Here is a 70,506-nt window from a genome sequence, read left to right as displayed (position 1 = left end):
CAGGAAACAGGGAGGCTGCGCGCTTCTTTCTCGGAGCGTTGTAGGAATCCCCGTATCTCCAAACGGGAATTGCGGTGTAGGGAACGTCTTGCCCTTACAGGAGGGTTGGCTTGGGTGAGCAAAGAGATCTTCTCCCGTAACAGCGGGTCTTCTCTGCACTTTGTGCTACACTTCTCATTTCTGGGCATATTCTGTTTTCCCAGATGAATGCCGTGAGAGGGCATTGACAGGGATCGCAGAAATCAGGAAGGTTTCGCGCGTGTGCCGCAGATGGGAGCGCGCAGGTGAAGGCACGCGGGCTGCCCACCCCAGCAATGTGATTATTTGCATCTTCATTCAAATTGTTTCTCGTTACATAATGATTTTGTACACAGTGGAGTACTTAACCTAATTTGTATTGATCTCAATTGCTTTCATTTGTGCATACTTAATTCAGAGAGGTAATCAAATTGATTTTTGAGGCCTAGTTTTTAAGAGATTGTAGTAACACAGATATACAAGAGGTTGCTTTAAGTGAATCATAGGGAAAGAAAAACATTTTAAACCTTTGGAAAACCTTTTGATGGTCATTTCATTGTGTTCAGTATTACTAGCATAATTAAATTTCCTTCACATTGAGTTCTCTCCGAAATCAAATTGAGGAACATTTTTTTAGTTCCGTCAGACAGATAACTGGGTTTAGTTGACTTTGTACTACACCCGCATGAAACCACATACGGGAGATCAATATTCGCAGCTTATCCTTACGAACGATAGACAGAAATTACTTACTGCTGGATTAAGGGAATATTGTTCTCTGCTTGGCTCCTTCTTAACATTGCTGTTTGTTTCATAGTTCCAAAGTCACTTTTGCCATTGGAGTAAAAGCATCGTAAAACCGGTGATTCTCTGAGGGCGTTAGTTAACTTGAAAAACTGCAGGGAACCAAATTTAGAGGAGGTAAGGACAAAGGGAGGCTTTTTTCAGTGAAAGTCGACCATGAAGTGTGGCGCTGAGAAATTTCAGACTGCTGAATAGTCCTCCAGGATTTCTGGTTAAAACCCCCGTCGCCTAATTGGTTTAGAAGTAGAGATACCTGAGGGGGGAGGTGGATTGGCGCAGATGTATGCTGGGGTTTTGTTTGTACGAGTGCGGCGCTTGCACTGCGTTCGTGCTTCACGGGACATGAAATCACACGAGCCCTTTCATTAACGTTTCCAGTATCCGAAGGAAACCGGTGTCAGGGTCTTGGAAAAGAAACGGGATGGGTCTGTGGTCTCCACAGGTCCCTCTGTGCCTGTCTCTAGTTTGTGATATTAAAGCTCGGTCGGCAAAGCCCCTCTGCCCGTAAGCATCGCTGCCCAGGGCCCCTTACGGACCAGCTCCCGCATCTCCGGGACGTGGCTTCCCACACTGCCTGCAGCTCCGGCCGCGGCGGCATTCGCCACTGGAAGATCTCACATTCACACCTCTTCCTTTGCTGGAGCAATCATTATTTCTGTGTTGGCACGCCTGCCGCAAGCGTAGCTCCAAGCGGCGCTGGCACAGAGGAGCGGGGTTCGCCCCATCCCCTGCCAGCGGCACGGTCACCATCCCCTTTCTGAGGGGTGGGGCGTGGGCTTCCTCTGGATGTACTTGCCGCTGGCGGCGTTCCCGTGAGCGCGCACCCACCCAAGCTCTGCAGGTTTTACTTTCTGAAGTACCCGCCGAGGCGATTCGCAGGCACGCAGCCTCCAGCCCACCCGGCTCTGCAAGCAGCTCCTCTTCTTCACTGAGGAATGCTCAGGCACCACCCCAGCCCCCGGGACCCCTCCCTGTCCTCCTCCTCCTCCTCCTCCTGATGCTGGCGACCCTCACGTCCTCGTCCCCCGGCTGTCTCCCGCCCGGAGCACCGGTCTCTGCGCGGGGAAGCAGAGGAGCGGAGGGAGGGGGGAGGCCCCAGCTCACGCCAGGGAGCATCCCTGCCCCGTGCCTGGGGGTTTGGAGGGTGGGATTTGGCCGAATGCTATTGCAGTGCTGCCAGTCACAGTGGGGAGCTTGGCATCAATCAGCTTTGGCCCACATATGGCAAAGGCGGTCAAGCTGCGCCAGGGGAGGTTTAGGTTGGAAATTAGGAAAAATTTCTTTATGGAAAGGGTGGTCAAGCATTGGACCAGGCTGCCCAGAGAGGTGGGGGAGTCCCCATCCCTGGAAGTGTTCAAAAAACGGACAGAGGTGGCACTTGGGGACATGGTTCAGTCTGGTCTACCCTTGATTGGTTTAGTGTGGACTGGGTAGTGTAGGTTAATGGTTGGACTGGATGATCTTAAAGGTCTTTTCCAACCTAAATTATTCTATGATTCTATGACCAGTCCTTCCGTGCCTGCAGCGTTCTGGAGCGTGTCCGGAGAAGGGCAGTGGAGCTGGGGCAGGGTCTGGAGCACAGGGCTGGTGGGGAGTGGCTGAGGGAGCTGGGGGTGTTCAGCCTGGAGAAGAGGAGGCTGAGGGGAGACCTCATCGCTCTCTGCAACTACCTGAAAGGAGGGGGCAGGGAGGGGGGTGTTGGGCTCTTCTCCCAAGGAACCAGCGATAGGACGAGAGGAAATGGGCTCAAGCTGCGCCAGGGGAGGTGTAGGTTGGATATTGGGAAAAATTTCTTTACAGAAAGAGTGGTCAGGCATTGGACCAGGCTGCCCAGAGAGGTGGGGGAGTCCCCATCCCTGGAGGGGTTCAAAAAACGGGCAGAGGTGGCACTTGGGGACATGGTTCAGTCTGGTCTACCCTGGATTGGTTTAGTGTGGACTTGGCAGTGTAGGTTAATGGTTGGACTGGATGATCTTAAAGGGCTTTTCCAACCTAAATGATTCTGTGATTCTATGATTCTAAAGAGCGGATAGGAGCTGTTGCTGCCTACGGGGATGTGCAGTGCTGCTCCTGGGTTTCATAAGGCCAGCGTTACACGCTGCAGATTGATTGCTCTGAGCCACGCATTGTTGCAGCCGTTAACGATGGAGGCTGGTGGGTATCCTTCAGCGAAAAGAACCTGTCACGAGAAAATGCCAAATCGCCTGATCTGAGCCCTTGCTTTTTATCGAGCTCTCACCAGCTCCACGGAGGACTCGCACCGGACTGTGGGTCCCACCCCGCCGGGACCCTCCGGCTGCCGCAGCTCTCCCCAGTGAGCTGGGACGGGGCTGGAGCCGGGCGGGATCCCCGGCCTGGCAGCGGGGCTGCTCCGGGCGCTGGGGACCACGGCAGCGCCCGGGGATGGGCATTCTCCTCTTAGAGGGGCGGAGGGGAGACCCCCGCGGCAGCGTTAGCGAGCCCACTGCCTTGTGCTGGTAGCTGCCATGCATTCAGCTTTCATGACGGAGTAAGTTTCCCAGTGCTTTGGTCTTTATAAAGGGAAGTTGTAAGGCGATACTTATCAACTGAAAGGCTTCTGGATATTTTTCAGGATTTATAGCTACTTGTAATGCAGGGGCTGGCTAGGTTCCTCTGTTCTGAGGACGAAAATGGAAAATAAGAGTTATTGTTGCAGAAAATAAGACAAACGAACTATTAGTAGAAATACTCTGTTTAATGATACCCAGTGACCAAAAAAAAAAAAATTAGCTTAAATTAGAAGCGTGTGAAGTTCACAAGGAAACCAACTCAGATGGGCTTGCAGAAATAAAATTTAAAAAAATCACGACTTTCCTGCGGATCCTTTTCAAGCAGATGGGGTTGCAGGTGCTGGAACTGGCGCAGCACACATCGCTCACTACAGCTCCTGGTTACAGTGGTGTCGTGGTTTCCTCCGAAGCGGTGCGACGTGATTCTTTTTTCCACGTGAATTGTACTGAAAGCTATTAAGCGCGGGCAGTTTAGAGCAACGTGTTGAGAGGTGTGTCCCAAGAGGCGATGGAGGCCGTGTCCTTCCCCGCCGTCACCCGCTCGCGGCGAGGCGTCTGCCCTGGCTGCAGAGGGGAAGCCGGGACACGGATGCCCTGCCATTCCCTGGCTAATGCTAGGTGAAACGAGTGCCAGGCTCGCGGAGGGGGGCAGCGGGCTCACGGGCGCGGGGCATTCGGGGAGACAGCCCCTTAGCAAGGCTCTGCGGAGGCAGAGGCGGACGAGCCGGGGGGTTTGACCCCGTTCCCGGAGCTGCAGCCGCGCAGGGCAGCCTGGACCGACGGCTGCGTTTTGCTTCCCTGGCTGACGAACAGGGCGCGGTACGCGGGGGGCACATTTCCCCGCGGCCAAAGGCTCGCATGGGAAGGCGGGGTTGGGTGAGACTTTCGGAGAGCTGCTGTGTCTGTCAGCCAGGAGGGACGACCGCCTGCCTGCCTGTCTCTGGGATCTAGCAAAATATTCCAGCACATGCTTAACCTCAGGCTAGCAAACACGCTAATAAAAAATCAATGGAGCGTCTTGCATATTTAAAGTCGAACATCTGAATAGTTGCTGTCTTTGTGGAGAGGAACCTTGTTAGCGCTGAGAGCTGCAGAGATTCTGGGACTCGTTCCCATCATCTCCTGGTGCCTCGCCTGCCTCGCCTCTCCACACTTACTCTGGGCGCTTTTTTTTTTATTTTTATTTTTTTAATCTCTAAGCAATACCTAATTCGTTCAACTTAAAGCAACGTTTTTTTAAACATTCCCTTACTTTCAGCTGCAGGACAAAACCGCGCTCACTGAAGACAGGCTGCCCCTCCTTGGGGACACGGTGCGGTGCCCGGTCTCTGCACCGCTCTTAATGCCCCTGAAATCAGTGGCTTTCCACTTCAGTCAACATTAAGCGAGGCAGTACTGAAGCTCTTTCTATATTGTTTCTACGTAAAACATCTTTAGTCCAGTGTAGAAGAAAAGGGAAGTTATTTTTGGTTTTTTTCCCCCAGTTATGGCTTTCAGTTCTTGCCAGTTGTCCATTTCCTTCCATAGAATATGCTCAGTGTTAACTGCAGTTAATAAATCAAATTGTCCTTAGAACCAAGATGGCCGCTTCCCTGCCCTCTACTATTAAAATGTTTCTCTTTCTGTAGGCAGGTTTCCTGGATAATAACTTTATTTTATTAGAGTGCTCACTCCATTTTTCTCTTGTGATAAATGCATGTCAAGGAACAACATTTGCCTTTATGGTGCCTTTTCAAGAGCAAACTTAACAGTTCAAGGAAAGTATTTACTGAATGCATCGAAAAGCACATACCTTTGCATTATTTATTATAAGATACCAATAACTGTAAAACGCAGAGTATCTCTGCACATAAATTAGTGATGCTAGGAAACACTAGACTCTTCCCAGTGTCCCGGAACCTATTAGAAACTGCAGCAGAGATGCAGGCGCTCATCACATCCCCGGTGCTGGGGGTACCGCTGCATGCATTCCAGACAAAAGACGAAGTAAAGCGTCAAATGCAGAAATCCAGCCTAAAATCTGCTTTTTCATCTCAGACAGGCAGTAAAACAGTATCTGTGGAGTGTGTTATCGGGTAGGTTAGAGACGCAGCCAGGGAACCCCAGTTCTCCCTGCGTGATGCCTTTGGGCTAGTCGCCTCCGGAGACGCGAGCCTGGCCATCGGACGCAGCACCGGGCTCACCCTGCAGCCCCCGACGTGCCCACGCAGGAGCGTCCCCGCTGCTGCCCGACTCCCTCGGCTCCCAGCAGGAACCCTGTGCCGGTGCCGCTGCCTCCGGGGCGGCCGTGCTGCGAATCGCTCCGGGGGACGCTCACCCATAACCCGCAAGGCTGGGTTTGGAGCCGACTCTCCGGAGCATCCTCCTTTCACACCTCGGCTCTCTTGGCGTATTTCGAATGGGCTGACCCCGACCCTCCTCCCAGGGGCAGCTCTGCTGCAGCCACTGGAATTTGGCAGCTGAGAATGGGTGCAAGAGAGGGGTCAAGTCAGCCACTCCGACAAAATATTCCAGTTTCCTGCAGAAATCCTGTTAAGTACTGCCCCGTGCACAAAACTAAGCTGACCGGCGTAGTCCGTTCCGCACCGGCTGAGCCAGGCTCCCTGCGGTGCCATGCTCAGGCACAGGTAGATGGGTACGGTCCTGAGTTTGGGTTAATTACAGACATTTCCACAGTCTGAGTTTCACTTTTTGGAGCAGGTTCTCATTTCACATTCTAGACCTGCCGAATTATTTAATAGGGCTGCTTAAAAACCCGTCCACTTATCAATTCACTCTACTTATTTTGTCCCAGCACATTATCTAACCATGTCAACATATGGATTTTTTTTTTTTTTTTTTTATCTTAGTGCCCTGTGTAGACAGCCTTATCAGGCTATTTTTAAATCTGAGTATGCTACGGCAGCGGTATTGGTTTCAGCACTTGATGTTCTCTCTGTGCTAATAAATACAGATCAGCTATTAATACTGATTTTTTTTTTTTTTTTTAGGATCCATTAGCATCGCTTGGCACAGCAATGGTCAGGCGCTGCTGCCCCGCCTGACCGGAGCTCTGAGGGGCATTTTTGGCTGGCTTCGCCCTTACCCTTGGGAGATGCCCCGGGGAGAGGGCTGCCGCCGAGCCCCGCCGAGCGCTGCCGCCGTGGCCAAGGGCTGCGCCGCTGCCCCGCGGCTTCCAGCCCTTCCCACCCAGCCAGCGGCTCCCCGGGCTGCAGCGAGCTGGGGCGCGGGGAGGCTGGCCTGGCCGGACCCGCGGCCCGGCAGAGCAGAGGGTCGGGCTTTAAGGCGATAAGGACGATCTGAGGAGGAAGGGGACACTAGGCAGAAAGGCAGGCCGGTGTGCTGCGGATTTCAGCCGGTGCCCAGAAAACGCCCCACGGCCCCAGACGGAGGGTGGGTTTGTGTTGCAAATCGTGGGGCGGGCGGGGGGGCGGCTTCTGCTTGCTCAGCTCTTCGTTCCCCTGCACGAACAAAGCGGCTTATGGGGGGTTCCTGCCTTCCCCGTTGTGCCCACGGTAATTGTTTTAAGCATGTGTTTGGAATGGCAGATCAAAGAAAAGGCTGTCTGCCCCAAAATACGGATAGATTTATTCTCAGTGCATAAACAGCAATTTCCAGTTGTAATTCCTCTGTCCTGTACGTTACCCAGGGGGTAGAGCTCACATTATGGAATAGTGGCCTGCACGGTTTTGATAGAAAAAACTAATCTGCAGTTGTTATATGCTACGGCACATGAGATGTTTCTGCAAAGAATTAATCTTTGTCTTGGCTACTGAGGGGAAAAAAAAGGATGCGCTTTGCATTTTCTTTCCTAGACTGACATCAGATAAGCTAAACTGTTAATTCTAATGCTGCTGTAACAGCAGGGCAACGCGTTTCTCAGACGGTGGCTTTATAAAAAGCGTGAAAAATCTCAAGTTGCGCACTGTCCAGAGACGGCAAGTGTGTTCAAGGGCTCTGTCGGGGGCAGCGCTCCAGTTGCCCAGGAATTCAGTGCCCGAACGCCTAACGATCAGGTGCCCGTCCAAAATAATTTCTGAAAAGGCAGGTCTTTGGGGTGCGAGCGCAAACGCCGGCGCAGCCCCCCCGGGATTGTTCCGCGAGCCCTCGGATCCCGTGTGCCGGCGCGGTGCCGGGTCCGGCGGGAGGGTGACGGCCGGCGGCCGCCGCGCACCGGTCCCCGTGCCCGGTGTGGCCGGCGGGGTCTGCGGTCAGCCACGCGCGTCCTGACGCTTGCTTTCCCTCTTCTGCCTCTGCCCACCCCTTTTCCCAGCCTGCAAACGCAAAGAGCAGGAGCCGAACAAAGAGCGGAACAACTCCCAGAAGAAATCTCGCCTGGTTTTCACGGACCTCCAGCGCAGAACGCTTTTCGCCATCTTCAAGGAGAACAAGCGCCCTTCCAAAGAAATGCAGATCACCATCTCCCAGCAGCTGGGCCTGGAGCTCACCACCGTCAGCAACTTCTTCATGAACGCCCGGCGGCGCAGCCTGGAGAAGTGGCAGGACGACCTGAGCTCCGGGGGCTCCTCCTCGGCCCCCAGCACCTGCACCAAAGCGTGACGGGGCGCGGCCGGCGCGGCGCGGCGTGGCGGGGAGAGCGGCTTCGCGGCGGGGCCCTTCACTGGTGGCTTAAAGCACAATCCTCCTGGAAACGAACCCCAGCCCAGCTGTAACAGAGGACACTTCTTACGGCTTTTAGTCAGTCTTAGCAGGCGCAAGTTAAAAAATTAACCTCTTTCTATACAATACTATGCTCAGGACAGGCGAAGCAGGTCTGAAACGCAGGGGAGCCGTTTGTGAGGCAAGTCTCTCCTGAGCCCCAAAGAGCCCCGGCCGGCGGGGGTGCCGCTGCGAGCCCGGGCAGCCCGCCCGTGCCCGGCGCGCTGGCCACGCCGCCCGGCGCCGAAGCTCGCCGCCGTGGCGCAGCCACGCGAGAACGGAGCACAAAGTCTGACACGTAGACGCTAAAGAATCCGAGAACCTGTTTTTAAAACTCAGGCATGGTTTTGTTAAGTGTTTTAGGGGGTAAAAAAAAAAAAAAAAAAATCAAATTTAAGTTTTTGGTTTTGTTGGTTTTTTTTTTTTTTTTTCCAGTTTGTTTAATTTAACCAGCGAATATAGCTCGATCTTGGATCAGAAAAATTCAGTTCACTTGAGCTCAAAGTATCAAGCACAAAGCCACTAGCTATAGAAATAGGTACAATCCTGGACTCACTGCAGCGATCGTTTCGAGATGCAGTCTAACTTCCAAAGTCGGTAGGGAACGCCTGTGTGACCACACGAGCCTCAAGCACAGTTTGCAGTTCGTCACAAGTTCTGTGTTTGTACCTAATGCAGATGCACACTCAGGAGGTCAATTTAACTGCTACAGTACACGGAGCAAACACAACGTTTTGAAAGATCTAGATTTTTTTAGGTCATTAATACGTCCTTTTCAGTTACCAGAAATCTAGTTTCTCCTCGACAATGTCCTCGTTACTGAAACATATTTAGCGTTCAGTGTATTTTTGTTCATTTTTTCGGTATTTTATGGTAATTTCAAGCAGGAAAAAAACAGAAAGAAGCCCTTCAGATGCCACTGACCATTTTAGATGTGCCGCGTATGGCTTCAATACGCCATCTCGATCTATTGCATCCCCAAGTTCCTTTTATCCACCAGTTACCCAAGCTGGCGGGAGCACAGCACACCAAAGAGACAGGATTACTGCAAGCCAAAGATGTTTATAACTTGCCATTTTCTTTCCGTCATCGCTGGAGCGGGTGGCTGTTTGGCGATGGGGAAGCCTCACAAACTCCAAGCCCTCTCTCCACCTCCGGCGGCTGCCGTGCAGCGGAGCGGGCAGGCAGCGCCGACGGCCCAGGTCAGCAGAGCCCCGGCTGCGGCCGCCGCGCTCGCAGCCGCGCCGATGCCGCGGCCCCACCTGCGCCTCGCAGCCCCGACCCGTGCCGCGGAACGGCCGCGGCCGCCCGATGTGCGCGCTTACCAGTGAACGGCCCCTCCCGGAGCGCCGGCCGAGTCCCCGGCAGCACGCCAAGCGCGGTCGTGGTTCTTTAGAGACACTTGAGACTTTTTTTTATGTACTACTTAATCGAAACCAAAGAAACGTTTTCTGCACCTACTTCTTCTGCAACAAACTGTTCCATTTAAAAATAAAATAAAAATTAAAAAACCAAGGAAGCACGTCAGGAAGCAAACGAGTAACACACTGTGTTTTGACAGACATCTTGGACATTTGAGGAAGCAGATCTCAAAGAAAGGGTTGACAAGGACGAGAACAAAGCAAAGCCAGTACGATTGCTGCTTCATTTGACAACTCAGTCATCTTAAAGTTGAAGATTGTCTTTAATTTGTGCCTATGCAGTTTTTTCAAAAGAACAAGGAACAGAGCAACCAAAACCTCAACAGCTACAATACCAAAGATGAGGATTCTCACTACTTTTGTTCCAGTTTGTTGTCTCCTCTTGCACGACTAAATGCATATAGCACCATTGAGCTGTGTACAGGTAATCACCTCTGTTTCTTTGAGCAACCAAAAGGGTGGGTTTATTTATGTTTTTCCTGTTTCTGCCCCACACGGGATCTCTCCAAGAGCTGCACAGACTCCAAGTGCAAGATGTTGGGATACTACGCTGGTACGTCTCCTCTCTCCAGAGCCACGTAGGAAAAACGTGTCGGTTGGGTATGACTTGTTTTGTCGGGTAGCGTTGGTCTCCAGTATGTCTAGAGCTTTTGAACAGCCATCCTTCTGTATGTGAAATCAGTTGAGTAACCTACCCCCTTCTTTCTCTTCCCCAGGGATAAAACTTGCAAGATATATATACCGATTTATGTCATTGTAAGTGCTGAGCACCGCCACAGCCCGGCTCACTGAGATCAGATCCTGATCTGAACCGAAATTGAGGTTTCAGCAGTTCATGTGGCAGTTCAGTAGTTCATTTTGGCATATTAGACATGTTATGTTGGTTGATCAAAGTCATGATGATCCAAATCATGACACGCAGACCCAGGTCCAAATTTATCTTCAGAGCTGGAGCACAGTGGTACCATTTTGCTCCATCTCTACCTTTAAATGAGGGCTTCTTTTGAACTATGTTGCAAAAGTGCTGCAGTCATTTTCCAGTGCTTACACTTCAAAACAGAAAGAAAATCAAAAAGCCTTGTCTGCTCAGGACAGGAAAGGTGTCTGAAAAGTAAATTCAGGATCCTCACAGCTAAACTGACAGCACATACTAGCTCTGGGAATCAAAACATCCTTCAACATAGATTTCCAGACAGATCACGCATGATTCGAAAGCGATCCAAAGAAGCCTCGTAGTCAGACATGGAATAAAGCAGCCAAAAAACGGTTCAGGTCTGGGCTGATGTGTACCGACGCCCGCGGGTATGTGAGAAGTTGTGAGTCAGCGCACTGTAGAGCAGGGCCCAGCTGAGGTGGTTTGGTCACGCTCAAGTTTCACCTTCATTCCCATCCAAGAGGGTCCGCTCAAACCAGCCTCTCCATGTGCATTCTGAACGCGGCATTGCCCTCCTGGGAAATGTCTCATTCTGAAAGTGTCCTCCCCCAGCCTGCAGCAGCGTCAGGCGATGCTGGGGTTCGGTCGCTTTTCTCATGCTCCATCCCACAGTGCCCTTGCATCCGCTGCAGGAGATGAGCCACCGCCAGCGAAACCCGGCCGGCCCTGACCTCCCCTTCCCCTGCCGCAGCCGCAAGGCAGAGAAGTGCATCTGGGGCGAGGAGAGTCGCAGGCGTCCTCCACGGCGTGCACTTGGCAGTCGGCGTCCCACCGCAGGGACGGGCACGTGGGACGCGCCACATTAGGGACCCCCGCAGCATTAGGGACCCCCGCAGACTGGCGGCTTTGCCTCCCGCCGGCCCCCGCCCTTAGAGGCGGCGAGGAGCCTGCCCTGGGCTTCTCATGAAGTCTGTGAGCAAAGACCGGGGCTTTTGGTTTCTGTTCAGGGTTCATCCCCATAGCCGTAACGAAGTAAGACCAGGTCAACTCCTGAATTACAAAAATATGTACATTCAATGGAATCATAAATTTTCTCCAAATTGTGGAAGTTCTTGTTATGCAAAATTATGGCTTAAGTTCTTGCCTCGATCTTTCAAATGTTGATCCGCAGTCTCACACCGGGAACGGTATAACGATGTGGACTGAGTAGTACTGAGCCTGATGTTGCTGTCCGCGCTGCATCGTTTGTTTAGCAAAACGCGTGAGGCTTCTCTGTGCTGGGGATCGCAAGTATATCAACACCCACGTTTCCCCCATATTTGACAAAACCCATTTTCATCTGAACATCTGAAAATACTGCTGCATTTTTTATCCCTGCATCTTTCATGGCCCTATGTTACGTCTTCCATTTCACCGTTAACTCTTGTAGGCGTTTATGTAGCAGCTATCTCAGAAGAGGAGTGTCGATAGCATATACTGTGGGTAGATGTGTTTGTATGTACGGGTATGAGCAGCATATATGCTATATTCTGCCCATACTAAAAAAAAAAAACTCAAATAGATATGTTACGTTTATATACCATATATTTATGAATCTATAGAGCCGTGTAATGTAACTTGTTCCTTTTATTTATTCTGATACGAAAGACTAGTATGTACAGATAGTATCCCAGCATCTTCCGTACCGTGGACTTGGAGTTACTACCATGGGCACATCCAAGATGAATTCAACTTTCAAGAAACCTTGGATATTGTTTAATCATCCGTGAAGGAACAAAGAATGTGCTTGATGACTTCGGTTGAATAGCTTTATTCTGGATCTCTCTTACCTAAAGCTGAATCCAAAGACCTGAGAAGGACTAAACCAGCAAACTACACTCAAACCTGCGTAAGGGAATAGGGATCTCCTCTTCCAAAGCAAGACACGGTAACGACATGGTATTGCAAAGGGTGTGCTAGCTTCGGACAAAACCCAATGCTTTTCTTGCTTGTCACAATACCTAAGTATTTTTAAGACATGGGGAAACTTTATACTTGGCCTCCTTTATATTTATTAAGGGGAATTTTTATTGTTTAAATTTTTTAAAAAGGCAAAGCTTAAATGGTTTTATTTTTTTCCAGACACTTGTGGGTTTTAACCCAATATATTATCTATCAATAATGTAATTTATTTAATTTAGACTTAGAGTAGGGCCCAAAATCTCTGTTCAGCCTAAATCACATTGAGTTTCCTTTTAGCTTTAAAATTCAATGGGAGTTTTGCCTGAATACAGACTGCGGGATCAGGCTCCAGTGTTAGTTATTTGTAACTATTTAATTCAATGATTTATGAATGAATTTGGGGTTAATTTTGCTTATTTATCCATTTTACTGTTGTAGCGCATCAGAGATGCGAGGCCTGTGTTAGTAAATACACTTAAAAGTTAGAATTGCTTCATCGAGCAGCCAGGTCCTGTTACAGGCGGGAGAAAAATAACAAGTTACATAAAACAGGCGCCTAGTTTTAATTTCTTCTTTTAATTGATTTTAATTGTTTAAATATCAAAGTTTAAATTATTTAAGTTAATCTCTTCCCATCTGATTAGAAAGTGCGACGTACCTTTATTATGGCACATAAAGCCTTCGTAATATAACTTATTTATTTAACTTATTCATCATCACCTGAGGATGCCCTTGTATAGTTTTTTGTTTTTATTTAGAATTACCTTTAAAGCACTACAGTTGATTTTCTGTAAGAACAACAGAGCGAATTTTGAGGACAAGCAATGAATATTCAACCTAAAACTGTGCATTCAGAAACAACAGGGGAAAAAAGACACTGGGATACTTTGCCTGAACTTTGTGGCTTCTTAAAACTTAAGCTGGGGGAAAAAATAATACATGCCAAGCAAAAAGAGAGAAACCCTTAAACTAGCTGCTTCCAAGAATGAACTTCTGTGTGTATAAAAAAAAAAGAAAAAAGAAAAAAAAAAGGAAAAAAGAAAAGAAGAAAAAACCTTTCTATTTCTAGTGAGAACCAAAGAGGCTACCTCACTGACTTTTTCCATTTGTAATTTTAATCGTGTTGATGATACCAAAGATACCAAAGATTTCTTTCTCTGTGCGGTCTGCATTTTGCTTGTGCTCTTTTATAGTTTCAACTGTTCTCTCCTCCATACAGTAATGTACAGCTGCAACCCACATATCCAAAGAAACACTTCTTGTGGAAGCTGCCAATTCTGGTGATGACGTTTTCTGTGTTCCCCTTATGCCTTCCTGCCAGCCAAAAATGTTTGGAGACGTGGAACCATTTCACGTCCTTCCCCACGCCAAATTCCGGTGGATGGAGCGGTTGTGTTGACCTGGCGATGAATCCAGGCTTTGCCCGTCAGCCGATTCCTTGGGGAAAGGGAAAAGGATCTGCCTGCCGCAGAAGTCCTGCCTAAGTATTTATGGGCGTGCATTTGCATCAGCAGCAGAAATTAGCGGTCGAAATTGTTATTTTCAAGCAATGCCGTGGTTGAACACAATCTAACGGGCTGGGCTGCGGCCCCCCGTGCTAGCAGAGCCCACTGCTGACAGCTAGCCTGAGGGGAGGGGGATTCTTCCGGATTTTGGCCATCCAGACACCAAGCAGCGAGCCCTTTGCTCGGACGGAGCCCGGATCTGCCTGGCCCGCCTGCGCTCGCGGCGCCTCCAGCGAAGCCGGTGTGCGCAGCGCATACAGGGGCTGCTCCCTCCTGCTTACGTGGTGGTGGTGCTGCTTGCAATTACAGTTTTCATACGAAAATGAATTAATTGTTTTTCTCAAGTTAGCAATGAAACAAAGCCACATTAGGCTCCATTAGTATTACGTTCCGAAGCGATTACTTAAAAGTTGGTTGGTTGTCTTTGGGGAATTAGCGGTGCCCTTTAGCATTTGTTTCTTTTAGCACGTTTTATTCTGTTCGTACAACTGAACCAAATGCTCCGATGAGCTGAATCCGCTCCTGGGCACTGCTTGCTCTTCCCACCGCTCCGGACCTCCGCAGCTTCCCAGGGCCGTTCAGACACAAGCTCAGCTTTTCGGTCGGAGCCCCCCAGCCCTGCCATTAGCAGAGCTGCAGGAACAGCAGGAGGGTGAGCGCTGGCTGGTAGGTAAATTCAAAAGAGGAAAAAAAACCCTCCTTCAGATTGCAGGTGCGCACTTTTGGTTGAGCTGAAAAGCTGGTTTCTATCTCTGGTTTCTATCTCTGGACCTGCCCCGCATGGGTGCAACGCCTTGATTTAATGACAACTAAGGCAGGCGACGCTCAGCGCAGCGCAGCATCTCCTGCGTTGGCGAGGCCCCGCGTCAGCGCGCAGCCCGGGTGAGCGGCGTCCCAGCGTGGGACGCGCCGCCGTCTGCTGCAGGGGCTGGAGCCTTGCCCTGAGAGATCTGCACGCAGGCAGATTCCCGACAGCTCAACACAAACGCTCCACTTCAATTGCATGTTGCCTCTTATTTTGCATTTCTTTTTGGTTTTGAGTCTGTATTGGAAAAGGTAGGGACTTGACAAGTGTGCTTTTTATATCTCTCTATATATATTCCTTCAATAAAAAGCTATAATAATTCTCAGGATGCCTTCTGGGCGTGGAGGAGACGATCTGTCCCTGTGGTAGGTGAACCCTTCCCGCCGCGCCCCCCGCCGCCCCCCGCGCAGCACGGACGGGCGGCAGGCTGGACACAGAAAACCCCCAGAGCTGGCAGGGTCCCCTGCAGCGATCGCGTTTCTTACCAGACTCATGCTTCACTTGCAAAGTGTGACATTACCACGGGACGAGTGCCTTGCTTGAACCAAAGCAACGATTTTGCCAGTCTAGACCTCTCTGTGCTTTTTTTTATTCTTCCTGTGAATACCTCAGCTTCAACTGGGCCGCCGAATCGTACCTGGTGGGCTTTTTGTACTGTGGTGCTTTGCAATGCAGCCCTGCAAAGAACAAAACTCCTAATAATACCAAAGGCTCCTCTCCTGCCTCTTCTCCTTCTCCTCCTCCTCCTCCTCCTCCTTTCTCCCTCTCCTCCTCCTTCTCCTCCTCCTCCTCCTCTTCCTCCTCCTCCTCCTCCTTCTTCTCCTTCTCCTTCTCCTTCTCCTTCTCCTTCTCCTTCTCCTTCTCCTTCTCCTTCTCTACTTCTTCATGGTTCCAAAGCTTTAATATAAAACTCGGCATGTTGGCAACGCAGACCGTGCAATCCCTTACCGAATTTTCTCAGATATACCTCATAGAGAATAGTTCTTTAGAGTAATGTTATTATAGCGTATGTAATAAATTATTCACTGTTTCTTTTTGGTAACTGTGATTTAAAAAAAAAAAAAAAAAGAGCTTTATACGTTTTAGGTTGTGCTTTTGTAATAGACGGAAAAGGTGCGCTTAAAAATGTACGTCAGTCTTTCTTCCCGTTGGGTTTTTTTGTTTATTATGGATTAGGGAAAAGTTGCAGAATGAGCCCAAAGTTTACAGTTTCATATTTTGCTGAAGAAACAATCTGTGTTAATTTGCTCTGTTGAAAAAAAAAAAAAAAAAAAGAAAAAAAAGATTATTTTCTACATTTGTGCTACTTGGTCTGAACAGCTAATTGTTCTGTGTGACGGTGTAGTATTATAATTAGCAACTGCCAATCAGCGCTACCATTTTTATGCATGAGGCAAAACCTTAGCAGTGTGATGCATCGTGGTCCTTAATGGCAACTTCTTCCTTTGAATTTGAAAATAGGTCTTTTGGTTTGATGGCATTTATTTATGCATGGAGCCTGTTATCTGTTAGCAGTTGTGGCGCAGTTGTGTACGCATTTAAGCTGTGAAAACATGCACAGTTTTGCCTCATACGGCTAAGTACGGATCAGTGCTGATACCGAGATCAGTTCTCATCTAGCCGTGTTTTAAACGCGGGCTCAAATTGAATTCCGGTTAAATTAAAGTTTTGTAAGAGGAAAAGTTTGGCCAACTCGCAGCTTTTTCCCGGCCAGTTCCACTGAAAATCACACGTCTTGCTCAAAACGGAGCCAACTGTGCGTTTTTTCCCAGGAGCAGGAGTTCCTTTGGCTTTATGGCAGACCCGTGGGCACGGCACGGGGCACCGGTCACGGTGGGCGCGCTGGGGAGCCCCGGCTGCCTCCCTCGCCCGGCTGCGGCTCCTGTCCAGGCCCGCCATCCCGCCTGTCGCGACGAGGCGGGCGCTCGGCAGGATGCAGGCGAGTGCGGGGGCGGCGGCACTCTCCCAGCCCCGTCGCCTGTCGCGACGGACGATCCCGTCGCGGGGCGTCAGTCCGGGCGGCACAGCCAGACCCTTTGCATCGCCCCTGCCTGTGCCGCCGCTGCCGCGCTGCTGCCGGGAGCAAGCACAAGCACCGGCTCTGGCAGCCCCGTCACTCGCCACCCTGCGCCCTGGGTTCAGATTTCTTAAAATGTTTTCTACCCCCTTTGATTTACCCCTCGTGTCCGGAACCGGTGCCACGCTCGAGACCCCCGGTTTTACAGTACCGCTAGCGGACTGGCAAATTGATTTTGTCTTTTCTATCCGGGTTCAGCTTCGGACTCTTCGCGTAACCCTGACTGACCGATCATACGGGACATAAAGCCAAATCAACTACTAAATACACTTTACTCTGCGTAGAAGAGTGCCACTTGGGGAATAGGAGTACGGAAGTCGCAGTCTTCTAACGAGGCATCTGAAGTAACGTCGGTAGAGTGTTTATATTGTCTGTCATTAAGGGTATATTAGAGATGTGCTTTCATTAGTGCAAAGAAAAATATTTTTATTTGGCCTTATACGGTAGATTGTGATAATGAAAGCTTTGTAATATAGTCTGTTTATTTTTTTTTCTTATTTATCTGCCAAAGACGGTAACGGATACAAGGATTTTAAATAGGTTTTTTTGTAAGACAATTAATGATTGTAATAGTGTTTAATCTTCCAGAAAGCTTTATATGTTCTTCCGCAATAAGCAGACTCGATATTTGTTTCGGCAGACTCAACTCATGCTAGCAGAGCCCAGACACTACTCAGACGACACGCAGTTGTTGTAATACCTACACGCTGAGTTCACCTGCATTTTTCAGTCCAAAGGCAACAAGGGGTATGTGAGACGATGACAATGTTCACTACTGTGGCCAACAGTAGATGGTCCAGCTTGCTAAAATTTGCCAAGGTACTTGTATTATGAAATTTAAGGTATATTTTATTATGTCATTTTATGTCATTTTTTAACTTTGTGGAAGGTGATATGTTGAACTGAGTGTAAGCTGAGTTTTCAGACAAATAAAGTAGCTAAAGAGTGAATGTTATTTTATCATTAAAGGGTTTTTACTCAATGATTTGTGCCAATAGATGTCCTTTATCTTAATGACAAGTATTACATTGCTTTCAAATTTTTATTTATAGCTATTGATGTAAAACCCACACACACATATTACTTGCCAAAGTTCAATAAAGGAGGAAAACAACGCTTTTGCTTCCTTGTGCGATGAAAAGTTCCTGGGGTTTTGGTTGTTTTTTTTTTTTTTCCAGGTGCCTTCCTAGCGTCTGGCTGCTCACCGCAGCCTGATCCTGCTGGAGAGGGAGTTCTTACAAGGGCATGTAGTGATAGGACAAGGGGTAATGGCTTTAAACTGGAAGAGGGTAGACTTAGATTAGGTATAGGGAAGAAATTCTTCACTGTGCGGGTGGTGAGGCGCTGGCACAGGCTGCCCAGAGAAGCTGCGGATGCCCCAGCCCTGGAAGCGTCCAAGGCCAGGTTGGACGGGGCTTCGAGCGACCTGGTCTAGTGGAAGGGTCCCTGCCCGTGGCGGGGGTTTGGAGTAGGTGATCTTTAAAGTCCCTTCCAACCCAACCATTCTGTGATTCTACAATTATAAGGGAATAGGGACAAACCAGAGCATGTAGAGAGGCCACTTAATTATCCTGCAGATGATTTCTCAAGCGGAGAAAACCTTGCAAACCTTCTCTCCCAGGCTTCCTCTCGCACAGACTTCCCAGTGCATTAACCTTTACTCCTCCTGCTTAGCATGCGTGGTACGATGCATACGCATTGACTTCAGTGCCGCTGCTCGGGGTCTATGCACGACAGGGACTCGGGGCTCTGGCATGGGAGTACTCAAGGTCTTTTGTAAAGAAAAATCCTATAATTATGCAGGCTGACTGAAAACGAAACAGAGCATTCACATCTGGTAACGCCATAGCGCCTGAGCAGAGGGTGACGGTACGGCTTTGCTCTAGGGGCTGAGAGCAAGAGAAGAAAACGGGATGAGCACCGCTGCCTGCTGAGCATCCTTTTCCCCACCAAAGGGGTCTTGGGCCCCTGGGGCAGGGGGTGACAGCGCTGGCAGCGCCTCGGAGGGGAAGCGACGGGAGCACGGCCCGTCTTTGCTGTGCTGGTACCTGGGTGCAGGACCCACGCGCTCCCACTGCTCTCCCCAGGCGTTTCAACCTCAGCACTGGCTTGGGGGAGGGCATTGGGTTTGGGTCTCGGAGGTGGGACGGGCAGGAGCAACTGCATTTATAAGCAGAGCTTTATTACTTGTGTGCAAAATCCTGTCTCAGCCTGGCCGGGACGCATCAGGTCCTGATCAGAGAGGGTAACTCACCCGAGGAAGCACCATCCTTCAGCCACGGTCGCCGACATCGCGCCCAGAGGGGCCCGCGCCGCTACCCAGGGCAAACCAGCTGAAGGAGGGACCAGCACAGACGGAGGTCATCAACCTCAGCTTCTTTATCCTTTTCCTCTTCCAACGGCCTCTGGTTTTCCCAAGGAAATTCAAAAAATTGCTTCAGTCGGTGGTAACTGGCTGTCTACGCCACAACAGTGAAGGTGTTTGTTAAAGAAGAAAGCGCCTTATATTTATGTAAATCAGGGAATTGCATGATGCACTGCATCTTAATTTATCGTCAAATTAAGTAAATTATCACACTTTCATTCCCTGAAGCAGCACTACTGGAGGAGGCAGGAGGTTCCTCGAGATGGAATTTCAGGGCAAGGAGAATGTAGCAGGTTTGCATTCATTCATGCATTTTACTCCCGCGATGGGCAAGTCTTTTTTGGTTTTTCTCCTTGAGTAATCTCATCCTAAGTAGATCAAATGCAAAATGAAATGGACAAGGAAAACCACTTTCCTATGTTTAGCTCTTTAAATAAAAAAAAAATCCCATAAAACTGGCCCTTTCCTTCCTTAACCTTTCGGCAGCGCCGGAAGAGTCGCTCCAGGCGCCATGCCTCTCTCTGCCCACCCCGGAGCCACGGGCAGGGGCTGTCGGCCGGCCACCTCGGGCACCCAGGCGTAGCCCTGGGGAGGGCAGGGGCGGGCAGGGGGCTCCCTGCAGCCCCCCGGGACTCGCCGCGTCCCCTCCCCGGGCGAGCACCGCGTGCCACACGCAGGGCAGCTGCGGGGGCTGCAGCCCCGTCACCGGTGGAAAGATGCTGTGGGTTTTATTATCTTGAATCTAACCTTAGCACTGATTTTTAACCTTGGGGTTAATGAAATCACAGAAGAATTCATTTTCATGCTCATTCTCTTCATACCCCTCTCTCGACACCGAGCCAGATTCTGCCATTAATTACATTTACGCTGCTTCATTTAACTTCGCTGCGCGGCCACCGGTGCAAATAAAAGCAGACCTGCCTCTTCAGCATTTTGTGTCAAAGTCCAAGTCTCCTTCCCACCCTCACCCTCCGGCGCGGGGTGCGGTGGGGAGTCCTGAGGCGCCGGAGGGAACGCAGCCGCCCCGAGCCCCCCGCTCCCGGCAGCTCGTGCACCCACCGGGCGCTGCCCCTGCCCCACGCTCCCCTCGCACAGCTACGACCGGCTGCTCCCACGCAGGGGCAATGGAAGCGACAACGCAGCCTTACCCGAAACCCCCTGTCCCCGCGCACCCAGGGAAAGGAGCCCGCCCCCTCAGATTTGGCCTTGTCCCAAGCCCGATCCTGGTGCTCTGCGGTGAGAGCAGGAAGGAGCAAGCCGGGTTAGGTGTGTTTGCCCGAGCCCCCTCCCCGTGCAGAGCTCCGGGCTCCTGCCGTGGGCAGCAAAGGGCCCCGGCAAAGGGGTCTCCTCCGGGAGAAGGCGGCAGTGAGGACTGCAGGAGCAAGTGCTGCCGGGATGGCTGCCGGTCCTGGGGAAGGGCCGGGAGGGTAGCTGACCGCTGGAAGGGTAAAAACACTTTAGCAGCAAAAAGATAAAAGGGATGACACTGAGACTAATGCAGCCCGCAGTAGGTCATTTCCATTTCACTTGCAGGATCATTCCCCCGGGAATGCATTTTCCAGGCACTTAGCAGCGGGCACATCTGGAAGAAGGAAACGGGACCATTTCATTAAGCTGACAAAAAGCTGAAGGATGAGCTGAGTGCGTGGCAGGATTTCAGCCGGGCCGCAATGCCGTATTGGTACGGCACGCTGTTCAGCTTCTCCTGCAAAGGTTTAACTGCAGAAAATCCCCGTCAAAGGGACGCCTTCAGCTCTGCCGGTGCCCGACTGTGCTGGCACTGAAGCCACTGGCCTTGGTGGGCGCCAGGCTGTGCCGCAGCAGCGAGCGGTGCTGGGAACGCTGGGCAGCACCCACCGAGCCGTCAAACCGGGGCGGCTGATCCAACCCGGCACGGGGCAGCCTTGCCGGAGCATCCTCAGCAGCCGCGGGCAGGCGGCCTCGCACACGGCAACGCGCACTTCCAGGGAGAGAGAAGCGACCGCGCTCAGCCGAGGAACCCAAGGAGAATTCAACGCTCTGGATCCCCCCGTTGTCTCAGGAGAAGCTCCTGGCCACGCGTGGCAGCTGCGGCGGGGCACCCACGGCACCGTGGGACCCACACCACCTACGTGGGACTCTTCTTCACCCACCTCGGTTTATCGGTTTACTTGAGTCACGTTTGGGCCTGCAAAACTCACCAGTATGAACCCAAAGCGATGTCAAACTGCTGCGGTGTGCTTCTTTGCACGCCCTCCTCCGACTCGTCCTGACAGCCGGAGGGCAGGGATTGCAGGAGCCGTGGCAGCTGGAGTGGCGTCCCCAGAGCAGAGCCACTTCCATGTCCCGACTGGACTTTTCCCAATTCCCCTCCACCACCGCTCCCATTCCCCTCCGCCGGCTGGCAGCAGCTGGAAGCCTCCAGAGACAAGAGTTGCTGCTCTCTCCTTCCGTGGCTTTTCCCAGTGCCGGGTTGTGACATCTGCACTCGGGTCCATGCCAGACTTGGCATCCCATGGTGAGGGGATCAACTTCCCTGTCCCTGTTGGAGCAGCTCATTCCGGTCAATTCCCCTTGACTTGCTGCTTCTTAACCCTGCCAGGGCTCCCACAATCATTCCAGGTTAAAACGCCTTAAAAAAACCCCTCAGTTTTGTCACCAATTTAAAACAACCCACCAAGACACTGCACTTACATCGCAGGGATGCAGGGGCACCCCGGGGAGGCCAGGCCGGCTGGTGCCCCTGCTCCCCGGCTGGGCTCCACGGCATGTGGTGGGGAGCCAGGGGTGCTCCCCGAAATGCTCACCCCCAGCTGCCCCCAGCAGCGCAGCCCAGCCCGAAGGAGCTGGCGCCACGCTCTCCTCCTCCTCCTCCTCCTCCTCCTCCTCCTCCTCCTCCTCCGCGGGCAGGCTGGCGCGCGGCAGTGCCGGGGACGGCAGTGCATCCGTCAGGCCGAGCCTGACAGTAACGATCCGCGGTGTCGGACCCCGTGGCGATCGTGGCGCGGGTCCCTCCTGACTGCAGCTGCAGCGGCGGCAGCGGCGGGCGTAACTTACAGCATTGCCACCCTCTGCGAGCCAAACGCTCAGCCCCGGTTTGCAGCCTTGTAGGGAGCCCCAGGGGAAAAGCCTGGAGGACAGCATGCAGGGGAAGCTGCACCCCATTACAAAGTGGCTTTATAAGGCACCTGGCTTTCTTTTGGGGCAAAAGAGCAGAAGATTGTGCGATGCCACCTCCACATGCGGCGTGGAGGTGCTTAAGCAAAATAACCAGGAGGAAAAAGCATTTGTGGTAGGCAGCGCGGTGGGACGCCGCAGCGGGACTGTCGATGCTCAGGTGGAAAGAGCCAGCGTCAATGCACACACACAGAGGAGAAAAAAATAAGATTAGCTCTGCCTCCCACCAGATGTACCCACTGGAAAAACGCCTTTCAGCTTGTGCACACATAAAACCTCTGCGAGTGACTCCAGGGTCCATCTCAGAAAGGCATAATGGCAGGAAGCCATAATATATTAAAACAGTAGATTAAAACAAACAAGAACACTTTGGATCATATTACACATCACTTTCCTAACGCCTGACAACAGAAGAAATCAAAGGCAGTAAAAGACAATCGTAGACCATAATGGCCTAATAACTCTGTGATAAAAGCGCTTGTGGGAGTTGGCTGCGAGGAGCCCGGCGCAGCCCGCAGCAGCAGAGCCACCCCCGCAAGCCGCAGCGCTGCGCTCGGCAGCATTACAGCTTAAGTGCTCGTTTTAGGACTTCCTTGAAAATGCAGCGTGCTCACTTGAGAAACGTAATTAGGCCTCGACTGCGGGTGATGTTCACACGTTATGGATCATCCTTAAAAATGACAGGAAAAGAATGAGCGAGCGCTCTGGATTCTGCATTATCGCTCCCTCCCCATCGTCCCTGGGGAAAAAGCCGCCCCCCGGCACCGCACCCGCCCTGTCCCCAGCCGGGTGGCCCGGGCTGCTGCTCCGGGTGCGTGGAGGTCCCTGGGGTGCAGGGAAGGGCCAGCCCTGCCAGGGCTCCCGGGCTGAAGGCAGCGGGGCCGGTTCACGCAGCATGGGTCGCTCCATAAGCCTTCGCTTCCAGGCACTTTCAGGGGCACGAACGGTGTGCGCACGCTCTCTGACTCGCCGGGCACACACGCAGCCAGGCAAAGCTTACGTTTGTCCCCAGACACCTTCACACATACGCAGACATTTTAAAAAGATTTAAGTACCAGCAGCCATTTAAGGTATTTCTCACACCCTCTAGCACAAACGTCAGCTTACACCACAGCCAGTGTCCAAACCTCCAAGTCATCCCATGGTAGCTGGCTGTTTTCTCAGTGCAGAATTCAAGGAGAAGCTCCTTTCTCCAGGGTCCTTCCTGCCGTTCCTCTCCCTGTAGCGCTGGGACCTTTGGGCTCCGTGCCGGGCCGCTGGGCAGAAGCTGCAGCTCTCCCGCAGCTCGGCCAGGCACCCCTTGAAGGAGCACAGCTGCTTCGCATGCACTCGGCTGAGAAGCTGCAATCCCCCTTTCAAGCCATTTTGGGCTACTGGGGCCCCGATGAGCAGTAAATTGCTCCAAGACTCTGTTCTGCCAACCAAAGGACCGACAGCCCTCCCCGTGAGAGCAGACGGCCGTAGCAACCACGGATCACAAACCCTGCAGCGCTGACTCGGTGTTCGGTTGGATTTGGGGCGGTTTGCAATGGCTGCTAACACCATTCTGGTGCCCACCACCCCTGCGTGAGCTCCCAAAGCCTCCCCAGGGCCACCTCTCACCCAGCTCTGCATACAGCAGTCTTTTCTCCATCCCTCAGCCCCAAATCTGCTTTGTCGTCTCACCTCCACAGCATATTGCACATCCTAGAGCTGAACTGAGCTGCCTGCAGCACCGCTCTCGTGACAGTTGGCATCACGGATTTCTGCTAAGCATTGACGATCCTTCCAGAGGCTGCAATTCACATCACCTTCCTGCTGTCTGCTCCTGCCTCCCACCGCTGGGTCCCCGTTTGGTCCCTGGGCAGGGGCGGTGGCTCACACCACGCCGTCAGCAAAGCATCTCCCGGCTGAGATGCAGTGGATTAATGCTGACTTCATCCATCAGAGAAGATCTCCGAACCGCTAAGCAGGCTCACGTCGAGATCCCCCTCAATTTCCAATAATCCACTGACAGACCTCGACGTTCTGCAGGCAAGATTTTAGTTACCAGGCAGGGAGGCATCGGTGCTGGGAGCACTGGGAAGGAACTAGCCTGGAGCAGGGCATTGGTACAACACGCTGCCTCCGTGCCAAACGCGGGGCATTTTCCTGAAGAAATGTGCAATATGGAAAACACGTTCCCATGCACAGCTGCCTCAGGCAGCTTTTGAAAGGAGCCGGACATAACATGGATCGTGATGAAGTCAACAGAGTTTGCCAGAGAAGATAGAGAGCAAAATCCCGGCGACACGCTGTCAAGCAGCAGTGTCCTCCTTTTCTTCCTTTTTGTGAAAGTAGCATTTTTCTTCCATATGAGCATCCATGTCAGAGGGAGACCGTACAAACACGCTGACTCTAAACAGCACTCGAAACCACAGAGCTTGTGGTTTATTTAGTACGATACCAACCCCACCCTGACCGTACAGCCAAGGGAAGAGAAGAGCTCAGCCCCTGCAACACCCCTTTGCCATCGCCTGAAACCGCGCTCCTCCTCACCGCAGGGCCTGGCCGTAGCCCACGGCCACGGGAAGACCCCATTGATTCAGCAGGCGTCAACCTGGGTCTTAATTAAATTCCTGGTAGCTGCAATTAGCGAGCACATTTGCAGGGGGCATCAGGACATTATTTACTGCACATTTAAGTCCCATCTGTCCCCACTGCGTGTTCTGAGCACACCTTACATAGCATCAGAGCTGTTCCAGTGCTTTCACAGAAACATGTTTTTTTGCCATATTTTTCTGCATTTGAGTGGTTTATGCCCATGGTAGCAGCTGCAGTTCAGACCAACGCAACGAGGTACGGCCGCACTGCTGGCAAACAGTACCTTGTTTGGCAGGATAACGTGAGATATGATAGTCTAAACCACACGCATAGGCTTAATATCCCAAAATCTCACTTAATATCCCAAAATCTCACTTAATATCTTCAGTTTCTCTCTAGCACCGTTAATGGAAGCAGAGTGCTGCAGTTTAACCTAACAGGCTGTCTTCTGACCGAAGTTACGCTGACATAATTATTCAAGTCGGTATACTGACTTCAAATTATTTACCCCAGCCAAAATTAACAGCGGCAAATCATCCCAAACACCAACATAAGTTCTGAACACCTTGAGCAGAACCCTGCGCTCACACGCAGCTCTGCCATACGCCGTCTCGGCAGGCTCCCCTTTGCCAGAGGCGCGTCTGCACGCTTGCGGTGCGGGTCCGGCGACGCCTGCGGTGCCCAGCCGGCTGCAGCATCCCCAGCAGCCCGGCACCAGCCGCGGCTGCTCGGGGGACCATGTTTCATCCACCCCTCTCCCTCTCAGCTGCATCCATCTGCTCTGCGGTTTGAGATCTTTCAAAGCCTTTCTGGCGCTGCATTAGGTGCCCCAGCATCTCGGCCTGGGAGCACTGTTTGGGGAGAGGTTGCTATTTATAATGGCTTTTTCAAGGCACTGCGGCGTACGTGCAGCGGTTATGCTTTCAGCTCTGCCGGAGTATTTCTGCTCTCCGCCGCTGTGTCAGGTTTTCCTCGCCACTGGGGAGTGTAAATGTGTCTTCACATGCATTTCTCAGAGACCCTGGAAACCTTGCCGTAAATCAGCGGGAGGTAATGTCGCTCTTTAGTACTTTGCGGGTAATGTATTTTGACATCAAGGTAATGAGACAGAGGTTTGACTTCGAACTCCGCATCCTTCGTGCTGCCTGGTCCTGGGCGGGATGAGCCCTCGCAGCCGTCCTTGGGGCCGCTGAGGAACACCCGCCGCCGTCGCTCATTACGAAATGCAGGGGGGCGTCCCCGTCCCCATCCCCGCGACATGTGGCCCTCTTTCCTGCCCCGCGAGCGATGCGATTGCAGGCACGGCCCCCTCTCCGAGGACAACGGCAGCGACACCTTTAGCGCTTTCTCCCCATGTTATGGCCTCGTGATCTCTTGGCCTTTGGGGTCCAGATGTCAGCGGGCAGCCGCTCCCGACGCAACCTCTGAGCCTGGGGGGATAAAAGGCCGCGCGTCTCGGAGGCGATCCATCTCCGTGCAGTCACTTAAAGGATGCCGTTCAGCCAGGCCAGCAGATGCAAATTAAATAACCTTTTCCTAGCACTTGCAGATGAGTGCAAAGTCAGCAGGAAAACAAAAGGCAGATTTTAGATGCGATCCAAATTTACAAATCCGTGTTCCACGTGCAAGAGCAGAACTCGCGGCTTGAAAGTTACAAATTATAAATAAATCACTTGTCCAGCACACCACGGGTAGCATCGCTACAAGATGAGCACTCTTCAGAGGATGAAAGACACAGCGCAGCCCACACGCTCGGATGGCCCCGGTGGTGGTCTGACCCAGCCAGGACGTACAGATCAGTTCAAGCCTTCAACCAGCCCGTGCTGAGCGTAAAGTTGCAAGGACCCGGTTGTCGGCCAGAGCTTGAGGGTCTGCCCGCCCTCTGTGAGGAAAGCAGCAAAACAGGAAAGCAGCGGAACAGGGAAGCAGGTGGACACGTTACCTCTGCAGTTACTGGCAAATATACGGGCCATTTGCTGGGACACTGAGAATGCACTTGCAGCAGGTATGCTGGTTTTCGTTTCTACAGGGTCGCAGGAGGGTAGCAAGGAGTCCGGCTTACCCGCTGTTAACAGGGCATGAACGTTCATCCTCCTGCAGCCTAAACCCCCGTCTAGCCAACACAAAGTGGCCTTGTTGCCAAGACAATCCTCTAACTTCCTAGGACGAGTTTAGGGAAAATACGCGCCGTGCAATGCGGTGCAGCTGCTGCGAGCCTGAGCCACCTCCGTCTGCAGCATCGCCCGTCGCCAACGCCCTCGCCGCTGGTTCCGGGGGCACCGAGGTGCGCGGAGCCCAAGGGGCGAGCGGCTTCCCCCGAAGGTCATGATTCCCCGTGCAAATCTCAGCAGAAACCCGTAACAAGCTGACTTACCACAAGGCGAGAAGTTGCCAAAATCGGCTTCTCTGCCACCACAGCAGCGGAGGGACTGTCGCTCCTGCCGAACACGCAGGAGCTTCTCTCTTCGCTACCACATCTGGGAAACGAGAAGGTAAAAGACAGCAGGTACGCGATCGCCACAGACTAACTGATGCTTGGCAATTTTTTTCTAAAGGGAGAGCGAGCCGATGCTTCCACAATGTTAAAGAGATTCTTTTGGCTTCAAATAAATGTGACGTTGCTTAAGTTCTGCCACGCTTACTCAGCCAAATCTCCATTCAAATGCAAAATGGCAAAGCTACTGAGTGAAATACCAGAGGAAAGAAAGGAAGTAAAATCACCGCTCTCCTCCATTCCTCCCATCTTCCACCCATTCAGCTCTCTCCCTCGTCACAGTCGAGTAATGAGAGCTCACTAATGGATCAGCTTAAGTATACAACAACTCTCGCCACTGTTGTAGAAAATAATCAATCAAGCACTTAATTTTTAACATAAGAAATAAGCTGCCTAGAGACTGTTAACAGATAACTGAATAAATTAACAATCACAGGTGGGATTCAAAACTAGTGCAAATCTTTTATTCACCACCTGCTCCAGCCCGTTTTTACAGGGAGCACGCAAACCCTCCGTTTTCACAGAAAGCAGACTGACAATTCCACACCTCCTCCAAGCGTGTGGAATTTCTCGGCATGAGGAAACCGCACCACACACATCCACATATTTTATATCCCCCTTCCACATCCTGAAGCATTGCGCTTGGCATTGTCCCGGACACTCAGCGAGACCGTGGCAAACGGAGCCAAAGAGGCAGGACGAGGTGCAACTCGCCCCAGCCTGAACACGCTCATCCGCACGGGACGAGACCGCGCCTTCCAAACGCAGGCTCAGGCTGAATTTGACCCGTTACACGGAAAACCACAACCGAAGGCGCTGCTCTCCGAGCCAGAGGTGGGCAGGATCGTGCGCGAAAGCCTCGCTGTGCAACTGTCACCTCCACCAAGGGACCAGCTGAACTGATGCTGGAGTTCGCTGCCCCAGGTGGGAAGTCACGGAGGCGAGGGCAGGGTGAAATTATCACGGCCGACGTTGTACTAACTGCTGAAAGGTCACGGGTACCGACACTGCTGCGTGAGCGGAATAAGCAGCTTTGACTGCTGGGGACATCCATTTTCAAAACCACGCATAAATACCCAAATAAAGGCTGCCACTCGCAGAACTTCATTAGCGAGCTCTGCCCTCGCGCGCGCCCGACTCGACCTGAAGGGCTGCGAGCCCAGAGGGCTGAAGTGCCGTCATTTCCCCCGAAAACCCACCACGGCGTGGCTACTTCGGCGAGTAATTTGGCACATCGGGACCAGAGCAGTGTATCTCAGCGGGTGCCGCGGCCCTGCTCCAGGTAACACGAGCCTGGTTCCTCGGGCCGAGCGTTCACGTAGGATTTGGGCGAGACCTGCGTGCTGCGGGAGCGCTGGGCGCACATCTGGAGTGCTCCTTCCAGAGGCACCCGGAGTCGGAACCTCGCGCGCACGAAGTGGGCCAGCTCTCTGTCGGGGGGAACCACCGCTTCACGGTTCCCTGCTGACCCGAACCAAAATGCTGCCCAGTACCTGCCCAAATGCTTTTGCTTTCTGGTGCAGAGAAAAGGAAAGGAAGAGAGAGGACATCAAATACCGTCATTAAAGGGCTCTTACTAAAGACACACAGCTGTTATTTCTTCCAAAAAGTTTAATTGAAATTCCATCTTTATGGCAAACGATACACAGCAAGATTATACAAATTTTTTGTGTTACATTAAATGGAAGTCCTTGCTCAATCTGAAATACATTATGTTGGACTAAAAGCGAGTATTTGTACACATCTGGAATTAAAAAATAAAAGGAACTTCTCTCTCTCTTGCACCTGACACTTCATATTGATTTCCAACTCTCCATGTGTGGTAGAAAGGGAAAATAAAGTGAGCTGTTAGATATTCCTAGGAAAATCCTGGCCCCGCTGAACTCAGCTGTAAGATCCTCTTCTCCAGGGGGAGCAGGTTAGCTCACAGACACTACCCACACACCTTGTCATATTACAGCACCACTTTTGGAAGCTATCACATTTTCTAAAATGCAGCTAGTAATAAGGGAAATTTTATAAACTCCAAAACATAAAAACCTCAATGAAACAAGGGAAAAAAAAAAAAAAAACAAAAAAGCCAAGTTGCAGAGAGTTAAATCAGGAGAACAACTTAATCATGACCAAATTCTTCAAAACGTTCCATTTGCAAACACCTTTACCTCCCACTTCCTTCCTTAGGACACCAAGGGCTCCGTTTCTGAACGCCTCTATTTTTCAATCGATATCCTCAGGCCAGAGCTCCCGAGCGCTGGGAGTGCTGGTGTGAGGATTTCGCTCCCCGGCTCTCACTCCTACTTGCAGGCGCCGTCTCGGCAGTGCAGCGCTTTGTCAGCCCGCACTGCAAAGGGCACCGCCAGCGTCAGCCGGAGCCGCACCGAGCAGCCTGGGCAAGGGGACAGCGACACCGCCCCGGCCCCGAAGCCCCCCCACCGCTCAATTCCAGCCCAAGGACTCGGCTCTCACCAGCGAAATCTTGGGATACAGCGCTGCCTCAACACATCAGTTAAGCTCACTTCCAACTGGTTGCTTTATGTCAGGGCGTTCGTAAACGATAAAATACTTGCAAATGACATAAAGTACTGCAAAAGAAGCGTAACTAAGGAAAAAAATCAACCTAGATTCTTGTCTGAGGACTAGAGTCTCCCAGATGCTGACACTTCCATACGCTCAAATCAATTCAAGCAGAGCAGAAAGTGCTCAGGATCTGACGAGACTGCGTCCTGAGCTAGTAGCACCAAATGTTTAAAGTCTGCCAGAAGGGCAAACTGAATGCATAACTGTAGGATTAAGACTGCAATCTCCCAAATGCAGCGGCTACACATGACTGGCAGAGTGCTGAAGAAGAAGGCACATGAATGGATGGGATTCATCTCTCCTCGTGTTAGACATGTGCAACGTGGCTAACTACCTCTGAGTTAGTGCACCGCGCTCCCTTCACGGTCAGAGGCAGCAACGGAGTGAAACTCATCCAACCCGTTGCGGACATCTGCTTCCAGAGATGAATAATTTCTCAGAAGCGGGTATTAATACAATCTTTTGAACATAACAGTACCTAGGAGACCAGCTCAGCTGTCGACATGTAGATCGGAAGCATCTAAAGTAAGGTGAGATGAATTCCACTGTTAGTTAGCATAGTCAGAAACACTCGCCAACAGAAAACCCAGGATCACAAGATTTCAATGGCAGCAAAATTCCCACTGTTACTAGTCTCACTGTTACCTTGATTTCTATTAAAAATATTAAGCAGAGCTGCTAGCTAACTTGCTCAGGTAGTTTTTCAACAGGCTTTTGATGCTGCACTAAGAGACAATGATGTGTTAAATAGCAGGACAGAGTGATATTACATGATCTGTTCAGCAAAATGAAGAACCCCACCAACTCCATGAGACGAGATCCATCTGCTAAAAGCTAGAAAATTAAGTGATTTCTACATTACGATCTAATAGCAGCAATAGGCTTAGTAATTATCTCACTTGTGGTTAGCATACTAAAAAGTGAATTTTAAATACCTTTTATTACTGGGGACAAACGTAATGCCTCATAATTAGTGCCAGCTAATATTTTCAATGCTCTCTCCAGCATGGAAATAAAGAGCCGATCTATATTTATAGTATCGCAATGTTCATATTGGAGTTAACCTTCACTTTCCAGCTTCAGCCACACTTCTAGATGTGCTGGTCACAACCTGGACTTGAAGGTCACTATACCCTTCAGCTGGTAGGAAAGAGGTGTAAGTAGGAAGATTTTACAGAACAGATTGTTTTCCTCTGACCCATAAGCATCAAGCAGAGAAATGGGAACGGAAAAAGTTCTTTGTCCAACAGGAGACATAAGGCCAGCATTCCCTTCCCAGACATACTGCAGACATTTTTATTCTTTTGACATTGATTCAAAGCTTTTCCATGGAAAATTTACCCTTCCATACACATGTGATAACCCTACCTACTCCACCTGAGCAAGGGCAGGAATCAGCTTTGCATTCCTTTTTCCTGCCAAGGCAGCGAGCAGAGACCAAGAACGGAGCAAGAAAGGGAGAAGAGAAGCCCCAGCTTCTGGCTCCCTGCCACTGAAACAGGCACAGGTATGAAGGGTCAAGGAAGACTTCTTTCTGCTAAAGCAATGAGGGACAGCAGTTATGTAGGAGGTTCTGGCACTGAAGGAATTTACGTCTGTCTCACCATAATCACCCTTGGAAGCTGCAGTATGGCAGTGGAGACACGTCAATCAACTCTCACGATGCATTAGGCCACAGGCCCTGGCGAGGCTGTACGCTAGGATTTACATCGCTCCGCGGCACTACCTGGCCCACTGGCTGATCAACACAGCATCCATTCATTTCTTTAGTATCCCGTGTTTACTTCTTTCAACATAAAACAGAAGAAGATAAACCTCTGTTATACCAAGAGGCCTATTTTCTTTTTAAACAGCCCTATCCTTGAAAGATCAGAGGTTCAAATTGTTCATGCCTTGTAATTACGTAAGCAAATAAAACTGTCTGAGCAGCGTGGCATCTGCTTCTCAAACATCACGATTAGCTGAATCATCAATTTACAGAAAACGACCTGCATTGCCAAAGTACTGGCACTTCAGTGCTAATTACATAAAGTAAACATTTATACCCATGAAGGTGACGGCTAGACTAATACACGTATGGCTCGGTCCCACAGAACACAGTCACAGCTTCGCTCCTCCTCTGCCCCACCCAGGAGGAGAGGTCCCTGTGCGAGAGGACCGCTGACTGAGGTGCTGCGGTGCTTCTGCCCTGAACTACTTCGAGTGCCGAGCTCGGGCGTGCTGTGCGGTGACCAGCCGTTCAGAAAAGCCACCTCCTATCCCAAGACTAACCTGGACACCAGTCCCAGTGCTGACAGTGAGGGAATACTGCCCTAAAAAAGTTTTTCACTCTGCAAAACTACCACTACTTAGGAGTGGATTCAGCAGTCCTGATGCACCTGAACGCCGGCCGAAACAAGCAAGAAGTTTAGCTGGGTTACGAGTGCATACTCCCGGCCCACCATCTGCGCCAAAAATCTGACAGGCAAAATTTGGCTTTTGACAAAAGGTATGCATAAACCCACAGCTGTCAGTCTGCGGGGCAGCCTGCTCTCGGGCACCTGCAGTGTAAATTACTCCTAACTTCTCATCTCAGTTTTAAATAACATCATCAATTAAGCTAGATCAATTGTACCTATGGAACTCCATAGGTATCCCACAAAACCCACAGCACTGTGGCACGGTAGAAAGCACAGAGCAGATCTATAAACCTTCTGGAGAGCAAGCCTGACTTCCTAAATTTACTTAACCAAACAGAGAAAGCCCTTTTTCATAATAATTTTAAAAAGCCATTTTGCTTAAAAGATAAACCAACATGTTTCCATCCGTGCTGCTGACAGCTGCTAGATTTGAAACATGCACAGTTTGTTTGAATTGAGCATGTTCTTCAGCATCACCCAAGCAGGCTTATTCCTTTCATTCTATGCTCTTCAAATGCAGAGGCTTTCCTGCAGATAACGAGAGTGGTTTTTCTAGAAAATGTAAACAAACCTTATGCATTCTACTATCCCAGCTAAGCTTTCAGCGGAAGTTTCTAGCAGGAGAATAAAAACCAAAACAAAACAAAGCCTTATCTTTATGTTCTAAAAAATAAACGTTATTTAAAAAGCATTAGAAGTCACTTGATCTTCAAACCCATCTGAAAAATCACTCTCAGAAGAGACAATCGGTGACTATGCTGGTTATACTGTACCTGAAGCATAAATGAAACAAATAATTGTATGCTTGACCTGGAAAGCCGGAACTAATGCACTCATGACAAAACTGCATATAAATAAATCCCTGCATAGGAAATATAAGCTAATTTGTAAAAAAAGATTTTTTCAGTGCGTACTTATGGGCTCATGCCAAGTCCAATCAGGATCAGATGAAATGAGATCTTTTCACATCTCACAGGATAAACGCCCTTATTTCCCTACTTTCTACAAACTCTTCTCAAACAAAGAAAACATAAGAGAAAATAAAACAAAAAAGTCAAGTTCTCACTGTTACATGAGGTTAACATCACAGACTGCCAGCCTGTAAGTATGTAACAGCGGAGAGTTTGGTCAAACGGTTTCTTTCCTTTGCACTGCTTCACCAGGGCAATTTCCCTGTACGATCCAGCGGTGCTCTCCCAGACCGCCCATCACAGCTGTTGGTTAGCGAAGAAGGCTTTTGTCTCCCTGCAGACGGGATTTGCACAGAGCGGGCAGCAGAGGGTTAACTGCCTAGAGCAGACTTCATTCGACTGGATATGTGAACAGACCAAGTCTGCCAGAGCCTGAAAGACAGTTAATTAAAAATCAGAAGTGAGCAAACCTATCTGCATAAAACAAAAAAATGCTTTAACATGTGTTACACTGACCAATGAGATTGCCGAATTGTGTATCCATCAGACTACACTTTTTAAGCACCACCCTCCTTTACTTCAGGGGAAAATCCTGCTTTAAAACTGCATTGTCATAATATCTCAAGAGAAATATTTTATTAAAAGATTACTACAAATGAATACAAAACTCTTTCTTTTTCGTCAAACCAAACTTCTGAACTTTTTTTTTAAAAAAAAGAAAGAACACCATCTGTGGTAAAAGAAAACACTTTCTGGTATACAGGTTAAGTACAGGGGTTTCCATTTTTGCTCTTAAACTCAAAATACTTTAAAACTACAAGAAGACATCCATAATCCAGTAGGAAACACACAACTGCAAACTTTTATAACTATTGCAACAAAGAAGTACCTTGAAGAACAGGGGATTTCCATTAAGAGACTCTGCTCTTCTGATATTTTCAACTCCACACTGAATCAAAAATAAGGAGAAAAAAAGTTAAGTCTGCTAGATCCTTCACTAGTTAGCCTTCAAAATCTTCCTTTCTACTTCATTGAGAAGTTGCTCCAAAATGATGGAATTAAATGCAGTACCATGCTTTTCAATACAGCAAAAATAACTACGATGCAAAATTTCACTTTGCTGCCAAAAATCGATGATTCTTTTTAGTAAAGATAGTAGTGGCTTAAAGAGTTAAATCTAGAAAGACAAATTCCCACCTGTTTTGTGTTGCTAAAAATTAATTTGAGTTAAGCCATTTCAGGTTAATTTTCAATTTACAGAAAAATAAAATATGCCCCAAATCATATTGCAAGAAGCAGTTACAAAGCAAAACAGGAAAAGTAGTTTCAGAGCACCACTATCCAAACAGTTATAAAAACCATAAAACATTCACCTCATTCGCTAAAACTTGGGCATACTCAATATCCAGCTCATGAAGCGTTTCAATGTGGTCGCTTGTAAACGCTATTGGGACCAACAAGATGTTCTTTTTTCCTCTTTGGCACAGTCCTTTAATGGCCTCATCTGTCTGTGGACCAAGCCAAGGCACTGGTCCGACCTGTAAGAAAAGGGGGAGGGAGATAAAGAAAAAAGAAATCATCAAATCATTCTTACAAACACCACCCACGTTCTCTTAAGCAGGACAACACAGACCAGATTATATTTTAGATGGAGCCAGTTATTTGTCTCTCCCTGCTTTTGATAGCATCTCTCACTCTCTCCATTTAATTTTTTATGAAGACATTTCAATCCCAAAGAATCAGAACCTGGGCTGGCCTAAATGAGACTCTCATTAAAATAAATGAAAATTTAAATAAAGGTGCACTGGTTTCAGTTCAATAAAACCCTGACCACTACTGCACAGGGTTTGCCTGCCTTTTAAGGAAGTTACCATTCCGTAGCAAACTGTCCTTACCCCCTTACTACCCATGAAGTACTCGGTGCTGATGTACCATAATATGCAACTTTAAGAACAAGACAACAATGGCATGATAGGTGTAATGCCCTTGAGACATAAGGTTACTTGTACTACATAATTCTGGTAAAACTTACATTCCTTGCTACTTGCAGCAGTAATAATAAGTACAAAGTAATGCAAGCAGTCTTTGTGAAGAATAAGGAAGCCTGTTTGGATTAGGCTCATATTATTATTAAGAATGTCTATATCTCAGTGATGACTTCAGAAAAATTGCTCAGAGATCCTCAAAAAGCAATGCCTCAAAATCAAGCGAGTGCTCAATCCTTCCTTCTGACAGAGAAGGACAAATGCCAAACTAGATGTTATGAGATCATAGGTTTTCTAACAGACATATCAAAAATCTACTTTAAAATGATGCCATATACAAAAAAAGGCAAGCAACTGTGGATAGAGTATCTGGAAAGACTGAATTTGCGTAAAAGATAGGGATTCCATTCTAGGAAATACTTGCTGAAAATGGGAAAAAGGCAGAGGTTATGACCTTCTTAAGCTGGAATACCATAAATTCCATCACCTGAAGAGCCTTACAGCTGCCGGTGGCTTTACAGCTTCCCTGAGCACATACCTTGGACTGCCACACAAGCCTGTAAGGGTTGGAGTAGTTCAGCTTCTCCATGACTCCCTGGACAGTAGCTCCCACTTCTTGAGGATACGGATCACCACGGTTCACTACCTTCGACACAAAAACACCAGACCTTTTTCTTCCAGTGAACACGTTTGGGCAAAGCCCACCTAAAGACTGGGAAAGGTGAGCACGCTGCGCATGATGTGGCTGTGCCCGGGACAGCCGTATCAAGTGCCTGGCTCATCCGAAACAGGGAAGAAAAACTGCATTCTTCCCCAGCAAAACCGATTATGAAGCTGCTTTCCCAGAACATCTACTCGTCCTCCTTCTCACAATAAAAGATAAATTATTCTATCATCCTATATAGATATGGTTACATTTTGGTAACAGCACTGCATTTTTGAAAAATGATCTGAGAACCATTTCACTGCAGCTGCTGGTTGCTGACAGAGGATCAAGTCATTTATTGCAACCTTGCAAAGTTTTTACTTTCATTCCTTCAGGGAAAGTATTATTACTGCTTTCTAGAGATGAGAAAATAACCAAATGTCCCCCTGACGTAACTCACAGACATGGGCAGCGAGTGAGCTGAGAAGAGGATGACGACATCTTTCCTTTTGTCAGGTGGAAACAGGTTCAGTTCCTTCTGTATGTGATCGGTGAAGCACTGTTCAGAAAAAAAAATAGCAAAGACCTGAATCACAGCCAGTGTGCCTAGAATTCCCTCTTTGCTGCCGGATGAGAATCTGACAAACCGGCGTGATCTGTATGTGTGTTGACCATAGACCTGCTCTGAGCAGGAATTTGGACCAATGACCTCTAGAGGTCCCTTCCAGCCAACACTGCTAGGATAATATGACTACACTTTTTAAACAAGATGTGCATGGTGGTCACTTTCACACATTACCATGCCAAAACGTTCGGCATGAAATAACCATCCTTCTCCTGTAATTTCATACATAGTAGACAAGACACATTTCATTACCCTAACCACAATGTACCCTCAAATTGAAGCATTCCTTTTAGTCTTCTCAAGTTTGTTTGGTTTTTTTTAAAGAAAATACATAAACACAGCCTAAATCAGCAAATAGGTTCATCTTCTTTTAATACATTCTACAGCTAAAAGTCTTGTAAGCTTTATTAGAAGCTAAGACTTGATCTAAGTGAAGTGTTTCCTCAGAATGTTTCTGTTGCTTAACATTACACTGTGTTTTTACTGGTAGCAAATGTTTCTAAAAAGGGAACTCAATAAACATCTGTATTTGCTTAGTTCTTTGTTGTTTTAAAGTCAGCTGGCAACACAAAGATACCAAGTTTCTCCTACATCAACCAGTCTAAGAAAACCCCAGGGAGAGCCAGCTGGATAAGGTAGCAGACCTGCTCAGTTCACACCTCTCATTCTGACTGCTAATTTCAAAGGCTCTCATACAAATCCATACCTGAATAAGAAGGGGATGTGTGGGCCATCGGTCAATTACACTCCACTTCATCTTCGGCTTCTCCCCTTTTTTATTATAGTAGTGATAAATGGCATTTAAACTGCTTCCTGAAATGCAGAGAATTAAGAACACAAGTTCAGCCAAGGCATTAGCAACTTGTCAGATGAACAGAGTTTTGTAGCAAGGTATTATAATATTTTAAAATGCTACATATTTAAAATGCAACCGTAAATCAGAACTGAGAGCCTCAAATGGGAACAATTATATCGAAGTTCATACAACATACCAATTATTCAAAGTTCATACAACGTAGCAGCCAAGAACAATTTGCTAAACCATTCTTTAACTGAAGAACAGTTATTGCCCTAGTTTCCATGAAGAAAGCTTACTCAGTCGTGTTCCCGAGCCTTCAGTTTATGTTATCTCACAATAACAAAGGTAACATAAAGCTATCCTGAGTTAAGAAGTTTCTACCTAAAATTTGGAATTATAGTAAATACAGAGGACCTCGAGTTGGCAACGAAGCCAAGAGGAAGGGGCGCTTTGAGGAAGACAGGACAGCTTGCGCTGACACTCCGCACGCTCCAAGGCTCACAGACACGTGTCGACATTCGCCTCTGTCTGTGCGCTGCTGATGCAGAGACGCTCACCTGTGGTAGAGCAACTGTACTGTGGGTACTGCGTGAAGGCAATAGCCCTTTCGATGCCGTCTTTCTCCATCTCTTCAATTGCTTCTTCTGTCAGAGGATGGACGTACCGGAAGCCAATGTAGTATTTGTGGGGTGCTGCCAGCCAAAGCACAGGAAAAGAAATTGCAGAAAAAACCCAAAAACTCTCAATAACACATCATTAATAAGTACCAAGTACACAACCAGACAGACTATACACGTTGAAATAAACTTGTTGATAATTTTCTGTATACTTTTCTAACCCACTGTCATACAAACACATCTTTCTTTGGCCAAGTATTTTTCTAGTAACTCACTTGGCTGTCATTAGAATTTAAAAGTGATTTATGCTATTGTTTGCTTCTGCAGGAAGCATCACTCTTCTGCTCTTACTTAGTCTAGCAGAGGCATGGTTTCCAGACTGCACAGAGCTCTGATGTTTCACTGGGCAAGTTCTGATTTAAAGGATGTATTGGTAAAGAAGCGTCACTACGAGATGCTAAATGAACACTACCATGCCCTAACACAGACCACAGTTACAGACGCGCTATGGGCTTCCTAACAGCACAGCTCAACTCGCTTTTGAAGTCAGAAGTCAGATGTCTGAAATACACCAACGTAATTAAAATGCCAAAACCTTGGGAAAGACAAGGCTTTCTTCATTCTGCCATACAAAAAGAAACACACTGCTTAAGCAGTTTGCACATTCCATGAAATTTTGTTTACCTAAATTTTCAAATACAATTGGGCTACAACTGTGTGTGCCAGCACTGAGATATTCTGCTCTACAGGGATCAGCTTCAAACAGGAAAAGGCCCTGCACCTTATAGACATCAGCTGTCCATAAGGCTTTTCAAGAAAATCAATTTTATCCCTTTCACGCTCCAGGTGCCAACAGAGAAGTCATCAAAACAGGATGCCTTCACTGCATGAAGGACTCGTGTCTTTGCTGGATCAGGCCCTCAGTCCCAGTACTGCAGGGACGATCAGGCAGAATTCCCAGGCACCGACCGTTTGCTCCACGTGCCCTCCCCTCCTTGCCCTCTGATTCCTACTTCAGCTTCAGCAAAGACCTGGCTCCCTTGCATTTCCCTCACCTACTCTACCTTTCCCTTCATCGTTTAATGCAGATGTAATTCTATTTCACTTCTTTCCAATTCCTTGCCTCCAGTTAACCACATTAAAAAACAAAGCTAAAAACAAGAGCAGGTGGAGCCATCGTTTGATGGAACTGCTCTGGTCACCACCCTTGTGAGAGAAGATGCCTCCCCCACCCTGTAAGTCTGCTCCCTTTGCCCCTAAACCCCCAGGGACCGGGACCGTTGCTTGGGGCAGACCATCGGTGGTACTGAGTAAGGGATACACATTCTTTCATTCTGATTTCTGGGTGTTTTTCATAGAAATCTTCATGCCTTTAAACACTTTATTTTGGAGGCAATATTATTTGCTCCAAGGACAACATTTTAGGTTTTTCTGGTTTTCACCTCTAATCTTTTGGGTGTTGGCTTCAAGGTTTGTGGAGTTGGTTTGGTTGAGGGCGGGGGGAAGGCCCGTTTATTGTTTTGTTTTGGGTTTGATTTTGGCTTTGGTTTTTTTTTTTTTTAAGTAGAGGACAGTGGTTCTTAGGAGAACAAAAGCAAAGTTTCTTTTTCAGGGTTTCCAGGTCACTAGCTCTGAAATAACATTTAACAGGTTTCCGAAGGAAGCAGATGTCCCGTGTTGGTCTACACTCCATACATTTATACAGGATTCAGAAAACAGGTTCAGTCAGCCCTAGCTCTCTGCAGGAGGCAAGAGAGCTCCCAGCTGGGAGCAGTAGCAAATAATGACCCAACTTCAGGAGCCCCGGGAGCCAGTAACCTCATTAACATTTTAAAATGGCATTAAAAACAAAAGTCTGACTAACCAGAGCAAAGACAGTAGGAGTTTAACCTGGGAAAGGACATACTGGGAAAAAACATGGCCAACTTGGAAACTTTTTGCAATACTCTCGCAGTATTATGTTTTGTCCTGGATCACAGGCAGCAAAGGAGAGATTTTCATGTCTGTATACATACTCGTTTTGTTGTTACAGTTAGAGTCAGAACTACTGGAAATAGAGTGACATCTCCTTCCACGAAGAGCTGCCAATCTAAAGAAATAATGTGGCTCCCTCACCCTGAGAGCTTTCGTTCTGCTGACAAGGGAATCTCAGCTAAAACACAGCTTGTAAGAAATACTAAGAAACGTTATAATTAAAAACAATAAAAAAGCAAGATGTGCCTTCTTAAAATATAATTACCATTGCAAGACATAAACCTATTTGATGCCAGCACTAACTAAAAAAAACAACAAACCCAACAATAGAAATGGATTTTCCTATCACCATGTTTGTGTGATTTATTCTTATAGACTACTGAGCCTACCCAACCCCACTCATTCAGAAGGAAGAACTCCTGTTCATTTTCAGACAACTGCCTGTAACAATAAAGCTTAATTTTAAAATAATATTATTCCCAGATGACATGGGTGAGGCTCTTTATTTACTACTTTATATTAGTCCCATTGCCAAAGTGTAACATGTCAAATGTATACTACAAGTCAGTAAATCAGTAGATTGATTTACACAGGAGAGAATTTCACAGGTGGGTTTTGATACTGTCTAACATGAGCTCTTCACCAACTGCAAATACACAGCAACTACGAACTCTACGCCCCAGAAGTCCAGGTCAAGGTAAAATGAGTATGCAAAGTATTTTTTCTTTGCCCTGTGTTTGAAGTCTTACCACCACGTCTCGCGATTTACTCATTCACAAGGCTCAGCGCTCCGAAAGTGCTACCTGTGAGCACACAATACACTGTGAGAGTAGCTCAGTCTGGAAGCACATCCAACTGTTTCAAGCTATTCTGAAGCAACACGGTACTCAGTATCGCTGCAAGGTTACTGGAAATGCTTAAGGGAATGGCTAGCACTCAATTCAATTGTTAGCAAGGGTCAGCATGTTCAATTTCTAAAACTGCAGCTACTGTTAGGTAAAAAAGGAGGTGTCTTAACGCCTTATCAGGTGTAAGGACTGCCCAGAGGCAGGCGTGACTTCACAAAAAGTGATCACCACACAAAAGCAAGCGGGAGTGGTACGCTGAGAAAAGCAGATAAGCTTTCTAAGCTTTATCTTCAGAACCTGTTGCAAGCCTGACCCTTCAGGGGCTACTGCTGCTAAAAACACTACCGCCTTCGATGCCGCAGCCCCGTGCGGTTTTGGCTTCAGGCTTTGACTATACCTGCAGGGCCCACAGCTGGCATTAAGCTAGAGAGTAGCATCTGTGGGAAAAAGGATCAAACATCACCGGAATTAAGGTATCGGTGACATGTTACATGCTGAATGAATGAAATAAATTTGGTTCTAGCCTTCCAAGAGTTATTTTTCACCTTCCAGAGCCATTTACCAATCTTCCACCTCTAGCCCTTTTCTACCCAAGTCTGAAGCAGGTTCCACAAAGAATTACAAAATAGCTAGGAATCAAATAACTTGTATTGTCAAACATGGAGGGGGATTCCCTGACACACCAGCACCACATCAGCAAAGGTCATGGAAACTGAAGGGAGAAGGCGGCTTGCAGCACCACGCATTGTAAAGCTGCTGAGCTGAAGAGAATGGAGAGCTCTCCTCTTCGGCTTCTCTTACTCCAGCAGTTTTTGTATTAAAAATGTTTAGTGTTCCTATTGGAGTGGCAGGATGAGAAGAGTTATCTGTAGCTAACACATCGGTGCGGAATTCAGCAGGCAGCTTAGTGATCTCGTTAATTCCTTCTACTCACAAAGGTAGTCTGCGCTTCGAGAACAAAAAGCATAATGCAGAGAAATACCTCATTGGAACAAAGGTCATTTCAGACAGACCAAGCATCACGTTACTGTTTCCTGGCTTTTGTCAAAGCTGCGGTGATCCACCGTCTTTTTTTGTCTGTCCCATGAGACGCAAGACACAGAAGATGGCCATCACCCTTGAGCTGCTACAAGTTTAATTTCTCGTGCTGCCACTCAGGTTTATTAACGCCATGGTTTTAATGTCACATAGCAAGAAACTGTAGCATAAAAGGTACTGTAAGCAAATGATCTACCACTTTCAGCAAGCGGCAGGGGAGAAACAGACTTCTAGTTCATCATAGCTGCTAAGTGAGCAACAATACAAGCTGAAGTCAAATTCAACTAACAACCAATTTGAAAGCAGTTTAGCTAAACTGGTGCAAATTCCACCATGAATGCATTTAACCTGGGTGAAAAATGACTCATGCATCAATTTGGCTGGAGGTTTTAGGAGAGAAATTGAACATGGTTGAACGACAGCAAATTAACATTATGCAAACCACCACAGTTGTCTGTGTTTGCGCACCTAGCCCATGGCAATTGCACGGTACATGTGTTAGCTGAAGCCCTTACTAGAAGGACATTCACAGAAGCGTCTGCACCCATTTCCCATCACACCAGTGGTACCAGGTTGCTTGGCCCGGGGTAATCCATACACTTCACAGCTCCTTGCTGTGAGGAAGCAAGGTTCAGAGAGATTCTGTGATCTGGAGAGAGGGGAGGGAGGTTGTATTCACCTTTCAAGTTTTCTTATTATCAAGGAAGAACTGGCAAAGACAGTATCTACTTCCACTCAAGGCAAACGGTCAGGCCTTATCTCCTGCTCGTGTCCTCGGGTGGGGCTCCTGGCTATCACTCAACCAAGCCCTGCAATGTTCAGCTACGAAACCTTGTGTTTTCTTCCAACCTGAAATCAGGCCTAACTGGTGTTAGTTGTTTTATCCGTTATTAATAGTTACAGATTCAGACAAAGTTTCAAAAGCTCTGGATACATCCAAGCAATAATTTCAGAGGGACATTTCAGAGGAACGAAAGACACCTGCGGCTCTGGAGAACAGTCAGACTCCCAACGCCCTCCCAGAATAGGTATTCTTTAGGCTCAGGTTGGCAAATACAAAAGGCTTTACAGCGTGAAGTTCTGGCCTCAGAGCTGTTCTATATCAGACAGTCCCTGCACAGCACCCTGGCGGAGATAGCCCTGACCAGGGAAGGGCACTTGGAGGAAGCAGGAGGAGCAGGGAACGCCGCACCGTCCTCTGAGCCCTAACTGCTGGCTGCTGCTCGTGTGCGGCAGCCAAGCGGCACCGTCCCGCAGTTAGCTACGAGGAGCAGCCACGAGAAGGTGGCCGTGCGCTTTACAGCAGGAGATCCCCCCCGCTGTGAAACTCAATAGCACCAGCGTGCAGAACACGAACAACCAGGAAACCCTCGACCGACAGGCGGTTTTTTACTCTGTGTGCGCACACACATGCGCTGCCTAAGAGGAGCGTCACTCTCCCACTCTACCTCTTCATAAAAGAAAAGAGAATTACACGAGATTGTACTGCCACTGCCAATGGTCACAAATCTCCACTTCATTTATGCTAGTGAGTATGCCACTCTCAACATGCCGCTCCCATGCCTGCCTCAGTTGTTCACATGAAATACATTCCCCTTTCTTATCATTCTACGGCTCAACCACCACTCATCTTCCGTGCAGACTTCTTCAAGCTCAAGCAGGGCTTACAGGGCAAGGTATGACACCTTGCAGTCGTGCACACCATCGGAGACTCCTGTCACCTAGCTTTAGCCATCTGAAAATAAGGTACTTTGTCTATCACAGGCACCTGGACTTCCTCCCATCCTTAGGATGACCTCAGGATGAACTGAATCACTTTCTCTCCAAGCCCTACTCTCTCGTGACGAAAGAGGGAGCAGAGGCCCCCAGTTTAGGCCAGATGCCCACCTTCCTGATGGCTGAAGTCATGCGAGATGAAACATGCCAAAAGCATCTAAGGGTGGACTTACCCAGGGCAGCTTTTAAGCTAGTTACCTTGGGCACAGAGAGAGGTGGCAGCTGGACCACAGCACATACTGGACCCAGCCTGAGAAGGTGGGTAGACACTGGGTTGTTGGCTTTTGGTGCTATGCTGTGCTCCTGCAGGCTGAATGAGTGCCAACAGTACTCTCCAAAATCAAAGCCATTCCCCAGTGCAGCCACAGAAGTGACCACAGCACAAAAATGTATTTGCACGTGTGGGAACCCCATGCTTTTGCATATGCTTAGTTTTTAATGAGTAAGAACTTCTGCAATATCTTTGTCATGATTTCCTAGCAGGACTGAGAACACTGTTCACACTCACAATAAAAAAGGAGAAGTAAAAGCTGCTTTACAAGCATATACTTTCAACACATGAAGCAAAAGGGACTTTTAACAAGCACAGTAGAGTAAAGAAGTACCGGTGCGAGGAGACATGCTGTCCAGCAGTTTCACCATGCCTTCTCCCTGCACCGCCGTCCACTTCTTGATTGGTGATCCACCTCCGATCTTGCTGTACTGCTCCTGGATTTTCGGTGTGCGGCGTTTGGCAATGAATGGTGCCAATGTACTAAAGCATTCAAAAGGTACATGTATTAATGTCATAACCCAAATCACCACCCCTTTCCCCAAATCCCTCTGCTGCAGTGAGTTTTCCGTGGCAATCTGCCCAAATTACAGCAAACCAGCACTGCATGGCTCATTTAATGTTATATTCCGTCACCCTTCTCAAACTTACTAGGTGACAGGAAAACATCATTTGCAATTAGAAGAGAATTATTTTGGCATGCCTATTTCCAGAGAATTGTAACACCTTTTCTTACACTGACTGATCCCAAGATGAAACAGTCTTAAGAAATGCTGACATACCCAGAAGTTAAACGTCCGAGCCTACAGCTAAGACAGCAATACCCAACACTGACTGTAACACAGGAGTTGACAGCGTTTCTCACTTTTGAACTGGAAGCGTCATTAGATCTCTGTCCAGGAAGAGACGAAGTAAGAAATCATGCACATCATCCAGCCGTTCTGGACCTCCCATGTTTAACATCAAGATTCCTGTTTTAGGTTTCCTGGGGAAGCAAGAGATATTTCAAATCCTAGTGACCTACCGCTTTTTTATTATTATTACAAAACAATCAGCTTATCCTCCTGCATTTGCCTTTTGCAAAAGCAGCATCCTATTTAGAACCTCATCCTGCTTACGTAAAAATACGAATTACAAGCACGAATAGCCAGAGAACATTGACTTGGTCTTTAGTTTTTGTAAAAAAGCAATCACTTTGCAACACAAGAGTTTAACTGGAAATACACTGAGTAAATTATCTCGCAGCTGAAGGCAGTAAGGGAGGTCATAAAGCAGGGTCTAAGGAACTATCTCAGCTGAATGCCAGCTGTAGATTCCAACCAAACCAAGCGGCAGCTTCCACAGAAAACAGATGAACTACCCACACAAGTCTTTGTCTTCATTACTGTGGAGACACATCTCATCTCCCAAAGCAGTGAAAGCAGCAAAGAGCCATTCTACACATAAAGTAATTGCAGGGTTGGTTTTGCTTGGCTGTTGTTTTTTTTTTTTCCCCGACAATAGGTTTTCTATCCAGGTGCAGGCCCAGCACACTGTTCTAAGGATAACGTCCCGCCCAGCACAGCAGAGCGGAGCAGATGGCGGTATCAGCTTTTACACAAACGGCTGCTGGTCACAACTCTCAGCCAAGAGGTGGATTTCCCCATCGTTTCCCCTGCCAAGGGAGCCCAGTGACCAGGATCTCTCGCCTCCTGAGCGGATGGAGCCGAGGTTGCACAGGGAGCTCTGCCCTCCTCTTCTTAAAGCCAAAGTCTTACAAAGGGGCACTGAGAGGAGCCTAGGCCTGCCCCGATGGGCTGGGACCTCAGTTTCCATTCCCTTCCTTCTGGAGCGTCTATCAGGATGTTGCTGAATAAAACCCAGGAAGCAGGAACCAGAACCTCAGATAATAATAATAATAATATCTTACTGTTTGTTCTATTGCTTCTGCAGTGCCTCAGGCCTTACCGTGGGCCACTGCCTCACTACCTTCTGCAGAGAACAAGGCAGGCAATCCTTGCCCCACAGAATTGTGAAAACAAGAGGCTCAGTGAATGCAGCCAGCCAGATAAAAGCAATTACACACACAAAAAAAACCCCCAGATCAAGCCCTGTGACTGCCACGTTTTACTACATAACCAGCTTTGCTATGCAAGTAAGGCAGCATATCATATCAGAGAGAGACAGAGGGCATGACAGCAGGTCACACCCACCCAGACCTCCTTGCAAACTTACCGCCCTTTTGGCTGAATTTGAGGTTTGGTGCTTTCTGTCACGGCGGCTGCAGTTGCCTGACCTCTCCATCGTACCGGGACCCTCAGATGACTGCTGCTTTTTACAACTGGAAGAAAGATAACAGCACATTGATAACTTTGCACTGGGCTGAGGGGCCTCTTCACCAGATAGGCACTAATCCCTCAACAGCTACATAAACACACTTGGCAGTACTACGCTGCTTGGCGTTTTCGCCCTTAAGCTCCAGGTCCTGGAATCAAAGTCATGAAATTGCAAGCTTCTGCCTTTCTGTAAACACTCTGTATACTAACAGCATTTCAGATACCAGGCAGTAACCCAAAAAGCAAACAACAGCCTCACTGATCTTTAAGCTCCAAGCACAAGTCCAAAATAACTGGTGACAACACAAGAGAAACTACGCAGGGCTGACACAGTAAGGAAGTAAGCACGCCAAGCTACATTAACTCCTCATGGTGCAGACATACCTGGGCTAACTCTAGACAAGCAAAGTATTTCTACGCCACCTCTACAACGTAGGTTTGACATTTCTTAATTTAGGGCCCCCAGCAAACTTCAGCATCATAGGGCAGCACCTGCGAGCCATAAGCACAGAGCTCCTTAGTTTGACCCTGTGTCAGATACCCTGAGCAGCAATTTCAGAATCCATTTACCCAGGGACGTGGGCAGCCTTCTTTCTCCCTACCCAGCTAGGCGACTTCTATTATTCCTGGATTTCAGCATCAGCCAAAAACCAGGATACTTCAGAAGTAAAGTCTTCCCACATGCTGGTTACAGCCTGCTTTTTCAAAAGCACGCTTTGTTTTCCTCAGGAGTTCATAGTCATTACATGATATTTTTTAGTGCAACAATAGCGTGAATTGCCCAAGATGAAAAAAAAATGTTAAATTTGGCATCCCCGGCTCTCCAGCAATCGTTTGGTGCGACACTTCCCTGGTCAGACCGCAGGAGTTCCAGCAGCAATTGAGCCCCAATAGCACAGACCCGCTCGGCGGCCGCCCCACCTGCCGAGAAGAGCATCTTACGGTTCACACGTCCCTAATAACATCCTGAACAGATGCTGAATGACCTCAAAACCTGCTGAAATCAATGACAGTGAAAAACACCTTGCAAATCCAGCTTCTGACTCAGGATTAAGAGCGTGTAGCTGTGGATGCCTGCGTCTGCAGTGACATAAAAGGCTGCAAACTAAAGAACTTCAAGCATTGCTGATGCCTGAAAGTCTCTTTTAAAATATTTATATTCTTCTTCCAGTTCTTACTTTTTGAATCACTGACACTGTACGTTAATCATACAGAACAAGAAAAAGAGAAGTTTCAATGGCTGTATTGATCCTTCTGCACTGTAAATAAATACTGGAAAGCATTTGTTTTACTTAAGGTGAGGTCTGGGCACATTTCTATCTGCACCATACAGCATGCGACACGGGGCGCACAGGATGCGCGACGATGCTGGTTCAAGCTTGACGAAACGTGGCTAGAAGTGTTTTGTAAGTTTTGGAAATGGCATTATCGTACTAGCCTCCGGAGCCAAGGCCTAACAAAGCCGGTCCCCGGTGCGTGTCTGTGCTTCCGCTGGCCTCAGGTGCCCCTCAGTACGTACGTGAAGCGACTCTGCCGTGACGGCAGTAACTGGGTAATGTGCTATATTTACAAGGAGTAAGGAAAAGAGCTCCCGCTGAAGGAGTGCAGAAAACTGACTGCGTATTGTAAAGACTGCAACACATACGCCTGCGTAGATAGGACACGTTATTAGCAGCGTGACTAATTACACATCAGTAGCATGGGGAGAGCTGTGAAATGGGCTTGCAGCTGTGCTTAATAGAATCACAGAATCATAGAATCATTTAGGTTGTAAAAGACCTTTAAGATCGTCCAGTCCAACCATTAACCTACACTACCAAGTCCACACTAAACCAATCAAGGGTAGACCAGACTGAACCATGTCCCCAGGTGCCACCTCTGCCCGTTTTTTGAACACTTCCAGGGATGGGGACTCCCCCACCTCTCTGGGCAGCCTGGTCCAATGCTTGACCACCCTTTCCGTGAAGAAATTTTTCCTAATTTCCAACCTAAACCTCCCCTGGCGCAGCTTGAGCCCATTTCCTCTCGTCCTATCGCTAACTACATGGGAGCACAGCCCAACACCCCCTCCCTGCCCCCTCCTGCCAGGAGCTGCAGAGAGCGATGAGGTCTCCCCTCAGCCTCCTCTTCTCCAGGCTGAACACCCCCAGCTCCCTCAGCCGCTCCCCACCAGCCCTGTGCTCCAGACCCTGCCCCAGCTCCGCTGCCCTTCTCTGGACACGCTCCAGCACCCCAATGTCCTTCTTGTGCTGAGGGGCCCAAAACCGGGCACAACCTCCTCACCGCACCTGGCCTTACTATGAAAACGCAACCTGTGAAGTGTTAAACAAAGATGCCCGTTACACAAACACGGTTTAGAAAGGGAAGTGCCTCATTTAAAATTAAACTCCTGGGGCGTGGAGGGGGGGTGGGGGGGGGGACACGACACCAGACAGTGTAAAACAGAGCCCGATGGCAGCAAACGACGGATTTCTCTCAGGCGAAACGCTGCCCTCGGTGCGTTTAGAGGAAAAATCATCATTAGCCTGCCCGGCTCCACCCGGAAAGAGACCTTGCAGAAAGTCCGGCTTAATCACCGCAGCGCGGCGACCCGCGGGCAGAGGCAGCCCCGCTGCCTGCCTGAGGAGCCGAGGCCCCGGCTCTGCCGGCAGCGTTACGCAAAGGCACCTCGCCGGCGTTGTGTAACGCGGCGGCCGCTGCCCTCCCGCCCTCGCCAGCCCAAGGCCGCCGGGCTCGCAGCTTCCCCCCCCCCCCGCCAGCCCCAGCCCTCGGCCCTCCCGCCCCGTTCCCGCCGCTGCCCGCGGACTCACGGTGACTCGCCGCCCGCCCGGCGGCGCCAGCGCCAGCGGCGGCCATCTTGGCGGCGGCCGCCTGCATTCCCTCAGACGGCCCCGCCGTCGCCCCGCCGGCCGCCACCGCCCCCCGGCACCGCCTCCGCTGCCGTACGGCAGCGGAGGCGGTGCCGGGGGTCGGTGGCGGAGCCGGGGTGGACCCGGGAGTCCCTCAGGGCCGCTCCCCCCGACCGCCCTCCACAGCCCACACCAGACTGTTACCAGAGGACCGAGGGCTCAGGAGCGAGCGGCCGAGCACCCCCTGCTCACCACAAAAAGACCCCGATTTTCTTAATTTTTTTTTTTTTTTTTTGACGCTAAACTCATAGCGGCATCCCTCGTGGGCCACGTTTTGAAGGATTTCTCTGCAAACACGCGTGCTAAATAAAATAGCGCTTTTGAGGGCTTGCTGTCATGCTCGTTTTGAAGGCTGTCTCTGCAAACGTGTGCTAAATACGTCCTTGGACATCTCAGGTTTGCACAGGCTCTGAAGAAGCTGCAGACCCTCTTATAAAAAGAGTTTAAAATATTTCTTTTTTTAAATCTTGGGGGTCTTTCCCAGCGGAGAAGCTCACACGCTACCTCAGATCTTGGTCAGCCTTTGCGGTTAAGCCAAGATCCTCGCCTACAAAAATCCTCGTCCCTCCTTTCCCGCTCCCTGGCGTGATCCCAGCCCGCCTCTGCCCCGGGACATCAACCCACGGCCTCTTCCACCATCCAACCCTTTATTTTGCCTCTAGCCATTCTCCACTCCTCCCATGCCCTGTCAGCCATGTTAGTCCTCTCTCCGTGGACAGTCCTGAAGCTTTCACCAGCCCTGGAGGGGTTCAAAAAATGGGCAGAGGTGGCACTTGGGGCCATGGTTTAGTGGGCATGGGGGTGGTGGGTTGATGGTTGGACTGATGGTCTTAGATTAATGATTCCTAGTTTAATTAAAAAATAATCCAGCCACCAAGCCAGGAAACATGAAATTATGACTCTTCCCTTAATTGGTTTAGGGTGGACTTGGCAGTGTAGGTTAATGGTTGGACTGGATGATCTTACAGATCTTTTCCAACCTAAACGATTCGATGATTCTTTGGGGCTGGAGATCACCCTGTCTGAAAAAGGGCCCCGTCGGTAGCACGGGTGGAAAGAACAGGCTTCTCAAAGCTGAAATTCTGCCTCTGCCAGGGCACAGCGGGAAAACTTCGCAATAGGGCTGCACCTCGCGCGCAGGGACAGGCGCTGTGTTTACGGCGTGCATCATTTATGAGGAGATTTCCTTCGCGTGCTGGGAGGAACAGCGTTTCTCGGCTGGAGGCAGATACCCGCAGACCTGGATTTATGCCCAGCAGCACCTCTGCGTAGCGTTACGGTGCAAGTTGTGCTTCTCTCTCATGGTCAAGAGCCCAGTGCAGTTTGCAGATGCCGGGATTCAAAGGCAGCTAGCAAGTGCAAGTCCCTGGGGTTGATAAAATCCTGAGCTGTCCGTAAACCTCTGCTTCTCTTGGAGCTGGGGGACAGGCGGCTGGCAGCTCGTCGCCCAACAACGGGGGTTTGGGCAGCTCAGCTGCCTGGACAGAGTAGCAGAGAAACCAAAACCCGCCATGGGATGGGCTCATTTCCCGGTCGGCAGGCTCTCCAGCAATCTGTTGTCCAAAGGCAGACCCAGCTCTCGCCACCCAAGGCCCAGCACCACCGCACTTCTCGCCCCTCCAACAAGCGAGGGCTGTTTTGGTCCCGGCTGCTCAGTGGGGAAGGGAGCAAAGAGGAGAAACACCACATTTGGGAGGGATGCTGGGCTCTCTGGGGTTGTTAATGCCACACCACTTGCAAGGAACTTCAAAAGGTCCTTACAAAGGGCGGCCAGATGAGTTTCAACATAGATAAATAGAAAATAATACGTGTAAGGAGATGTAGTCTAAACAAGGCTACACAATAGTGATCCCAAAGCTGCCAGCTCCAGTGCCTTGGAGCCAGTGCTGGCACTCCAGTTTACCAATTACCAATCCAGTTCCCAATCCCGCTGTGTGGAGATACCTTGAGGGAAAATGAAAGTGAGGATGAGGAGAAGTCCAAGTTCTGATTGCACTTTTTTTTTTCTCTTTTGCAAATTTGTTTACCTTTCTAATAAAAATAAAACCAAGTGCTCTTGTATTCCAAGCAGCTGCAGTGCCTTTCCAAGAACAGTTATTAACGATCATGATTTGCAAGGGATGTAAGCTGCGCAGGAATTCGCGATGGAGCCCGGAGGAAACCGCCGCTCCCTCCAGTCCCCATAGCCCTAGCAGCCGGCAAGACCAACAAGCTCCTTCACTTCCCCCAGCATCTGGCCAGTATTGCCCACACGTACAAAGTACTTGTGTTATTACGGAGAACAGAAACATCAAGCTTGGATGCAAAGGACCTGGGAACACTGCTAGCCCAAAGAACACGTGAAGCAGCAAACGTGATTAAATCAGCCCTGATTAAGAACTTACAATCAAAGAGCTTTACTGACAGACAGCCTGGAAACTAGCCTTCTGGAGAGCTGCCAGGAACACCCAGGATCATCATCAGTTTTAAATCACTGGAGACATAATCAAACTCAGCAAATTTTGTAAGAACACAATTAAAAAAAAATAAGACAACATACAAAACCACAACTGAGAGGACACAGAAATAAAACCAAGCTACACTTATCATTTTTCAATCTCTAAAAGTAATTTTTTTTTCTTAATGATCAAAAACCTGAATTGAGCCTCGGTGATAAATCGGGAACTACGCCAATCCTATTTAAGACAGCGAAAGTTTGTTTTGAAGCAGCATTTCAACCCTACTGCATTCCTGTCGACTAGGTTTCAGTGGCTACCTAAGGAATTTCTCCTTATTACTCCACCGGTAGCTTTGCACAGGCTTTTGCTTAATTCCGGGATCTTTCCGGCGCAGGTGGTTTGCCCAGCACCACCTCTGCTCCACGAGCAGATTACGGAACTGCACAGCAGTCTCCGTTCCACTCGACAGCATCTGTCATCCCAGTCACCTTTTAAGCTCCTTATCTGATCTGCCTCTTCCACGAGCACCTCTTAAGTCCTCAGACCTTCCTCTAGTAGCTCCCCTGATACAGAGGCTTTTAACCTTTACAAAGCAGCTCAGCCCTGCCCGTTGTAAGGACAGAAAACTGACTGCCAACAAGTGATGTTTTTCTAGTAGTTGTCTTTTCCCAACCCTTCTCCTCCCTTCCCATCACTTAAGGCACTTGAAGGCAATTTTTTTTTATAAAAAGTCCCTATATGCTCATAAATGCCTAAATATTCTGAATTACAGATGCCTCTTGAGCTCCCCTCCCCGCAAAAAAACCCACTAACAAAGAAGCCCCCCACAAACAAAACCCCAAGGGGTGGCATTACTACTCAGTAGCACGTTCAGCTTTTGGACTGGTGTGATTTTTCCTGTAGCTCACCGTTAGTAAGCTGTCTAGTACGTAGGTTCAGAAGTAAATTGCTAGCATTTTGTTGCAGTCAAGTGTCTTAATTTTTCTCCTCTTCCTCTAGCTTCTCTCTTCTTCCTCTAGTTTCTGTACTTAACACATATGCAACAATACTCTCAACTGCAAGAAATTTACAGTTGCCTATACTTCTGCAGGTATTTAAAAGAATCGTTTTAAGTTCTACATTCAAAGAACAACCCATCAGAAACAGAGTAGGGCAAATGCAAGAGCGAGCTGAGGGACATTACAAGATTTCCTTCTATTGTGGCTACAAAAGGACTGGGAAAATAGGTGAAAAGGGTGAATTCAGAGAGGTGGTTAAGAAAGAAAACCATGCTAGCAATGCTTATTTCTTCGAGCATCTTTCATTCATCCTCACGCAGCCTCGACTCACCTCCCCTGCTTCGGAGGGGCACCCCTCAGGTCACACAGCAATGCCGCAGCAGTCCCCAGCAAACCCCATGACATTAAATCCCCATGTTTAATAGCTCTGGAAATAACCTCACTTCTTCCAGCTGTTATCAGCTGGCGAGGCAGGCGTTAGCTCTGCTTACAAACCTGGCCTCACCTTGGGCAGCCACAGCTACAAGCGGCAAAAGTCACGGCCTGCTCCCCCTGGAGCTGCTGCCTTGGCAACCAATTATTCAGCACCACGCTTCTCATTTGTTCTCGCCAGGATGTTTCAACTGGGTAGCTGAGGTGGTCTCTCCAAATGATAAAAATCCTTGCCTTGAAGTTAATTAATGGGGATTTAGTTTAAACAGAAAAAAAAGCTGGTTCCGTTTTTCTGGAGTACATGCTTACTGCACTTGAAAATTCACTTTTCCTGTGCTTTTGCCCACATAGATATTGCCTATGCCAGGCCAGACTATATTAAGCAAGTAAGCTACAAAGGCTAAGGGAAAGGAAAGGAACAGACATTACAGGTCAAGAACTACTGTCCTGCACACCAACTTATGTTGCCATAATTTATTGGTTGCCGATTTAGACCAGTTTATACAAGTAACATGCAAGATGAAGAAAACCAGTCATTGATTACAAAAATATGGGTATCGCACAGCTCAACAATTCTGCGAATGGCAAATCCAGATCAAGGCTCAGTACAGGTAGCAAACGATGCATGTACCAATTTTTTTTCTCTCTAGTAAAAGGAATTGCTTTACTTATGACTAAAAGGCATACAGATGACCCAACACATTAAATATTCAATTAATCCTATTTGATAACTTGATTACAGCCAGAGAACCTGCTCAGATGCAGTAGCACACACAGAGAACACGGAGCCAGCTAGGAAACATGGAACTGCTCTGCTATGAGAACACACTTCAGCACGAACTGGGAAAGCCCTGCTTGAACTACAATTCATCAAGAGAGGACAGCGATTCAGTCAGCATACAGTGCTGAAATCTAATTGTATTTCAAAGTTACCAGTTTCTTTGGGTCTTCAACCAGTTGTTTCTGGTTTGAAACAGACGGCAGAATCTTAATTTGGAAGGCACCACCAACACCCCAGTGCCCACGAGCCAACAGAGAGCGCTCCGCCGACACGTCCCCTCCTGCTGTAATTCAGCATAGCTCGGGTGTGCACGGACCACTACAGCGCTTCACCCACAGCTACCAGGGAAGAGCAGCAAAGCCCACCTCGCCACCAGCCTCATCATTCCTAACCCATAAATAACTGGGGGGGCGGGGAAGCAACCCATGTCTCTTGCAGTGGAATTTTGTGCTCAATATTACATACCTTGCCAGTGAATAAACTCAAACAGAACTTCCATTAAAAACTGTAGGAGCTAAAAAAGTGCAGTGCTTAATATAATTAATCCCATTTTTACACTTTGTTGAGCTCTTTACATGATGTCTCTTCATACCATTCTCAGAGGTCAGTATTTGGCAATTTAAAGAGCTTGAACTCCTGATTTCTCCAACAAGAAACCACAAAACAGATTAAAATTAAAGCAAATTTAACAACAACAACAAAAAATCAAATGCCCAGCATATTTTCTTTTAAGTCACAGAAATTAAAAGCAGACGTGTATCTTGTCTTTTAAAAGAGAGCTTATCAGGATCTTTGTTTTATGTTGACTTGAGAGCATAAATGCACCTAAATGTTTTTTCTAAGGCTTCTTCCAGTTAATTAGAGTAATTTTGCTTTAAAAAAGGGTTTTGTTTATTTTCCTTTTCACACTGTAAATTAGTATTTGTATTAGCAACAGGTTGTGGTAAGTCTTGTTCTCACACAGGCTGTAGTATAGCAGCGTGCATCGTTCTTTTCCAAGCATCAGTTGCTCAATTTTCTAGGAGTTTATCACAAGGATGGCTAAGGTTTGCAGCGCTGGACAAAGCGTGGATAGAGACAGACATCTCGGATGTGGTGCCTATTCAGAATCCAGGTTAGGAATCGTTCTAATCCCAAACCATATCCACCATGAGGGCATGTACCATATTTTCTCTGTGAAATTAAAATCAGAGAGTAGATACTAAACATTTTCTTGTTACTTAGAATTGCAGTAATACCACCAGGAAACCAAAACAAACCAAACCAAAAACCAAAACAACCCACCCAAACAAACCCTTCCAAGATTATTTTCTGAATGAGGAGGAAAATGGACTATGCTCTTTTCAGGCAAGATATATGTGCTTACTTGTCCCGAGTTTCCTGGGGCAGCGTAAGGACTAGAAGAGGAAAGTGAAAGTCTTAATGATTCTTTTTCAATCCCCTCCTTTTCTCCTCCCCTTACACTAGCTAGAGCTTAGCCATTCAAGTTGGTAAAGACCAACCTCTCTTTATCTAACAGCAAGGGCTTCACCAACACTGCAGAAGACGTTATGAGAGGAACACCCCTGCACAGAGCAGTCTAATGACGGTGATCCGGTAAGGGCAGCATGCAACTGCAGCAAGCAGCAGCAATTTTAACAGAATGGAAACTGTTACCCACTGCATTTTGCCAATGGTTCAGTGACTATCTACTTTGGGCCACCAAAAATATGTTTCCAATTTAGACTGCATCATTTTAAGACCAGTTTAAAAAAAAAAAAATCAAATATCATATCTGACAAGCAAGACATCTAATCTGTTTTACAAACCTGATCAGTATACCAGTAGTACGGCGTGGGATCAATGCCCTCTCTTTTATAGCCTTCGAGTAGCTCCTCGCTGTCCCAGATACGCATAGAGCCTCCAACAATTTCACCAACGTTAGGCATCAACACATCAACCTACAACACACAACATGAGATCAAACTATTACAATTAAGCTGTCTGCAGGAGGGGGAGGAAAAATAGCCTAAACTTAAAACAGTATTTCCATAACACATTTCACCACGTAATTTTAATTCCCCATCACAGGAAGGCAGGCAATTCCTTCCAGACCCAATTTATAGATGGAATAAACTAACTGACTAGGTGCTCTAACTTAATCTCTAATACTCTTACCACGCTGAACTGTAAAAAACCAAACAAAAAACACACACAAACCACCACAGAACCACCACCCAGCAGCACTCCTAGCGACCACCACTCCTCTGGCTGCCAGACAGCTAGCGTTTAGCCAGTGCAGCCTCCAAGAAGCCAGAGAAGTACTGTCATTAGACTAGCGCTTACCCGAGGTCAGTGAAGAGCATGCTCAATATAATCTACCGACATTTCATTAGCACTTCGGAGTTGCTTCATTTATTTCTACAAGATCAACAAACCACGCCAAAAGACACCCCAAAAAAGCCTGGTAAGAATTCTCCAAGATTTTCCTGGAGTACTTAATTCATTTTATGCTCACTCACGCTGACATTCCCCACTCTATTTAGAAGCCTGCGACACAACATGAAATACCAACTTACAGATTCAGTAAGTCGGGAATCATCATGACAGCGCTGCATATAGAAAGACTTTATCTCTGCAGGAAATCGGCACAACAAGATTGGCTCGTTAATGGTGTCCGTCATCAATCTCTCAGGAGCTTCAGGAATATCCTAAGGTTAAAGAAGGCTTTATTAATATTTAAAACCAAAACCCCTCCAATACCTTGAGTACCACATGCATCAGGCATGAAACAGACAGTTTCAGACCACACGTATCCACACATTCGTCCTAATGTACCTAAATTTTTAAAACAAACTTATCTTAGAAGAAGTTATATTTATATATAAAAACATATGGTGGGGGGATATCTGTTTTATTAAAATCCAAGCCTTCCCAATGTTTCAGACAGAAAACTGAGGAAAACCTGAAATGCAGACTTTGCAAACATCTAGTAAACACAGAAGAGCCTGATCTGCTTCCTCCCCAATACCGTTTTCCACAAACCTTAAGACTAAGAAGTTTAAGTGTTTCCTTGTTACGTATATGGCCTGTTTTTTAAAAACCTCAACTGATCAATTACATAGACGAGGTTATTTGGTTTTTATCGAAGGTTTCTGGCTGAAATTTGATAAACTGTAAAAAACACCTAGCAGAAGTTTCATTTTGATCAGTTCAGCACTTTTATTGCTTAAAAACTGGGGAGAAGTGAAGGATGACACCACAGTTACGTTGGCAGACAGGGAACATCAGGGACAATGTCATCATGGCTTACTGAATGAACACATTTTGTTTAGTCGGAAAACTCTATCACCAAAAGGTTTAATTTGAACTTTTATTCAGCCAATGGTATCACATTTTTCTTAGATTCTGAGACAGTCAGAAGATCTGATTTTTTTCTCTAATAGTAAAAACCAGCCACACCTGTTACATGTTTTAACCCAACTGAACACTGCTACAGCACTGACTGCTGCGGAAGGGGGGCAGAAAGGAGCCTACTATAGCACGCACAGCAAGGGAAGCGCAAGCAACATGGGCCTTGTGCAAGGGCAGCTCACAAAGCAAGTGTCAGCCTGCAATGGGGGAGAGGAGGCAAGAATCCTTATTTCCCTCTGGAACTTTAAGTTCAGGGCAGTTTGAAGGCCTCTCCCTCCCTTCAACTCTATCATCTTTGATACAGGTGGGAAAAACAGTAACAGCAAAACCCACAACACATCTGGTTTTGAGCTGCCAAGGTTCCCTCAGAATACACCGTGTAGACTTTGAAGTTAAACAATTGTATGCTCTCCTCCTAAAAATCTCACTTCTCTTAAATCCTTCGATGACTATGGCTACACCAAGTCTCTTGAGCTCCTTCAGATAATTTTGTCTTACATGTTGGAGAAGAGTGAGACAGGAACAACTGATGGACAGACGACAACACAGATTTTGGTTCCAATGTTCAAAGACATTATGGGAAAACCCAACCCATGCTTGCACTCCCCAACACGTCACTACACCTCCTAGCACAGTTCAGACAAAAATCCAGGCCTCACTAAAGTTTACAGCAAAACTCCCTTTAACTTAAACGAGACTAGAATTTCAGTCCTTATCGGTATCATTCCAAACAAAACACAAGAGATTCACACAGCAACAGTAAGCCCAAGAGCATCATGGTCAAAACACGCTATTCTTCAAGGGGCTTATACACCCTTAGCGCAGGGCTGTGGGATTTTGTTTGGTTTATTCCCAAAGAGCCTCACAAAGACTTACTTCCCCAAACTCATAGTACGTGCCATCTTCCTTCTTCACATCATGTTCCTTTAACCACTCAATGGCTTCAGTATAGTTCATGCGCCGGAAAGGACGTTTAGGGGGCTGGAAGCCCTGTAAGTAAGAGTAGATAAAGACAGTTTTAAGAGTACCATTTTTAAAGAATACTACTATTCTAGTCGATCATCAGCAAGTCCACTTCCAGACTCAAGGCATACACATTACTCTTTCCAGCTCACACATCAACAAATTACTTAAAAAAAAAAAAAAAAAAAAAATCAAGCTCAGCACCGAGAAGCTAGAACCAAACACAACCATCTTCCAAGCCCAGTAAGGCTCACAGAACAGATGGCGAAGAAGATGGCAGGAGAGAAGTATTTTCAAAGCTGCTTCCTTTTCCGTATGAATTCACTGCACATGTAGGCGTTTCAAACTGAGCCGTTAGCAGAGGTTCCATGTGCAAGGCCACAAAAGAACATTTTTGCTTCCCTGTGCACAGAACAGCTCCAGCACCCACCTCTGTGAGGCAGGTTGTGCTTCTGCTATTTCCTACCTCCTGCCCCCTGTCGCAGCCCAAATTTAAAACCAAACCTCCCAGTGTTTATCAGGAAAATCGGTCAAAATAACAGGGATGACTGAGCTCGTATGCGCTCTGAGAGCAAAGCTAGTGATAGAGATAAAGTTAGCAGTCTCTTAAAGCCATCTTCTTTGCAAAGGTAACAGAAGACAAAGGGTCTCTAACAAATGAAAACAGCTTTACAGAGCTCAACATTCCAGGGTAGGAAGTAAAACACCAGTTGTTTCATTGCTCCCTTGTGCTCAATCTGCAAGTACCAGCCGATCAATATTACGAGCTCTGGGATAGAGGTTTTTATTCCACTGGTACAGTACACATTGCAATAAATCCCAGCACATTGCTGGCTCCTGGAACTTGCTAGCAGGGAACTTCTTTCCCCACAGTCCCCCGCTTCAGGAATAGTCATTACCAAGCTTGCAGCATTTTCATGCCTTTGACGTTATTTAATATTTTTCTTATTAATAAGAAGCAGGCAGAGTTCATCACCATGCCCTGCCTTCCCCAGATGAACACGCTGATCAGGAAAGCCTAAAGATCATATTTTCTTGGCTATTCATGACTGTTCCACATTGCTGCCTACCGGGTTTAGGTCATACAGTAAGCTTGATGCAGGTGACTTCAAGATTCTGTCTACTACATCACAAACCAAGCTCTCCAGACGGTCCAATAAATCTTCAAAAGTTATGAAAGGACATTCAGCTTCAATGTGAGTATACCTGAAACACGAAGTCACACCATTACAAAACCACACGCAAGCAACAAATCTTTAGCTATGAAAAAAAGTCTAATGAGAAAAAAAAACCCCAACCCAAGAACACACACTTTTGTCCCCTTTTTTGGTTCTCCCACTTCTACACTGTAAAGGAAATAAAGCCATAAAAAAAAGCAAGGAAGACAACAGTATGAACTGTATTTTCTAAAAAGACGAAGCTTCCTAAAAATGCATCAGCTTTGTTTCACCCAGATCCTCCTTTGCTAAATGTCAATGTATTATGACCAGCTGGGCATTCACTGAGACAAGGCACTACCCCCAAATATACTTTTGATCAGTCCTTCTGCATTAGCATTATGCCGTCTGCTCGCTGTACGTTACGTCACCCAACTGTCTGCTACTCCCCTGCTTTATAAATTCACTTATATATAAGTAACAAAGGCGTAGACTCTCTCCATACTCTGCCAAGTGTCTGCGGGTCCTGGATTGCTCAGCTCTGTATGACTGAGCAACACAGAAAACATCTCCTAGCGCTGGAATGCAGGTCTCCAGATAGAGCTGGGACGATTGTGTTAAGTATGCCTCTTCACCAAAATAATCCAGTTTGAATAGGGTTGAGCCTCCTTCCACCTGTGTCTGGACTAAAGTCGGTGGTGTGACCTGTAAAGAACGTGACTGTCATTAGCTGAGTGAAGAATTAAGGACAATGATGACAACACGTAAGAGCAGTGATGTAAGGCACACTCTCCCAGAACACCATCAACAGAGCTTTGGTATGCATGCATACGAGTACTTCAGTCTAATACCCTTCAGCACCCTAAAGAGAGGTACGCAGGCTGTTTGTGAATCACCCCGTAACACATGCCTCAGAAGTGTCTACACACCTTTGAGATCTATGTCTGTGAAAGCAATCAAATAATAGTAGTTTCCTAACAAACAGTTGTTCTTTTGCCTCTTTCACGTCAATTAGAAAGTCTACACAGTTTTTCCAGGAAAAAGATAGCCCTGAGGTCAGGACATGAAAGCAGTCGTTTGCTGACAAAGGAAAATATACTTACTTCATAATATCCATTGGCAAAGAAATGATCCCTGAAGGCCTGTACCACCATGGAGCGCACCTTGAAGATTTTGGACATATTCTCGCCTCGAATCATCATATGCCTGTTGTTAAGTTGCACATCAACCTCCGAATCCTCATTGAGTAGGTTGTCAGCCCCTCCTGCTGGGGCCAGACCAATAAGCTCCCAGTAATCACAGTTCAGCTCGTGGCCTCCTGGAGCCTGCCAATTTGAAGAGAAACAAAAATTTCACCAGTCCACTTTTTGCCCCTTGGATGTCACCATCTGGCATCATGGCAGAGATGTTAATCCAGTTTAAACAAAATTACTGCAGTATTTTCAAAGTGACTGCTTTGTAACTCAGTCATACCATGCTTGGAAGTGCCATTTGTAACCCACCATGAGTCTCTCAGAATGGGATTGAGTACTACAGGCAGATAATGAGCAGCTTCCAGATACATTCAGTTTAAGTATATCTGGGTTTATTCAGCTAGAAGAACAGAAAGCTAAGCAGGGGGAAACTACTTGCTATCTTCAACTATTTAATGGGTGGTTATAGAGGAGATGGAGCCAGACTCTCTTGGATGTGTCCAACAAAAGGACAAACGTCTCAAGGTGCAGCAAGGGAGATTTCAGTTGGCAATAAAGAAAAAAATTCTTCACAGGGTGGTGAAATGCTGGAGCACAGACCAAGCCAGACTGCAGTCTCCATCCTTGGAGACATTCAGAACACATCTGAACAAGACCCTTGGCAGCCTGACCTCACATTAGATCTTTTTCAAGAAGAGGGTGGACCAGATGACCTTCAGACGTTCCTCCTAACCAAAACCATTCTGTGGTAACTTACACTGTGTACTAGTTTTGGCTGGGATAGAGTTAGTTTTCTTCATAGTAGTTTGTATGGTGCTACAACACAACACGCTGGCACAAAGAACCTTTCTGTCTGCCTTAAGAACACTACACACACACTGAGTGAAGAGCCCTCCCATCTATCTGCAACCTGATCTAGTTGAAGATGGGCCTGCTCACTGCAGGGAGGTTGGACTAGATGACCTTTAAAGGTCCCTTCCAACTCAAACTATTCTATGATTCTATTAGGAGAAAATGCAGACCCAAGACTGAAGCATGACATTCAAGGTATTTTGTTCTTTTTACTACCTGAGCCACATTCTCCTACCGGATGGCAAACTTCAAAAAAGTTGAAAAAAGTTGCTTAGATCATGACAGGGGAAGAACTAGCTCACTATGGCTACTTTTGAGCTTGTCTGTCAGAGACACCCGAGCAATCTCCCTACACCAGGCAGCATCTCACCACAATGTGCAAATCGCAAGTTTCATGCTGGCTCATCTCCCCTGTCCTGTTTGCTGCCACGCAGCAAGCAGCGTTCCCTGCGCCAGGGCTCAGCCCTCTCCGGCTGCCCAGGCTATGGAACAGGCCTCTCATTTCTGGGCTCACCAGCTCCCCCGCGTGGGTCACAGTAGGCTTCTGTCCCCTAAAAGGTTGGTTTTTTCATTCACAGTATTTTCAGGGTATAAATGCAGATTTTCAAAGCCTAATCAACAGATTTTTACAAATCTGATGGTTTTGTTCACTAAAAGCATTGTATTATTCTGACGAGACATGAAAACATGAAGTGTTTTCAACGTCCAAAAAAAATTACGAGCAGTAACATACCACGAGTTACTTATGATTACCAAACTTCATAAAGTTGTTTAAACAAGTGATCCCTGTTTGGTTGCACTTATTTTCAGAAGTCCCAGTAGTGTAAGCTATGACAGAAAGGAAATCTTGCTAACTTCTGATCGGCAAACACAGCAGGGAGTGGATTCCCATTTAACTGAGCTTGGCTCTCTAACCTTAGGTCGATCTCTTGGGGATAGGACCAGAGCGGCAGGGACAACTAGAACAATTAATCCTATCCAAATTTCATTTGCAAAACATGCCAGTAATGGCCGACAGTACATGGCTTACAAGAAAATTTAATTATCTACAAAGCACCACAAAAGGTTAACACTTTGACCTTATTTTACACACTACAGGCAGCCACAGCAAGGGACTACTTCGCTCAAATATTGTCTAATACATCTTGGAAACATTGTTTGAAGGAATATAACACTCCAAAGTGTGATTCCCGCCCCCCCCATGTTTCTTCTCCCTGTTATCTTACTAGAGTTAGTACACTTACTCAAAAGACCAGACAAGAGACTATAGATTGCCAATCCACACAAAAGAACAACTCTTACTGCAAGAGCGGATGACAATTTTGAATATATATCTAAAAGAAGAGGTAAGCTTACAGGCTAGCAAGATTAAACATACACCTGTCCTCTAAATCTCAACATTACTGCTTTGCTTTTTCCTTCAGAAAAAAAGACGGTTACTATAAGCAGCTATCAAGAGCTCATGTCTTAAAAGGACGACTTAAGATTTAATAGAACAAGCGCAGCCTGAGCTTGCTTGCTGTTTCTGCTTTACAAGTTAAGCTTTGCAACACAGACACAACTTGCTTCTCTCCTGCCTTCAGTCTGCATCCTTTTTATGGGCCATCCTTCATGCACAGCTGTTTAACATGGCTTTAGCCCTAACTCCAGATACAAACAATCTTCCAAAACAGTAACAGTTTGCAGATCTAGACTGGAATGAGAAAGGCACAAGGCATAAACAGCATCATATTTTGAGACCTAAAATCACACCTGCCCAATCCATAAGTCTGGGACCACCATCATAAACAAAGTTTTACAAAACAAGTTATAGTAAAGTGCCTAGTTCATACACCTGCCAAGTGTTGGAGGACAAAGACAACATGGTGAAGAGCCTACAAACCCATCCCAGTAAAAGCAGAGAACTAACCCCAAATTCTTAGCCTCAGAAATAAAAACTGAATAAGCCTCTTGTTAGGGAAAATAAAGCTATGTTGTTTATTTAACATAATATTCCACTATTATATTCTAGGAAACATCTATGGGACCTATCAGTAGCAAACTGCTTCAGGCAGAAGTAGAACAGTCACATAGGTCACCTGTCGCACACTGAATTGTGGGTGACAGCTTTGGGATGTTTTTTTTCTCTAAACCAAATCCCACCAAAAACACCTAATAATTATTTCCACCTCTGCTTCTACTTCCATCAGGAAAATGATAAACTGTTGTGCTGGTTTTGGCTGGAGTAGAATTAATTTTCTTCACAGCAGCAAGTACGGGGCTAAGGCCTTTTCTGCTGCTCACCCCACCCCAGCAGCGAGCAGGCTGAGGGGCACAAGAAGCTGGGAGGGGACACAGCCGGGACAGCTGAGCCCAACCTACCCAAGGGATATTCCATACCATATGGCATCGTGCTCAGCATATAGAGCTGGGGGAAGAAGGAGGGGGAGGACATTCGGAGTGATGGCGTTTGTCTTCCCAAGGCACCGTTACGTGCAATGGAGCCCTGCTGTCCTGGAGATGGCTGAGCACCCGCCTGCCCATGGGAAGCAGTGAATGAATTCCTTGGTTTGCTTTGCTTGTGTGCGTGGCTTTTGCTTTGCCTATTAAACTGTCTTTATCTCAACCCACGAGTTTTCTCACTTTCAACCTTCTGATTCTCTCCCCCATCCCACCGGCAGAAGTGAGGGAGTGGCTGCGTGGAGCTTAGTTGCCAGCTGGGGTTAAACCACAGCAACTGTTAAAGAGGAGGAGAACCCAAACACGCTAACTCCCGTACCTGCTTGCCTTCAGGAACAAGGTTCAGCATGCCATACACTGCAACACTGCTCTCCGTAGAGAGAATTAGCCCGTTGTAACACTGACACTACAGAGAGGAAAAGAGACAAAGGCATAGTTAAGGCAATTTTTTATCTTTAGTTTTCCTACGACATCTATTTGAGTCACTGACAAGATTAACGCACAGTCACTTCTAAATAGTTCTCACATTGACAATAAAACTCCAGTGGTAAGAGATACAATTTAACAATAATACAACTTCATCAGTAGGTTTAGGAGAACTTCCAATTGTCTATATAAAAAAAAAGACGTATGAGCACTTCACTTATTTAATGACAGAACAGAATGAAATCATCACAACTCACCAGTTCATCTGAAAGGACACACTGAAGAAAACCTGTGCCATCTCTCAAAACAATGAACATCAAATTTTTTCCTAGTTAAAAAGAAAAAAAAAAAAAAAAAAGAGAGCCTTAGCTTTATTCACCGATCCATTTGAACAGACCCACTCCCAAGACACATTAATCACTGATGTGCAGATTATTACAGAAAGACTGTGATCACATTTTTCTATTTTTAAAACCAAAGATGCTCCATGTAAGCACTGAATCATTAGCAGTTACAGAAGCCTTTCACAGAGCTGTATTTTGTATAACGAGTTAAAATAAGTTTCAACAGGCATCAAGACCAAAGCCTGCTCCAGACTCAACAGGGATTGCACCGCCACGCCATGACTTCAAATGTCCCTCTGGTCCCAAGGGACTACAAGTCTGTTTGCAGAAATGCTGAATGCACAGGCCCAAGGCACGCCTAACACAGATAAAGCAACATCACCCTGGTCACTCACCTCTTCACAAAAATAATTACAAAAATAACTTGCTAGAAAGTGCTCATGATACCCAGATCCACAACCACTTAGTCAAGCCCTTCAGTGATCATTTGAACAAATACCTGTGGAGTCGGAACCACCTCCACCATACACTTCCATGCCCCGACCAACGCCACCTTGCTAATCAGAATACCAATCATTTTGATAGCAAGTATTACTTGCCAAACTTATTTTAAAAGAAGTTATGCTACTTTACATCACTTTAAAATTCCAATTTGCCTGTTTCACTATGAGCAGATGCTAGTTAACTCCTCAGTTTGTGTGATTAGTTCAACACAAAACAAATCTTTTGAGGAAATTCTGCAGGACTGGCCTCCAAACTGAAAATCCCACAAGATTTCAACTAAGAAATGTCTATATGCTCATACATCATGCAGAATTTTCAGTGTTGTAGCAACCACTGTGATAAACCAAAGAGGACACCTGACAGTTTAAAAATTTAAGAATAGGAGCTGTCTGATTGATTTTAAGTGTCCAAATTTTGAAGGGTACTGAATTTGTGCCATCTCTCGCACAGGTTCAGTAACTTCTAAATGTTTGTGGTTTACCTTGCCTCCGTAATCTGTGAATCCAGCCAAAAATCTTCACTCTCTGACCTCTGTAAGCCTCCAGAGCATCAATCTTTACCTGTAAAGTAGGGAATAAAAGCAATCAAACAGAGAAATCATTCACCATTTAGATGGCATTTGCCACATAATGACTTAGAGTACAAGTGTATGAGACATCTCCCTCCCCAAAATGGCTCCTCCCAGCAGCACTGGAAGCGAAGTTCCAGCCAGGGTATAAGCACAGCTGTCAATACTGAACAGCTGTTTAGTCAGGAAAGAGTATTTTAGCCAGGACAGGCAGCATGTTCGGACAGCATTCCCAGGCTTCATATTGCGTCCTTTCTATTTAGCAGGCTTACTTTGCCACATAGAAACTAAGGACTGTAACAGCTTTTAAAGCTCACTTTGCATTTCACCAAAAGGGGAAGTGCAAACACCTAACAGCTCACACCTTAAGACTAGAGTACTTGGGTACTACTGGAAATCCAAGCTGCATTAAATCACTGCAAGACTTGGACAGGACACCATTTCCTGGCACTCTGGATTAATTTCTACAGACATTCGATAGATGAGTTCCGTTCAGTTAGCAGTCGAAGCAGCAGAGGACCTGGATCTGACACAGGTACCTCTAGACACGTAGCTGAGGTACTGACACTGCTGCAGACAGAACAGCTAACCCCGCAGGTGCCTTCCGAACGGATCACACCTCAGGCAGTCAGGAAGCACTACAGCGCACCAGCATAGAAGAGACTGCGATTTCAGCACAGCCGGGCCCGGCTGCCCCTTTCCCAAAGAGCAGCCATGAAAGCGCAGGGCTCCAATCAAAACCATTTTCTACACATGTATGTAGAAAGCCCTTCTACACAGGGTGTATACAAAAACCCATCACGGAGCAGCATGCGTAATACCTGCTTACTCAGCTAGGGACTGCACCAAAGCCAGCAGGACTCTACAAATAGCCAATGGGTGACTTAAATTACATCCTCTAACCAGCACTGTTCCTCCACTCTCCACCACTACAATAATCAAACAAAGCAAACCTAATGAACTTTTTCAAACAGAAATATGGTCTCCACCAGTAGACGAACACAGACACAGAGAAGCCTGACATGTGAACTAAGAAAGTTTAGATATCCATCAAGTGCATGAGAAAGCAAAAGTCTATATACTAGAGGACACAAATAAGCAGAAAACAAAGTTACATTTATGGACAGCAAGAAGACAGTGGCCTCCAACAGCTTCCAGAGCCACAGAGCAGAGACAGACTCAACCTTTGTGCAGACAAGACGCTCTAACACAGGCCACATATCAAGCCCACTGGATCGTACTCACACATTTTGGCTCTGGAAGACTAGGATCATTCTTGATGATAACCTTCTTAGCTTCCTCCAGGTTCTTCTCTCTCCTCAAGAGATCTTCTGCCTGGTTTGGGGTGGGGGGGGTGGGGAAGTGTTAAATAGCTGTAACCAGGCTTTGGAAGATTACAATCACTGGAGACTATAATGTACGCTTACAAACACATATGTCATAAAAAGCCTTGATGTTACCCTGCTGAGACCTAAACCTGCCCTAATTCAAGACCAGGATGAGAAACAATGCACAGATGCGTTTTACATTTTTTCCAGAAAGTCTAAAGGCAAGAGATTGTGATTATTCAGACCTCACCCAGTTTCAGCCATGGGCTTGTCCTAATCTAAAGAAAGACAAGTTGTAAATAACGTATGTGTAGAACAATGACACAGATGAAGAATAAACTGGAGCTTTTTGGGAGGGATGGGAATGACAGCAATGCTGTTCAATGTTTTTGGAGAAGAAAGGTGGTATACTTCCTCCAACTTGGCATCATCTGTAACCTACCTCCTTCTTCTCCTTGGCATCATTCTTCATTTGTTCCCTGTGCCACAGTTTTTTGACATTTTTCATCTGTGACTTTGAAATAACGGCCCATCTCTAAATCAATCCAAGGAGAGAGCAGAAGAGAAAAGATTACATTTGTGTCCCTTTACACAAAGAAGCATTAAAGTAATTTCTACTGGGAAGCTCCAATGTTACAGCACCTCATTTTCTTTTTGTGAATCCACATAAATAGTAGGAAACGGTTCCTTTCCTGCTGTCATCAAAGCCTAAAAGGGCAGAAAACAGCAGAATCAATAGCACTGCGAGTGAACTCAAGTCACCCTTAAAGAGACTGAGCAGACATCCTGCTTCAGATCCTTCTGGTCAGAGTCGCAAAAACTGGTATAAAACTCACATTTAGAAATGCAAGGCCAATCACTTGGCCTAAAGCACAGTTCACACTCTTCAAAGCAAACAGCAGGCGTTTTCCACAGTTACCTTTAAAACGGTCTTGAATGGCTTCTTTTGTGTCCCATCACCAGTGGAATCGTTGCCTTCTCGTTCAGAAACATACAGCTCTTCTGTAATACGTGACAAATACAGGCAATTACTCAAAAAAAAAAAATTATCAGCTATGGAAATGTTCAGGAAGAAACTAGACACACACACAACGATAAAAAGTTTTCATGGTTATCAGCGGCAATAAACCTTCAAAACCAACCAGCTGGTCACACAGGGTAACGATTATTTTTCTCATTCTAAAAATCAACCCATGCCATATGTTATGCTAAAATCTTACAGACTCCCAAGATACTGAACTCCTGAAAGTCACTGACTGCAGATCAGGAACCAAAGAGGGAGCAGCCACGTACAGAAATAACTGTTTCTAAGCAAGCAGGGAGACAGTTGAGCAAAGCCAGGGTTCAGGACAAGGTTTAGCTCGCTCGTAGCCAAGAGATGAATCACACGGTAAAGGTACAAGCACGCTTCCTCCTTTTTGCCCGGGCCGGGGCCGAAGGTAACGCCCGAGCCCGCGGTCCCTGCGCCCCGGGACCCCCCAGCCCCCCCGCCGTTCCCCGCCCGGGTACCCCGGCCCGCTGGCGCACCGCTCAAACGCCAGCCCCTTCCCTCCGGCGGACGCGCTTCGCTTCAGCTCCCAGGGACCGGACCGGGCCCGGCCATGGCGGCGGCCCCCTCCCCCGCGGCGCTCCCGTGCCGCGCTCCAGCCGCCCCGTGCCGCGCCGAGGCCGGCCATGCCCCGGGGCTGCCAGGGCGCGTCCCCGCCCCTCCCGCCGCTCCTCTCCTTGCCGCCCTGAAGCCGGCGCCCCCGGGACGAGCACGCTCCCCTCCCTCCAGCCGGCACCGGCGGCCGCCCGCCGCTGCCGCCATCTTCTGCCTGCGGCGGGGGGGCGCGGCCGGGGCCAGCCCCACCGCGCCGCGCCGCGCCTCGCCGCGCCGCGCCTCGCCTCGCCTCGCCTCGCCGCCCCGCCGGGGCGGGGCAGGCCCAGGGCAGGGCAGGCCCAGGGCCCCGCAGCGGCCGCCGCCGCCCCCAGGCCTCACCCATGGCGACCGCCGCCGTCCTCTCCAGCACCTCTCCCGCCACGGCCGCTGCCCGCACTGCCGCACCCCTCCGCCGGAAGTGCCGTCACCGCGCTTCCGCCGCCCTGAGCCAACCCGCCGCCGCCTTGCATCAGCCGCCCCGCCCCTGCCGGGCCCCGAGCGGGGCCCCGCCCCCCGCGCGTCGTCAGGCGGGAGCTCGCGCCTACGTGACGGGAACGCTGACGCAGTGATCACAGAAATCATCGAATCGTTTCGGTTGGAAAAGCCCTTTAAGCTCACCCAGTCCAACCATTAACCTACACTGCCAAGTCCACACTAAACCAGTCAAGGGCAGAGTAGCAATTCCATGTTTCCTGCCTTGGGGGCTGGACTATTTTTAATCAAAGTGGAAGCGGGAATCCCTGAGGTTGGAAAGGAGCTCTCAGATCCTCAGCCCAACCATCGACCCAACACCCCCATGCCCACTGAACCATGTCCCCAAGTGCCACCTCTGCCCGTTTTTTGAACCCCTCCAGGGATGGGGACTCTCCCCCCCCCCTCTGGGCAGCCTCTTCCAATGCCTGACCGCCCTTTCCATGAAGAAATTTTTCCTCATACCCAATCCAAACCTCCCCTGGCGCAGCTTGAGCCCATAATTGAGCCCATAATGATTGCACCATGCGTGGTGGGAGGCGCAGGGGCCTGGGTACGAGCCCGCGGCGGGCGCGGCCGCTCACGCCGTGGTTAATCCCATTGTCTGTTCTGCCGGAAAATCCCGGCTCACGGCGCGGATCGCACCCGCGATCCCCCGGGACACGGCCGCTGGCCTGCTGGCTGGTCCCAGCAACGGGGGCCTCCACTTCGCAGGCCAACCGGTCCCAAAGTGTCGTGGGCGCCGTCGCGGCCCCCGCTCCTTCCCGCCTGCCTCTGGGGCGCGCGGGCCCGGGTACAGCCCTTGCTCAGGCAGCGTCAGGCCGAGCGCGGGGGCGAGCGGCACCCGAAGGGAGCGCTGGCTCCGACAACTGCTGGAAGGCCTTCAGCGGCACAGAGACGATAAGAAAAGCTGTCCTGAGCCGTACCAGTTTTCACCTAGCAACTTGAAATCTTCCTTTCATCTTCTCTTCATTTGAGACTTCGGAAAGCATGGTTCAAAATGAAGTTGGTCTTCGCGGTTCTGTATTGGATACCCTGTCTTTTTGTCCAAGTAATAAAACTACCTTGATAAAACAGTCTCTTAACAGAGCGAAGTCTGCGATTGCCTACGTGGGCCGTAACAGCAGGAACATTTTCTCACTGGGGGAGGAACACTGCAGTAGGCTCACGGCCTGCTAGCTGTCAAGCTCCCTTCCCATCTACTTTTCCTTAACTTTTTTGTCACCCTTCAAACAATCAAACCTTAGCTAAAGCAGCTTTGCCTTTCGTGACCATTCGAAGCCGAACAATCATTGCCTACAACAAATGTTTGTCTTCAGTAAGTCTGATTAGAAATAAAAGGAATATACCCACCTCAATTTACATATTTAATATTTTAATATTACACCCAGTTTTAAAGTACCAACATGTGGTGGTTTTTTTTTTTTACTTTTTTTAAAGACCAGCCCCATCTGTCTCAATGACATCAGTTATCTCTGTTCCCTACTTAAACTCCTCTCACACTTCTATTTTTACCCATATACTTATTAGAAGAGAAGCTGTAAACTTTAGGATATTTATTTGCATTAAATTTTTGAAATGTACATTCCATTAAACAAGAGCTGTATATCATGATTTTTACTATAAAAACCATTTCAGTAATCAACCTTAGTCTGGGAGTTGGAAGTAGATAAAA

The 70,506-nt window shown here is 47.9% G+C and overlaps 3 protein-coding genes across 6 annotated transcripts in view; 1 reads left to right on the top strand and 2 right to left on the bottom strand.

Moving 5' to 3' along the window:
- ONECUT2 (one cut homeobox 2) overlaps positions 1-7,913 on the top strand; it is a 19,693-nt gene extending 11,780 nt beyond the window's left edge. For both annotated transcript variants that reach the window (XM_075726881.1, XM_075726882.1), the window contains one exon: positions 7,627-7,913. In XM_075726881.1, coding sequence (XP_075582996.1) covers positions 7,627-7,913 — 287 coding nt within the window. The remainder of the gene's footprint in view (positions 1-7,626) is intronic.
- A 24,043-nt stretch (positions 7,914-31,956) lies between these two features.
- FECH (ferrochelatase) lies at positions 31,957-48,859 on the bottom strand. Its single transcript, XM_075726460.1, has 11 exons — positions 48,804-48,859; positions 45,893-45,998; positions 44,544-44,663; positions 44,013-44,161; positions 37,712-37,846; positions 37,062-37,168; positions 36,191-36,289; positions 35,623-35,730; positions 34,473-34,637; positions 33,989-34,048; positions 31,957-33,531 (listed from the first exon to the last, which is right to left on the bottom strand). The coding sequence occupies exons 1-11, from the start codon at positions 48,847-48,849 to the stop codon at positions 33,397-33,399; spliced, it is 1,230 nt and encodes a 409-aa protein (XP_075582575.1). The 5' UTR covers positions 48,850-48,859; the 3' UTR covers positions 31,957-33,396.
- A 4,370-nt stretch (positions 48,860-53,229) lies between these two features.
- NARS1 (asparaginyl-tRNA synthetase 1) lies at positions 53,230-68,732 on the bottom strand. Of its 3 annotated transcripts, none has more exons than XM_075726100.1 (15): positions 68,700-68,732; positions 67,638-67,720; positions 67,361-67,426; positions 67,161-67,253; positions 66,636-66,725; positions 65,304-65,382; positions 64,232-64,302; positions 63,868-63,954; positions 60,168-60,389; positions 59,570-59,769; positions 58,978-59,113; positions 57,821-57,934; positions 56,110-56,241; positions 55,360-55,491; positions 53,230-54,724 (listed from the first exon to the last, which is right to left on the bottom strand). In XM_075726100.1, the coding sequence occupies exons 1-15, from the start codon at positions 68,701-68,703 to the stop codon at positions 54,593-54,595; spliced, it is 1,641 nt and encodes a 546-aa protein (XP_075582215.1). In that variant the 5' UTR covers positions 68,704-68,732; the 3' UTR covers positions 53,230-54,592. The 3 variants fall into 3 exon arrangements, with proteins under 3 accessions (XP_075582215.1, XP_075582217.1, XP_075582216.1); XM_075726102.1 differs by lacking the exon at positions 68,700-68,732 and adding an exon at positions 68,246-68,261; XM_075726101.1 differs by lacking the exons at positions 67,161-67,253; positions 67,361-67,426; positions 67,638-67,720; positions 68,700-68,732 and having other exon boundaries at positions 66,638-66,700.
- Between the last annotated feature and the right edge of the window lie 1,774 nt (positions 68,733-70,506).

This window comes from Pelecanus crispus, chromosome Z, assembly GCF_030463565.1.
Source record: "Pelecanus crispus isolate bPelCri1 chromosome Z, bPelCri1.pri, whole genome shotgun sequence".
NCBI classification, from domain to species: domain Eukaryota; kingdom Metazoa; phylum Chordata; class Aves; order Pelecaniformes; family Pelecanidae; genus Pelecanus; species Pelecanus crispus.
Note: the sequence above shows the minus strand (reverse complement) of the source record. Positions and strands in the feature narration are given on the sequence as shown.

What these genes read in the sequence shown, in the direction of transcription:
- FECH (XM_075726460.1), bottom strand. Translation starts at nt 48,849, where the DNA reads ATGGCCGCCGCTGGCGCTGGCGCCGCCGGGCGGGCGGCGAGTCACC. An exon ending in CAAATTCAGCCAAAAGGGCG is followed by an intron (nt 44,664 to 45,892) that starts GTAAGTTTGCAA and finishes TTGCTTCCCCAG; the next exon opens with GAAACCTAAAACAGGAATCT. An exon ending in CAGCATGTCTCCTCGCACCG is followed by an intron (nt 37,847 to 44,012) that starts GTACTTCTTTAC and finishes TTTGGCTGGCAG; the next exon opens with CACCCCACAAATACTACATT.
- NARS1 (XM_075726100.1), bottom strand. An exon ending in GTCTTCCAGAGCCAAAATGT is followed by an intron (nt 65,383 to 66,635) that starts GTGAGTACGATC and finishes CCTACTTTACAG; the next exon opens with GTAAAGATTGATGCTCTGGA. An exon ending in ATTCCCGACTTACTGAATCT is followed by an intron (nt 55,492 to 56,109) that starts GTAAGTTGGTAT and finishes TGTGTGTTGTAG; the next exon opens with GTTGATGTGTTGATGCCTAA.